This window comes from Lycium barbarum, chromosome 3 (genome assembly GCF_019175385.1).
Source record: "Lycium barbarum isolate Lr01 chromosome 3, ASM1917538v2, whole genome shotgun sequence".
NCBI lineage: Eukaryota > Viridiplantae > Streptophyta > Magnoliopsida > Solanales > Solanaceae > Lycium > Lycium barbarum.
The window spans coordinates 129,563,144-129,635,232 of record NC_083339.1 but is presented as its reverse complement, the minus strand read 5'-3'; the positions used below and the strand labels follow the sequence as shown (position 1 = coordinate 129,635,232).

At 36.0% G+C, this 72,089-nt stretch overlaps 2 protein-coding genes, 1 long non-coding RNA gene, 1 other non-coding gene and 1 pseudogene across 11 annotated transcripts; 1 reads left to right on the top strand and 4 right to left on the bottom strand.

The window, feature by feature from the left end:
- LOC132631342 (uncharacterized) overlaps nt 1-4,574 on the bottom strand; it is a 13,988-nt pseudogene extending 9,414 nt beyond the window's left edge.
- Nucleotides 4,331-10,387, bottom strand: LOC132632475 (nuclear transcription factor Y subunit C-1-like). Its single transcript, XM_060348428.1, has 2 exons — nt 9,726-10,387; nt 4,331-4,574 (listed from the first exon to the last, which is right to left on the bottom strand). Exons 1-2 carry the CDS (start codon nt 10,298-10,300, stop codon nt 4,571-4,573), a joined length of 579 nt encoding a protein of 192 aa, XP_060204411.1. The 5' UTR covers nt 10,301-10,387; the 3' UTR covers nt 4,331-4,570.
- Nucleotides 10,388-22,259: 11,872 nt separating this feature from the next.
- Nucleotides 22,260-34,381, bottom strand: LOC132632473 (nuclear transcription factor Y subunit C-1-like). Of its 7 annotated transcripts, none has more exons than XM_060348425.1 (7): nt 33,736-34,381; nt 27,891-32,110; nt 25,675-26,200; nt 25,503-25,595; nt 25,351-25,434; nt 24,187-25,262; nt 22,260-24,111 (listed from the first exon to the last, which is right to left on the bottom strand). In XM_060348425.1, exons 1-2 carry the CDS (start codon nt 34,236-34,238, stop codon nt 32,107-32,109), a joined length of 507 nt encoding a protein of 168 aa, XP_060204408.1. In that variant the 5' UTR covers nt 34,239-34,381; the 3' UTR covers nt 22,260-24,111; nt 24,187-25,262; nt 25,351-25,434; nt 25,503-25,595; nt 25,675-26,200; nt 27,891-32,106. The 7 variants fall into 7 exon arrangements, with proteins under 7 accessions (XP_060204408.1, XP_060204409.1, XP_060204404.1 ...); XM_060348426.1 differs by having other exon boundaries at nt 25,840-26,200; XM_060348421.1 differs by having other exon boundaries at nt 25,351-25,595.
- A 12,431-nt stretch (nt 34,382-46,812) lies between these two features.
- LOC132632472 (uncharacterized) lies at nt 46,813-56,030 on the top strand. Of its 2 annotated transcripts, none has more exons than XR_009579419.1 (3): nt 46,813-46,982; nt 47,072-49,430; nt 49,664-51,191. It is a non-coding gene; the product is annotated as an uncharacterized LOC132632472 (long non-coding RNA). The 2 variants fall into 2 exon arrangements; XR_009579420.1 differs by lacking the exon at nt 49,664-51,191 and adding an exon at nt 55,490-56,030 and having other exon boundaries at nt 46,848-46,982; nt 47,072-47,588.
- A 4,509-nt stretch (nt 56,031-60,539) lies between these two features.
- On the bottom strand, nt 60,540-60,646 carry LOC132634464 (small nucleolar RNA R71). The gene has a single exon (XR_009580185.1). It is a non-coding gene; the product is annotated as a small nucleolar RNA R71 (small nucleolar RNA).
- Nucleotides 60,647-72,089: the final 11,443 nt, after the last annotated feature.

Below are 72,089 nucleotides of genomic sequence, written 5' to 3'. Positions count from 1 at the left end.
TTTTAACTGAAGATGTGTCTTGCTTTTCCTTACCAGAGGGATTACATTGGGTATGTTGTTGTTGGAGAATAAAATTTAATAAATTATTTTTTGGGTTATATACATTAACTGTAATTTTCCTTCCTAAATTTTTTTCCTTATATTTTCTTCTTTCTTTAAAATCACATTCTAGTTTTGAACATCTGACAGTCTTTATACTTCCTTGAATAGATAGGAATTCATATTAGATTTCATCTTAATATCTGAAATCTATTTTAGATTTAGTAAACTTAGTAGCTTTTTTTTTTTTTTTTGTTGACCAAGATAATTCATCTGGAGCCAAACCTTTTGGGCCAAATGGAGCCTTCGAAACATGGGGATGATGGGCCAACCCCTCTACCCTTCTCCCATGTAAATACCAGAGTTTATTTGCTTGGCGCGGGGCTCAAACTTGTGACCTGAGAAACAAGTCCCTCATCCTTTGCCCGTTGAACTAACCCCCGGGGACGTACACTTAGTAACGTTCTTTACAAAAGAAAGCAAGTAAATATGGAAAAAATTAGCGTTGAAGATATTTCTTCTTGTTTTTTGGTGAAGGTGCAGATACTAGTATCCAGATCACCATCTACTAACTTCCTTTTCTTTTTGGAATATCAAATTGGAAATACTACTTATGAAGTTTTTCTTGTTCCTCCTTTTTCAAGAATGAAGTCCTTAGTTTTCATTTACCTTAACTTTTTCAACTGTCTTAATGACAATGAAGTTAGTACTAAGTTGATGATTAAGAATCCGGTGTAGAGTTTTAATGACTGATATATGATTTAGCCATGTTTTGCTACTGCTGGAAAGAGAGTAGTATTACTCGATGCTTTTGCACCAAATATTTAAGGTCTTAGACTGCAATTCTGCAGAAAAATAAACTCTGAACTCTTGTCTTCTGATGATCCGAAGCTGGAAGAAACATTGTATCTTTATATTAATAAATTAGTATTTGGGCTATATACATTAATTGTAATTTTCCTTAATCAATTTTTTTCCTTATATTTTTCTGTGTTTTAAATCACATCCCCTAAAAAAATTGAACTTCTGACTATAATTATACTTCCTTGAATAGATGGAATTCATTTTAGATTTCATCTTAATAATATCTAAAAAAAATTGATAAGGAAAGGAATCAAAAAGAAAAAGGAAGTTACTAAGATTACTAAATCTGAAATAGATTTTAGATAATCTATTTCAGATTTAGTAATCTTAGTAACTTCCTTTTTATTCTTTTTATTCTTTTTTTTTTTTTTTTTGAACGAGAAATGCATCAGGAGCCGACACTTTTTGGGCTAACCGCAGCCTACGAAACTCGGAGATGATGGGCCCGTCCCTCTACCCTTCTCCATTTAAATAACAGAGTTAGTTGGCCCTTCTCCCACTTAAATACCAGAGTTTATTCGCTTGGCGCGGGGCTCAAACTTGGGACCTGAGATACAAGTCCCTCATCCTTTGCCGGTTGAACTAACCCCAGGGGACGTAAACTTAGTAACGTTCTTTTTAAAAGAAAGCAAGTAAATATGGAAAAAATAGCGTTGAAGATATTTCTTTTTGTTTTTTGGTGAAGGTGCAAATACTAGTATTCAGATCACCATCTACTAACTTCCTTTTCTTTTTGGAATATCAAATTGGAAATACTACTTATGAAGTTTTTCTTTTTCCTCCTTTTTCAAGAATGAAGTCCTTAGTTCTCATTTACCTTAAATTTTTCAACTGTCTTAATGATAATGAAGCTAGTACTAAGTTGATGATTAAGAATCTGGTGTAGAGTTTTAATGACTGATATATGATTTAGCCATGTTTTGCTACTGCTGAAAAGAGAGTTCTATTACTCGATGCTTTTGCACCAAAAATTTAAGATCTTAGACTGCAATTCTGCAGAAAAATAAACTCTGATTTTTTGTCTTCTGATGATCCGAAGCTGCAAGAAACATTGTATCTTTATATTAATAAATTAGTATTTGGGCTATATACATTAGTTGTAATTTTCAATCAATTTTTTTCCTTATTTTCTGTCTTTTAAATCACATCCCCCAAAAAAAATTGAACTTCTGACTGTAATTATACTTCCTTGAATAGATGGAATTCATTTTAGATTTCATCTTAATATCTTAAAAAAAATTGATCAGGAAAGGAATCAAAAAAAGAGAAAGTTACTAAGATTACTAAATCTGAAATAGATTATCTAAAATCTATTTCAGATTTAGTTATCTTAGAAATAGTAACTTCCTTTTTTTTTCTTTTTTCTTTTTTTGTTGATCGAGAAATTCATTTGGAGCCAACCCTTTTTGGGCTAACCACAGCATGCGAAACTCGGGGATGATGGGCCCGCCCCTCTACCCTTCTCCACTTAAATTCCAGAGTTAGTTGGCTTGGCGCGAGGCTCGAACCTGTGATATGAGACACAAGTCCCTCAATTTTTCCCCATTGAACCAACCCCTGGGGACGAAAACTTAGTACTCCCTCAGATTCAATTTGTTTGTCTAGTTTTGACTTGGCACGGAATTTAAGAAAGTAAAGAAGACTTATTAATATTGTGGTCTTAAACTATATGTAGAATGTACCAAAATGCCCTTTAATCTTGTAGTCTTAAACATATCATGTGGAAAGTTAGAATTAAAGCGTTGCACAAAAGAAAGGAGGCATTCTTTTTGAAACGGACTAAAAACGAAAGTAAGATAAACAAATTGAAACGGAGGGAATAACTTTCTTACTAAAAGAAAGCAAGTAAATATGGAAAAAAAATTAGCGTTCAAGATATTTCATTTTCTTTTTGGTGACGTTCTACTAACTTCCTTTTTTTTTTGGAATATCTAATTGGAAATAATATATGTATGAGTTTCTTTTTCCTCCTTTTTCAAGAATGGAGTCCAACTTTTTCAACTGTCATAGTGACAATGAAGTTTTTCTTTACCAAGTAAAGGTATTTTCATTCATAAACGTGGCCAAACTAGCCATATACAAGGGATATACCAACAGGTAAAGCATCTACACAATATGATTCTCTACAAATTCCGCCCAGTCATCTACACTACAAGGAACTTTCTGTTTACACCAAAAGACAATAAGGGAGCGGAGGCTACTCCTCAACTGAGAGAAACTCGACTTTACTCCTTCAAAAGCTCGCCTATTTCTCTCTCCAAACCACCCACATTAACGCAAGTGGAACCACGTTCCAAGCCCTTCGGCTTCCCCTCCTTTTCTCGCTCTTCCAATTGAACGTCAACTCTTTCACACTTCTTGGCATTGCCCAAGAAGTTCGAAACCGCTTAAATATATCCCACCATAATCTCATGGTAAACCTGCAATGTAGAAGAAGATGGTTCACGTCCTCGCCCGCCTCCTTGCACATGTAACACCAACTGACACAGACAATCTTCCGCTTCCTAAGATTTCCGCTGTCAAAATTACCCTTCTAGTGGTAAGCTAGGTAAAGAAACACACCTTCAGCACACTTGGAATCCATATTGCACTACATGGGAAATCAACCTCTTCCCTAACCAAAAGTTTCTCATAAAAAGACTTCACAGAGAACACTCCATTATTTCCCACGCCCCACCACCACAAATCAGGATTATCCACCGGATTGACTTGCCTATAATATAAGTCTATCAATCTTTGAAACTCACTCACTTCCACATCTTGAAAACCCCTTCTAAATCTCAAATCCCAAAAAGTCTCCGTGACAATGAAGTTAGCACTGAGTTGATGATTAAGAATCTAGTGTAAAGTTTTAATGACTGATATATGATTTATCCATGTTTTGCTACTGCTGAAAAGAGAGTTGCATTACTCAAGGCTTTTGCACCAACGATTTAGGGCTCGTTTGGTTGGGGAACAAGTTATCTCGGGATTAATTATCGCGAGATTAGTTATCCCGGGATTGTTATCCCACCCTCAATGTGGGATAAAAGTAGCACTACAATCCCGGGATTAGTTATCCCAGGATCTTATCCCAACCAAATGTTGGATAAGGCGGTACTAAATTTTTATCCCATGACTGTTTTTGCTTATCCTTCATACCATATGACCCCTTAAGGTCTCAGACTGCAATTCTGCAGAAAGCATGAACTCTGATTTTGTGTTTTCTGATTAACCTAAACTGGAAGGAACATCGTATCAGAGTGAAAGAAAACCACTTTATCACTCAGATAATAGGCTACACTCTTCAGTGCCCACTAGGTCTACTAGTCATCCCACTGCCGATAAGTCGTGGTGGATCCATCATCCAAGTATAGCACGAGGACAATAGTCAAACCTCTATAGTGCAGAAAGAGAACTAATTAAAGTAACATACACAATTATGCAATTGTGGGTAGAAAGGTCAGTTTATAATAATACTGAAAACCAGAACTCCATCAGCATTCAGATAAACTACACAGTTTTAGACAGACAAGACAACGACTAAAGGATTCAAGTCATTACACTTAAGCAGGTATCCATGGACAGTACCAATAAGGTGCGTTCACATTTGAGAGGACCTGTAGCATTAGTAACTAATAGGTTCCTTTCTGCCACTAAGCATCCAGATCAGCAGCGAACATGTTCTTTAACTGCAGCAAGATCAAACAGAAAAAATATTACAAGAAATTAGTGATTGAACCATATGAATGAGAAACCAGATTCTTGTACCCTCAAACACAACCCTATAAAGTAACTACAACAACAACAACAACAACAGCCCAGTGAAATCCCACATCTTGGGGTCTGGGGAGGGTATAATGTACGCAGACCTTACTCCTACCAAGGTAGGATGGCTGTTTCCGAGAGACCCTCGGCTCAAAACCCTATAAAGTAACTACAGCTAAAAATTACTAAATAGAATAATTAGCTCTTAGCCTAGCAAGTAAAACTCATAAAGAAACTGCAACCATAAACAGAGCTGCAGGGTAAGAAAAACAATTTAGAGACTACATATTTAACCTTAGCAGTCATAGGTCATCTAAGAACTACGATGCCAACATCATACCAGACAAATCAAGACATGCCAAAATGGGTGAAATAACATGAGTACAACCGGATTAATGCATACGAAAAGCTCATTATTTATGAGAGTCTAAATCATAAAAAGATAAGAGGGAAGGGATAAATAGGGTAAGTGTTGATAGAGGTTGTTACAATGATAAGTTCAAGATCAAAGAAAGAAAGCACAATGTTGGTGGCAAAGTCACCATGAACTAGCTACACTATAAACAAGCGCTATCAGATTTTCAGCTGCATTTTGTATATCAAATAATAAAACGCAGTACATGAATTTACAGAGCAATGAGGGCAAGCATGGCACATGATACACGTCAGAATTATCTTTGCAATGAAACAAATGAAACCAACAACCATCTTTTTCTTCACTGCAAATTCACAGCACAGCTTTGGTCTTTGTTCTTCAACCTGACAGAGACTAACTGGACTATGCCTGAGCATACTGCAGATTTACTAACTTGTTGGATGAGAAGAGGAGGCAGCAAGAGCCAAAAAAAAATGGAGGATGATCCCTCATTGTATTTGGTGGACTATTTGGAAAGAAAGGAATGAAAGGTGTTTTGAAGATAGATCCAATTCCATTCAGAAAGTCAAATGGAATTGTATAGCATCTTTCTACTTTTGGTGTAAAGAAATAGGATTAGAAGATATAGATCAGTTTGTAGATTTATTAAGATCAATGTAAGTATTTCTTTTACTCTTTCTGTCTTTAGTTTAAATCTTTTTGATGGTCTCCAGCATATCCTAAATGCTGAGGAATACAATTTACCAGTTTCAAAAAAAAAAAAAAAAAAAAAATACACGTCAGAAAATTTAACACCAACCAGACAAGTTTCCAAGGCTTTGAATCACATTCGAGCTCCAAATGTGATGTTTGTTGAGATATTTGGCAACCTAACTGCATTCACATTTATGCTGCTCACACGTTATTTTTGGCATTTGTAACTCAACATACTTTTCCTAAAATAACATTTCTAAGAATGACCGTGTCCGGGCCAATATTCACCGGGTACCTCCTAAATTAACATTTATACTCTTTGATTTTATTATCTATAGGGATAACTTGAACATAATAAATATTACAAATAATTTAGTTGACAAACCGCCTAAAATATTGCGTTTATCGGGATCTCATTTATCGGACTACGTACTCCTTGATATTCTTCAACTGTACAGGAAAAACACTTTTTTAAGTCAACATCACAAACCCTCCTATATATTAGTCCTTGCAATCTAATCTAACCTAAGTAAATGCTACTCCCTCCGTCCCAATCTATGTGATATAGTCTGACTAGGCACGGAGTTTACGAAAGAAAGGAAGACTTTTGAACTTATGGTCTAAAACAAGTCATAGATATTTGTGTGGTTGTAAATCATTTCACTAAGGGTCAAAGAGAAGTTTCAAGTTAAATTATTTCTAAATATAGAAACTATTTGATAAATTATTTCTAAATATAGAACTATCATTCATTTTGGGACAAACTAAAAAGAAATGTGTATCACATATATTGGGACAGAGGGAGTATTTGATTAATCATATAATTACGTAAAACTGAAGATGGGCAAATCACGGAAAAACAAATCAAAGCATTTTACTTATAATATAAATCGGATATTCATCAATATAAAAGAACAGAAAAAAATGACAAAGACAGTGGAACCCTAAGTCTCTCTCAGAATACGTTTCTCAACCCTGCATGAAAAAGTAATAACAATAACAATAATGCAAAAGACATAAAACATGCACATAAGACAACAAATGTAGTAGTTATATTATAGTTTCCGAAGATAAAAATTTGCAATAGCATATGTAAACATGTAGTGATCCTTCCTAACTTGCCAAACAAGGACAATCATCAGATTTTTTTTTTTTTTTTTGAGAAGGAAGAAAATCATCAGATTCATGCATAAACCTATGCCTTTGAAAGCATTTCGAAATTCTGTAGCCCATATCATGTAGACTTCTTTTGAAAATAAAGCCAGCAGAATTACATTGTAAACTGCCTAAGCTGAGTTGGAAAGCATAAAACGTAACTTGTGTCAGCTTCTGAATAGTCCAATCCTACGTTCCTATCTATCTCTAAAAGTACCACATTGGAAGCGAGATAAGTACCTCTCTGTTGAAGTATGGTTCCTCGTAAACAACATCAGAGAGGTCCCACCTTAGTACTTTATGATATCTTAGAATTAGCACATAACTGTAGATCTGATTTTACACCTTATGATGACATGTCTAGTTTCCATCTAGCCAACCCAACTCACTTACTGGTAATTTACCTTAAATTCAGTCCCAAACTGTTTTCATCAGGGGGTGCTGTTTTCTTTGAAGTACACTAATTAGAGAACCATGTTCTAGAGCATTAAGTAAATACAGCAATAGTCCATCTAAGACGGTGAATTATTTTTAATAACCGTGGTGTCCAAGCCAGCCAGCGCGCACCTCGTCCGAGATTTTTTGGTTGCCATAGCGATCGGTGGTTATACACCGATAACAACATTTGACATTTATAGCTTATTTGGTTGTAATAGACAAAAAAGTATATAAACACACTTTGTATAAAGAAAGAAAATCTTTTAATGATGAAAATATATATAAATATAATACTCTTTTCATAAATAGCCTCCCTATCTTCCGAGATAGGAGTAAGGTCTGTGTACACTTTACCCTCCCCAGACCCCACATTGTGGGATTGCACTGGGTATGTTGTTGTTGTTGTACTCTTTTCATAAATAGTGTATTGAAGTATCAAAATATTTGGTCAAAATCTCTAGACCTATTATTGGTAAACGTAGAGATTCTATTCAATAAAGATGGTTAAATCTCAGATAGATGTGTGGGTATACCAGGAGGGATAGAATTAGGAATGAAGTTATATAAGACGGGGTGAGAGTGGCCTCCGTGGCTGACAAGATGAGGGAAGGGAGACTGAGAAGGTTTGGACATGCAAAAAGGAGGGCGAGAATGCACCAGTGAGGAGGTGTGAGAGATTGGCTATAACAAGTTTTAGAAGAGTCAGAGGTAGACCGAAAAAAATTGGGGAGGTGATTAAACAAGACATGACCCATCTTCATCTTACTGAGGACATGACCCTAAATAGGAAGGTATGGAGGTCAAGGATTGGGGTAAAAGGGTAGTAGGTAGTCGAGTGTTGCCGTGGGAAAGGCAGGGGGCGAGTCTCTTCTACGCATCTTCTCCTTTTTTAGTAGTATTATTTAGTAGTCATGTAGTACTTACTACTACTATTGCTTTATTTGCTTTGTTTATCTGGCTTTTTACTGTCGTTATTTTTCTTTCACTACTGCTTTGGTTACTTCATTTGAGGCGAGGGTCTATCTGATGCAGCCTCTCTACGTCACAATGGTAGGGGTAAGGTCTTCATACATCTTTCATTGGGCGTGTTGTTGTTGTTGCACCAAAAAAGAAGATAGTTGTTATACAGGGGTAATGTAACAAAAAGCGTACTGTTATAAAGATGGTTGTTGCTGGTATACGTAAAAAGTTGTTATACAGTTATAGAGGGGTAATATATAACATAAAAAATCGGTTCTGAGAAAAACTTGGCTTTTGTAGTGAGGTGCTCTTGTATAATGATGTTATAGAGAGGTCTGACTGTATATAGAGGAGCTTCTACCATGAAGAGAAAGTAGTTGACACGCAAAGCGCCAAATATCCGGTACCATAGCTGTCCTGGTTTCTCTTTCTTGGCATTCACGCAAACAACATAAATACGACATAAAAGGAGAAAAGAAATGGTTATAACTAACCAGATCCTACTATCCTAGTTCTTCGGACTTGCTGTGGATTTACTTTCCTATAAGACATACTCTAAGATGACAGAATTAGTAACAAATATATTCCCACTTTACCTACCGGCCAGGTATCCAATATGCATTAACGTAACCAATAACTACTTTATAATGAAAAACCAAGAATTATATCTTGACATGCATGTTAACTACATAAAAGGCTGTGGGAAATCGACTTTTCGTACTTTGCAACACCGATCAAGACATCAGAGTTTTTTCTCAAGATAATAGGTAACGGTTGTGGATGGCATATCCCAAGCATGCATATATAATCATTGCATTGGTAAGAAGATTGAGAACTTATGCTTTGGTTCCATCTTCGCATCAACACCCATAACAGCTACTGCTGTGAGAAAACTTGTTAATTCCCGATTAAGAGAATCAATCATGAACTCCTTTATAGTAAATAGTATCAAACAAACATGTGAAAGCATATTGATTTGTTGCTCCTAATTGGAAACCCACAAAATCGAGATAGCTACTATGTGACAAAGTGAAATTAGAAAAAAGAATGAAAATTGCAGTTTTAACAACAACATACCCAATATAATCCCATCAGGTGGGGTCAGGGTACGGTAGAGTGTACGAAGACCTTACCTCTACTTTGGGAAAATATCAGTTTTAAGAAACAAATACAGTCTTAACTGCTCATCAATAGAGGAAAGTTACCACCTTTCAGGAAAATGAAGAAGCTAATTCCATTTTTGATTTCTAACCCTAGCTTACCTAGATATGAAGGGAAGGACAAAGTTACCCAAATAGCTACTATATGACAAGAGTGAAATTAAACAAAAATTGCAGTTCTAACAAACAAATACAACCTCAACTGCTCATCAAAAGAGGAAAGTTACCACCTTTTATGAAAATGAAGAATTGTATTCCATTTGACAAAATATAAAAGGGAATGACAAAGTTACCTTTGATCATCAGGGTTATCCTGTCCACTAGCAGCAGCAGGCTCCTGCGGTGGCGGAGGCTGGAGGTACATTGACAGATCAACCCCCGGCATAGCAGGCTGGCCCATTGGAGGGTAATAGAAGGGCCCACCACTTTCTGTGGAGCCCACCATGCCTGGCCCAATACCAGCAGCTTCTTCCTCGTTCTCATCACCAGGAACAACGTCAACAAGGAAATCAAAAATCTCATCCCTCGAAATCGCGTCCTCGAGGTCTCTCTTATCAAGAGTCCTTCGCTTGTTTTCCTGGGCGTGAAGCCAAGAACGAGTGGTGAGTTCCGAAATGAAGAACTCACAAGCCTTCGCAAACAACATAGGAGCTTCACTGGAGACCATACGGACATCCCTATCAGCTTTCATGATCCTCTTTATACGGGCAAGAGGAAGTTGCTGATTCTTGAATTCATTAGCATTCTCGATTTGTTGGCGCTGGTAAGTCCAGAACATTTCCAGCTGCTGTTGTTGCTTCTCACGCAGATGGTCGGAGGATGCCTGCGGTGGGTACCCACCCAACTGAGCCGCCGATTGCTTGTCCATGGCGATTTCCACGAATATTAGCACAGTACACACAGAAATGGAACCACTCTTGTGTACCTGCGTGCTCTATATATATGCAGAGATTTTAAAAAAACATTCGCAAATTGGCCAAATATGCCCATGGACTATTTAAAAAGATCTAGATATACCATTCATTCATTTTTTTTTGCTGAAAATACCCCTCTCATTACCTTGTTAGCTTACTTATGCCTTTATGACTAATGTCCATCCAAAATTAACATTTTATTACTGGTTTAATTTTAAATTTTGACCCCCAATTAGATAAAACATCTTTAATGTAGGGAAGTTGGATTATTTTAGACCTTTATTTATATCATGTAATTAAAATAGTCTTTAATATAAAAGTAATCATTTTAGTCTTTTATATATACCACGTAATCGAAATAATACTTAATGTATTAGAAATAGTGATCCGTTTAGTCCTTCATATATACCACATGATCAAAATAGACCTTAATATGTGGAAAACTCATCATTTTAGTCCTAAATCCTGATAGTAACAATACAAATCAAAAGTTTGTTAAGCTTTCATAATCACTCACGTGAAGGAAGCAAAAACTATCATTGTCCTTCTGCCACCGCTATGTGCTCTTGCAACAATGGAGTGTACATTTTTTTATTTTTATTTTTTTGCTTATAACATGGTTTTCGTTCTTGTTGCAAAAGTCACAATTAGCTTATGGTTTTAAAGCAAAAACATACATTAATTATTGGTAAAGAGTTTGCGTTAAAGGTAGCAAAAGTTAACCTTTCTTCTCATTATATAATATTTGGTCATGATCGAAAGATTTCACTCCCATTTTTTATGTTTTATACAACTCATGTTTAGGGGCGGATCTAGAGCCCAGTGAGGGTGTTCACCTGAACACCCTCGGCAATAATTACACTGTATATATAAGGTATTTTTATATTTTACGTATATATAGAGATTTTGAATAACCTAAACATAAGAGTAGAGGTTGGTTTAGTGTTTTAGGGGGTTCAAAATTCACCTTGAAGTCCAAGTTCAGACCTCAAGCACTACATTTTTATTTTTTGAACCCGCTCAGTAAAAATCTTGGATTCGCCAATGCTCATGTTAGTTGTTGGACATAGCCGATTTTTTTACTTACACCGTTACTTTTAAGGTTTAGGATTGAATGATCATATTTTCATACATTAAGGACTATTTTGATTACGTAATATATATAAAGGATTAAAATGATCATTTTTCTACACATTAAGGACTATTTCGATTACGTGGTATATGCGAAGGACTAAAATAATCCGATCCTCATACATTAAAAACCATTTTGAAAGTTTTCCCTTTGAATTTTGAAGGAATAAGTGTTGATGCTTGAGGTGCAACTACAGTCAAACCTCTCTATAACATTATTGTTGAGTCCAAATTTTCTTGACTATTATACACCTATAACAGCAATGTCATTTAAATAATATTTCACTATTATAGGCAAAAAAGATGCATAAATCTTATTTTTTATTTTTTAATTGCCAAACTCTAAGCTTAAGCACACTTTGTATAACAAAAGAAATCTTTTAATGATGAAAATGTATATACTCATATGATATTCTTGATCATGAATAGTGTATTAAAACATCAAATATTTAATCAAAATCACTACATTTATTATTCGTAATCGTAGATACTCTATTTTTATAAAGATGGTTAATTAGTATGTACCAAAAAAGAAGATAGTTATTATATGGGGTAATTTTACAAAGAGTGTATTGTTATAAAGTTGATTGTTGCTGTTACAAGTAAAATATTGTTATATAAAAGTAAAATATAACATAAAGAATCGGTTCAAAAAATTTGACAGTTATAGAAATATTGCAATACGCGGATGCTATTATAAAGAGGTCAGAAATGAGGGGAAAAGGGAAACGGGGTCCATATACTTTATTTTAATTATAAATGATATCTTAGTAAGGCCCCGTTTGTCCATAAAAACCAAAAAGAATTTCACTACCTTTGGAGCTGGAGTTGGAGTTGGAGTTGGAGCTGTGTTTAGCCATAGTTTTTGAAATTATAGTTTTTGGTGAAATGTAGTTGTAAAAAAGTGAAAAATTTTGAAAAACAAGTTTTTAGAGTTTTTGGAATTCCGAAATATAACTTTAAGTTGTATTCGGAATTCTTATGGCCAAACGCTTAAAAGTGAAAAAAGTGAAAAAAATTCCGGAATAAAGTGAATAATTATAAACGCCTTAAGAGTGTAAAGTGACTATGGATAATACAAATAGTCCTATCTACTTTGTTTTATTATTGGAGGAAGAAGGCGTCCACATAGGGAAGGAGAATGAAGTTCATTGGCTTCCCCTGAGTACCGTTTGCCTTCATTGTTGTTGATCGAAGAGGCCTCAACGTCATGTCACATGGAAAGACTCACATATGGCACGTGGAGTCACTTAAGCTAAAAAGGGCCCTATGGCCCCCACCGTCGTATTTAAGTACCCCTAAAAAAATTATCACGAGGTTGACACATCTCTTAGGTTAATTTAAATTTGATACATTATTTTGCTTACAATTGTAAGAGAGAGTATACATGTTTTCTCTATCACGTTATTTGCAAACATAATCGAATTAGTGAAATTGGTAACTTATCTGAAAAGTAGACCTTGTTATTTCTGTCAAGTTCTGGTTGCACGCAACGAGATTTTAAATTAGCTACATATTTGTGTTGAGTTTGTTTACAATTTCATAAAATAAAAATATTTGTAGCATAATAGTAATACTTAATATACTATTCAAACTTTTGTTTCATGTTTCTCGATTTGTTTGAGAAATTTACAGTCAGATTTTGTATTTTAATTTTGTTTTATCTTACAAAAGAGAACAAGCTAGCTGACAGTTTGTCTTTTTCGATGTACCTAGTTTTCTCCACCAATTTCTTTTGCAACCAAACATATCAGCAAAGGCTCTTAGATTTAACTTATATCACCTAACTTTGTTGTCAAGTAAAAATGTTCGGATAGCTTATGCACAATTTTAACTAATCTTATATATCGAAAGCTACTACTTCCCAACAAACTGGTTCCTTGGTGCAGTTGTTAGCACTTTGGACTTTGAATCCAACGACCTGGGTTCGACGACGGGACCTTCTAATTCTTATTCTATAAATTATACTTTTATTGGATTAGTTCGAAGCATTTTTTGAATTATCTACATGGCTTATAAATTATAATATAAGCACTTTGATTGGTTTAAATCTTTCATGATTTTATCTCTAATATCTTTTATAATATTTTAAACTCTTCCTAAAATCTAACTCTTAATCCTCTTTCTATTCTATTTTCATTATTTGTGCTTTTTGTGCAAAAATAATATTTACACTAATCAGGCACAAATCTTGAATCCATTTTCTTTTGAAGACGAGTCTGCATGCAAAGATGGCTAGTATGTGAAAATAGTGCACAGAAGAATTACATATGTAACCAAAATAAAGATTAGAAAGAAATATCTTCGAACATGAAACCCTTTTGCAGCTTATAGGGGAACGGTACCTTTAAACATGACATTATGAAATTTTCTTGAATCCCTTTCTTTTCTCTTCATTTCTTTTTTTCATTTTAAAATTTTTCAATTTACGATATAAGGGATTTCTTTGCAAGAAATGTGTTTCAATATCCTATAGTTTTATGGGCAAAAAACATATATCTACATGATAAGAGGTTATATTTACAGAACATGACGATATTTTTCAGTTTACAAAATATATCAATTGACTTGTTACAAAATCTATACGAATTAGGCAAATTAAAAAGAAGCAAATAAAACACATTAAATAAGGTAAGTAAATCCTTTTACTTATTTTATCCAATTTTCTCTCTCCATTCAAAATTTAGACATGTAGTTCCCTTATTTTCTCCAACTTTTGCTTCCTTATTTCATCCACTTTTCTCTCCCCATTCAAAATTAAGAGATATTGTTACCTAATTTTCTCCAACTTTTACTCAAAAAGTCCATTATAATCGGTAATTTTTATGTACAAAGTTCATACATCAAAAAACATATATGTATAATTTTCGTATGCAATATGTATAACTGTATAGATTCTTATAATTTTTATATATGAAATATGTATAAATACTGTATGTGTATTTTGATTATTATAAAGTACATATAAATTGTATAAAATCTAATCAAAGTACGTATAAATTTTGAGAAAAATATGTATAATAAAATTGTTATTGATACAAACTAGATTCCATACAAAGTTCATACACCAGAAAATAGTATTAATTTTTGTATGCAATATGTATAAATGTATAAATTCGTTATAATTTTTACGTATGAAATATGTATAAAAGTTGTATGTATATTGTGATTATGATAAAGTACATATAAATTGCATAAAATTTGATCAAAGTATGTATAGATTATGAGAAAGTTTATATAGTTTATACAGATTTTCAAAACACACAATGATCATATATATTTCAAAACGATACAAATCAATTTTTATATACAATTAATACACAAGTTAGAAATCAAAAATACTTTGTAATATCGGTTTGAAAATTTATACTAGGAGAGAAGATGGATCTTAGGTATGAAAATGGTGTCTATCATAGAAGGAGAGAGAGAGAGAGAGAGAGAGAGAGAGAGAGAGAGAGAGAGAGAGAAATATTTTTAAAAAGAAGAAGAAGAAGTCGAATGGTAACTATCCTAGAATTAAGTCCACATTTAAAATCAGATTTTCTTCCTTAAAAAAAGTCTAAAATCGTGGGTATCTCATTAAGCCCAAATCTGGTATACTTTGTACTTTTATTGGTATGCTTTGTAAATAAGGAAAAGTATCTTTATGTTTCATAATATAGAGTCTTAAATAGGTATTATTAGGTCATTTTCCCTAATTTTTATTTGAATTTTGCTAGTTACACTAAAGACCAAATATATAAAATGTTCAATAATTGGACTTTGAAAAAGAAAAAAATAGTGTAGTACCGTATAATTTAGTGTTACACCCGAAAAATAAAGCAGGAACAATGAAAATTGCATATGACCCCTTACTTGATGTCTGTACAAATTGTCCTATAGCTGATAAATCCTTTGAAACACCGAAATTAGGGGTGGGCGTTCGTTTTTTCGGTTCGGTTTTATCAAATTTCGATTTGGCTATTTCGGGTTCGGTTTTTTGAAGGTGGACACCGAATACCGAACCAAACTAGTTCGGTTCGGTTCTTTCGGTTTCGGTTTTTCAAAGTTCGGTTCGGTTCGGTTTCGATTTTTTCAATTCGTTTTTTTTTTATATGATATTAGAAGCTATTCCATTGACACTAATTCGTATTCTTAAAAGCGATAAAACATAAAACTGATAAATTGAAATCAAAATCAAACAAACAAGATACACAAGAACAGAAAACTATAATCATGATATATGATTACTAGGTGTTATATACATACCGTATGAATAATTAAGAAAACACATAAAGGACATACATTAATCCTAAAAGACACATCCTAGTTACCTTCCTTTGTTAAGGATATTTGATTTTCTTAACTGAAGTGGAAAATTAGGGATACAAATGCAAAAGAGGACTTGTTACATTTGGATTTTTCTGGCTTTAAACTTAATGAGCCTAGACTATTTTAATTTTTTTGGCTAATGTATTAAATTTCGGTGCGCATTCGGTTCGGTTTTATCATACTTCGGTTCGGCTATTTCGATTTCGGTTTTTTGACGGTGGACACCAAACACCGAACCAAACTAGTTCGGTTCGGTTTATTGAAGTTTCGATTCGATTCAGTTCGGTTTTTCGATTTTCAGTATTTATGCCCAGTCCTAACCGAAATGTCAAAGTTAGTAGATACTAGACTTGGAACATCTACCCACACACGTATTAATAACACGATTTGAAGCTAGAAACTCTAATTTAAAATAAATGAACGGATAGGCTTGATGAAGTTTAGACATATCCAATAATAATAAAATTTTGTCGTTATGTCTCTCACACAAAAATCTGTATGTCTTTATTCCAATAGTCGTAGTCCAATTGATCAACCACGCCTATCCAATCTAACCTTCTGTTCCGAAGCCCTTTCATTACAGATAACTCTTCATCATTATTGAAACATACGATAGGCGTGAACAAAAAAAAAAAGATAAACAGGTACGGCCTAGTTGGTCTCTTCTTTTAATTTTCTTCTCTTATCCTAATTGGCGAGATCCACTTTGTCCGTAGAACCAACTCTTATTATGTATGAGATCGCTTTCTATATGATTGAATCTTGTTCCAAAGGTAACACAAATTTCTTATGCTAAGAAAAATAAAATAGCCCCTTGACAAGCTAAAATTCAAAGAAAGTAGTCAAATCACATGACAAGAAAATGTACTTCTATTTTTCTGTCTTTCATAGAGATTGGTTTCATCTTTAGTTACAAAGTTATAGGACTTAAAAAGAAGTCCCTGACCATTATTGTATTTCTTTATATGTAAATTAATATGGTTTATAGGTTATATATGTTGGGTGTGCGAATAAAGTACCACATTAGTAGCTGAAAAGAAAAAATAGTTACTTATAAGGAGTTGAATACTCTTAATGATATGAGGCCTTTTGGGGAAAACTGTGCGGGCTCAGACATGTTGAATCTCTGACCCGTAGTATGATAATGAGTCATGTGGAACTTAGTTCGAGGGAGAGATTGTTGGGTGTGCGAACAAAGTACCACATTGGTAGCTGAAAAGAAAAATGAGTTACTTATAAGGAGTTGAATACTCTTAATGATGTGAGGCCTTTTGGGGAAAACCGTGCGGGCTTGGCCCAAAGCGGACAATATCACATCATGTCATTTTTTTGCGCGGATTGCCCTTCTTTTGGGGTGGTCTTTAAATTTTGCCCTTCATATTTGTGGTCTTTAAATTATGCCCCTCATATTGCTGGTCTTTAATTTTTGCCCTTCGCATTGCAACACTGAGCGTTCACGCAGAAATCATGAGGTTCTGAGTTCGAACCCCCGCTCAAGCATAAATTAAAAAAGAAAACTGCAAGGCAAGATTTGGGTCGCGTGTATGCCGGACCCGGCATAAACTTATGAAGGAATTACCAAAGTTATGCCGGACCCGGTATACTCATGCCTTATGGGCAGACTTGGCATAAGTATGCCGGCTCCGGCATAACTTTGGTAATTCCTTCATAAGTTTATGCTGGGTCCGGCATAACTTTGAGATCTCATGTCAACTTTTTACAGATTTTGTGACATCAAAATGCTCTATTAAAATTCAAGTGGTTTTTGTGTCAATGTGGCCTAAAGACTTTCTTTGCTACATTTCCTATATTGGATATATTATAACTGCTCTTGTTAATATATTATGGGGTAGTGCTAGAAAAGAGTAGTTGTCGCGATTTTGTTCCATTATATCTAAGCCTAGTTTTTCATGAGTATTAACACTATGATAATTGTTGACAGCATTTGCATGACGATGAGTGGAAGAGGCCACGCACAAAGTTTTTACCATGAAGCCTTTTAGTTCTGTAATAATATTGGAAGGAGGACAATGAAATTCTTCCTAGGTAACCTCATCCGGTGGGGGCATACTTTTAATGGGCAAACTTTGATGCCGGATCCGGCATAAACTTGTGAAGGAATTATCAAAGTTTTGCCGGACCCGACATACTTATGCCAAGTCTGCCCATAAGGCATAAGTATGCCGTGATCGGCATAAGTTTGGTAATTCCTTAACAAGTTTATGCCGTTGGGGGCATACTTTTAATGGGCAAACTTTTATGCCGGATCCGGCATAAACTTGTGAAGGAATTACCAGAGTTATGCCGGACCCGACATACTTATGCCAAGTCTGCCCATAAGGCATAAGTATGCCGGGTCCTGCATAACTTTGGTAATTCCTTCACAAGTGTATGCCGGTGGGGGCATAGCGAATTCAAACTCTGCCTTGCGAATTTTTTTTAAAATTTTGACTGTATGGGGGTTCGAACCTGGAACCCATGGGGTCTAGCCGAAAGACAAAACTTAAAGATTTCAAATATGAGGGGCAAAATTTAAAGACCACCTCAAAAGAAGGGCAATGCTGCGAATTGCCCCATCATGTTAAGAGTATCTTTGGGCCATTTTAGCCCAACAATATACCTAGAGGGGGTTCATAATAAGATCATTTATGTAGGCACTAAAGATACCTTTTAAAAATTTATGGATAGAGGTAGATAATCAATTTTCGTTGTAGGCATTAATTCTAAATTCTCCATCCTAATCTTTATTGCCTCATATATAGGTAACAAGAACATCACTAGAAGTAGTGAGCCTATCTGTCTTTTCTACATGAGAGTATTTAAAAAAAAATTGAGGAAACAACAAAAACATCTAGTTTCAGAGAAAGCAATATATATTTATAAGTTGATTAAGGAAAAACTATTATAATTACAGTTTTTAAAAGCCTTCAATTTGTGTGTTCGTCATGTTTCTTTGTCTATACTCGGATATCTATCTTTACAAATCAGCCAAGTCAATAAATACCACGAACAATACGTTTTTATATGTTGATTCAATTACATGCGATTGAAAAGAAATTAAAAAAAAATATACCACCTTAATTTACCATTATATTTTTGTTATGAACTTTAATTTTTCTGCCAAATTCTTTCACCTAAACAACCAAATTAACTATTAACCTCTTATACTAAGGTTGCCAAAATTACTTACTGCTAATTAAATGACCTAATAATTTTTTAACTTTTGTGTTCTCGTCAAATTCCCTATGCACGAAATTATGTTGACTAGCCAAGTTTTTTTCTACGCAAACAGTTAGGTTCTTAATCTGCCAATTCCTAATAATTCCGTCTCACTTAATACACAAATGAAAAAAAAGAAGAAGGTGAAGACCTTCATTTAATTTTATCTTTTTTCTGATATTTCTTTTCTTCGTTAAGCTCTACCACATGCAAACTATTACTAGTAGATTGTTGGCCAACTAATTCTCTTTTTAAAATAATATGATTAAGTGGTAATTATTGCGTCCTAATTCGGAAAAAACAATAAAAAAGATAGTGAAACGCCTTTACATTTTCCTCGGGTTAGCTAATACATACTATATTAAGATGGAAAATAATAATACTACTAAAGCAATTAAGAGGATTTTTTTCATGATCCTCATTAGTTTGTTCATATTGTTCTCTTTGCAAGCAATTATGTTAACTAGTTAATAGGAGCAATTAAATTATCTTCATACTAACTCGTTGATCTATTGCTTTGCCTTCTGTGATGGTGATAATTTTAGCTCAACATTTATGTACAAACACATTATTTAATGTAAAAAAGAGTAGTCATTAATTCTATAGTATTTGGATTTCCTTTTTAATTAAACGATTCACTATTTGTTTTTTAAACAATATTTGTGTTCACACCGTCACTAAAGGAGAATAATTGGGTCAATTAAAGAAGCAACTCGATGGACAATACGACTCCCAAAATTATTGCTTCAATTAATGGAGTTGCAAAAACACTTTGATTTAATATTGAAATTTTTACTTGATGTAGTTTCTTCTAAGAGGTAATTATTGATAATATAATAATTACCTTTTAATTTATTTATGTTTAGTAGCTAACGTGGCTTTTGTAATTTGAAACTCCGTTTGACAATTACTATTTTACAAAAACAAAGCCAAAAGATGGCAGTGGGTGTTATTTCTGAAACCTGTGCATATTCAAGCACTTCAAATTCATAAACTATAAGCAAGTTACAAGAGCTACTGAATAACACTACACCAGCCATGCGCACTGAATAGTTTTTATCTAGATTCCCTCTCTGCCAATCTCTCATTAAAATCATATGAAAACATGTCCCCAATACTGGCATACAAATGGAAATTGCAAAGAAGCATAATGTTCACATTGTTATCCTTTTGAAAGTCATATCTATGCAGAGAATTCAATTAATATTTCGCGTTTTCCGTAACATTCAATTCAAGTGTCAACCCTGACCCTACCACACATCAGAAAAAGAAATCTATCAAAACGATACATGTCGATGTTACCTAGTGGAAGATCAGAGTCCAGATATAAAGTCGATTATTTAAATGATGAAACCACAAGATATGTTCATAGTAAGTAGCAAACCGGTCATGCAGAAGGAGATAATAATTTCTGGAACATCGGGTCATTAGTTTTTGGTGTCAAAATGTAGATGTCCCACTATACTTGTATGCACAGAAAGAGAGAGAAATAACTAATTAACATTCCCACGGGAAATGATTGTCGACATTCTAAATGACCAGCAAGGACAAAATTTTGGCAATGCATCATATGAGAGTTTGAGGGTAGACAGCACACTAGAAATGTAAAAGACATTGTACTGATTCCACTTTCCATTGAGTTATGAAAAATACGTCTCTCAGCAAGAGGTCTTTCATGATTTAGATCTTCATTTCGCCTTGAGACCTCCACTTCAGCTATTTCCATCTCATGACTTGACTGGTAAGGAGAGATGTCACACATAGGGTATTTGGAAAAGTCTTGAGGAGTTTATACTTCCTAGCTCACCCGAATGCCAAAAACTAGCATCTTTGGTCATAGTTCCCATGTGAATGCTAAATAATGATTCTTGAGAAGTTACACTCCACTCTGGTGGTTTGCAGACTCTATCTCTAGTAAACACTGAAGAAGGGATCCTATAAGATTTGTTTGCAGAGTTCTCCATTACTTTCGTGGGAGGTGATTCTGTGGTTGACGAATTTCCAGAGCTTGACCTGGAAGAATATGGAGTCGCTTCTGACTGTGACATGGAGGGTGACACCTCATGGTTTAAGGGTTCACTACTCATGGTAGAGCTCCCAGAAACAGGCTTTTTGTTGTCTGAAAACCGTGATTTTTTATCCTTATCAAGTTTGGGTAAGTTATTAGTATTACAGTGTAATAATCAGATTCATAATCAGCCATGCCAAAGGGGTCATTCAGTGTCGAGTCAGGCAATGAATTGCAGGAAGAGTCTGAACTTAAAGTTTGGGAGGATGGACTTTCAACTCCCGTAACAGAAATGGTAGGAGGTGTCCCTGAATTTCCATCAGTTGTGGCAACATGCTTTGGCTCCATAGCTGAAGATGTCTGACTAAATTCATCATGCGAAGTTTCCATACCAAGCCAAAGAATTCAAACCTCTGCTGCCATAGAAACAACTGAAATCAGAGTCAATTCAATGTTCAAGTCGATCAATGAATTACATTTCAAATCAAAGTTTCAGGTATGAATTATCTACATTGAGCTATCTGCTTGACCCTATGCTGGCAACAACAATTTGCATGTGCAAACTTTACTTTTGTGTGTTACTGATTTAGGACAAGGTCGTACCATTTTTGAGGTTACAGTCCATCAAGGCAATCCTGCATTTTAAAACCTGTGCTAAACAAGAGATTTGGACAGCCAAACAGCAAAACCAGAAGAAAAAGCATGTAGTATTGAGCTCTTGTAAGTACGCTTGTGCTATAGAAAACCATTCTTCTGTCTGATTTGTTGCCTGTGGCAATTAAGAGTTGAATTCCTCTACCCTTGCCAAAAAATTTAATCTGGGGAAACTGTTAAACTTTGGCGGAAAGTGTTGGCACCAGGCCTAAGAGTTGCTTTAAGGACTTGCAGGAAAAAAAAAAAAAAAGAACCACACTTCTAGATACAGGTAAATTGATCTATGGATTCAATAAAGAGCCTGCATGCATAGTTGGTTGATCTATGGATTCAATAAAGAGCCTGCATGCAAAGGTGGTTGATCAATGGGCTATCTCCATGCACAATGCAGCAATATAAGAACCAGCAAATAAGAAAATCTACGAAACTGAAGTTAAAAAGGAGAAGAAAAGAGATCATTTGGACTATGGCAGTAAAAGAGAAATGATTAGCATTGAAGTCCCTGTAGCTCACTTCACAAAAATAGCACCGCATAACCCATAAAAGCCACTAAGAAACAGAAAAAGAAAGCAATTATAAACTTAAGATGGTTTAGAAAATTTATTGTCCAAAAGTTACTTGAGAAAAAACTTGAAATATACAGTACGATTCAAGTTCTTTTACAGTATAGTTCATTCTTGATCGGTATACCTATAGAAGCACAAACAACCAAGGCCAAACATTCATTTGGGTGCTGATTCATTGTCTTCAACTACTCTATCATTGGCAATCAAACAAGGTTTTTTTTTGTTTTTTTGGGGTGAGTGGGTGTGGGGGTGTGGGGGTGCGGGGGGGGGGGGGGGGATTGGATGTAGCTAAAACTATTGAAAACAACAAAATTACTTGATCATCAAGCAGCAGCCAAGCTTGTTTCTCTCTTGGCTTCACCTGTACTTGCTTTCTCCTTTTTCTTTCTTGAATATGTCACCATGGGCTTTGTCACATTTTTGTCGCCAACCGCATAGGACTTCTCCTTATCTTTGCTTTCACCACGTCCTTTCTGAGTCTGAAGGATCTGCAGCTTTTCTCTGAGCCTCTATTTGAGCATCTGTCATGACTCTAAGAAGTTCCAAGGGCAGGGCTGCAGGATCCAGCTCCCAGCAACCAGTGGGAGCATTTGGAGCTTTTTGGCCTGTGAGGAAATATGAAATGCTAACGGAACACTGATGTGAAGACTGCCACTTAGACTAATGGAGCAACTGTGACACCTTCCTTCTCAGTGTAGTCTCCAAGCACTTCCACCATATCATAGTTTTGTATCACATCATCCGGATTTAGCTAATGCCATTTAGGAGACCAATGCCTGTACAGAGCCCAAACATCCCCTTTTCTGGGGAAAATTTGGATAACACCTCTAGCCCCTTTCACCCACTAGACCTTGGGGGAGAAAGAATTGAGCGTCTTACTGGTTTCATGCTTGCCAATCCTGAAATCTCCACTGGTCTTGAGGAAGCCAGAACCAACCCAATTCATTGGGCCGAGTTCAGAGTTGTTTTTTGAGTTCAACCAGCTGAATTCCACTTTAAATGGCTTTTTGGATAGCACACTCTCTATGAGAGCATAATAGCGCGGCATGCCATCATCATAGTCATAAGCAGCCCAGACTTGATTACCCTCAAAAGATCTTTCCGTTCTATCCTTGTCAAAATTATGGAAGTCAGGATCAGGAACGGTTATTGACTTAATTTCTGGTTCTAAATCAACAGGTGCAATAAACACAGGAGACTTTTTCTGGTCGCATAATATTCTGGAATCCACCACTGCATCATTAGCAGTTTATCCCTTATCAGATCATTTGTAACTTCAGGAGCAATTTGCTTCTTCTTTTCCACATCCTTTTTCTCCTTACACGAAGTCCCAGAAGCAGCAGCTGCGCTCCATCCTTTAAGCTTCTTGCTAATCACCATCTTAGCCTTTCTCGCCAGCATATTGTGAATTTCTGAATTGGACAACTCCATTGAACTCCTAGGCTTGTTACTTCCACAACGGCAACCCTCTCTGCTCTCAAAACACCAGTCTCATTTCCTGGGCTGCTGGATCCACCTTTTGCAGCCAATTCATTTACCATTCCTTTTCTTTAAGACTTTGACTTCAATTCAGCTATGCGTCTCTCATTTCTTCAGAAAAGCCTCCTGGTTCAGTGCACTCGTAGCAACTTCCGCATGAGCTCTCTTCAAATTCCCACCAGCTGGCTGGCTGGGGTGTGCAGCTTGCCTAAGCTGCACTTCGAAGCTTCATACATCTATTATTTAAAACTTTATAGGTTTTGGGCTGGTAATTTGGATTTTTTCAGCCCTTCGCTTCTCATATACAGGGTCTACTCTTAAGTGTACCGGTAGACTTGATCCACTCATAAACAGCGCTCTGAAAACCTGACATTCTGCATCTTAAGACAACTGAGACCTACAGTTCAAGTAGTCATTAGAGAGGAGGTCCTACATCACAGTTTGCCAACCAAGGACAACCATGAAAGCATACCTTGGGTGCAAGTGAACCTCCAACATCTTCAACACGACGCCTGAGCATGAAAGGCTCAAGAATTTGGTGAAGTCGATGGATAATAACGACCTTCTTCTCAGTCTCAAGTCAGTCATCTTCAGCATTGTGTATTGGACCTTATTTCTGAAAGGGATTAAAGAACCGATCATGAAATGCTATGCGATTATCAAATACTTCTGGAAGTAGTAGATTTAGAAGTGACCATAATTCCTTCAGATCATTCTGCATCAAACACATTTAAACAAATTCTCTTATGTTAATTCATAGGCTAAGGAAGTTAAGACAAGATGGGATAAGAAAGAAAGAGTTCACGCGGTCAAAAGGAAAATAAGCACCCAGTTGTAACCACTAACCAGTGAACCATGTTTAAGATCATATGGCAAAAAAACTCCAGCCAAGGACAAAACTGCGAAGATTCATTTTTTATTGTCTATGTAACTCTGCATAGGCACTACAAAAACAGGACACTTAAAACCTCATGCAGGGGTCTTTCCTTTAGCTGTACTAAGGTCTCGATGATGAATTATGATTGTTAGCAATAATATATTGCTGGACCACAATTTTCCTTCCAAGGAGATTCACAAAGCTATCAAGACTAGAAGCACAGTTACAACCAATTAAATTCCAATGGAGCGGCATGCGACTGAATTCAAAAGATATACCATTCTATATGTGCAAGTTTTAAGACAATTGAGCAACTGGGCTCAGGCTTGAATACTTTTGTTAGCATCCTAAACTAGCATAGCCTAGTTAGAAGTAGGACATAGGCAATAAACTTATGGCAATAATGCAGATCCAAACATAAGCCGAAGAACATAGATCTGAACATAAGCAATGCACAGTGTTTCCATGAGAAGTAAGCGCCTTTGGCATTGATATCTGTCAAGATCACGAACAAGAACTGATTCCCCGTCCTTCATACGTTGCGCTTCATCAATTATTATATGCTCCATCAATTATTATATACTTGCAATGGACTTTTGAAAGTTTAGCATGATCGTACATGATGAACTCGTATGTAGTGACGAGAACATTATATTTCATTGCACAACTTCCTACAAGAAGTAGAAGAATATAGAACATTCAATAGCAAGTTCAATAACTTAAGCCCAGGTAAATTTCATCAGCATGAACGCATCTTACCTGCGAAAATAACTTCGATCTTTGATCCTTCCCACCAACATAGAAAATGCAGGACGCAGATGGAATCCAATTGAGAAACTCATTCTGGAAATATAGAATAAGTACCAAGGGAAACCAGAAAGACACACCATCAACAGCAATTGATTACCAACCTTCTAATTAACTAGAACTGCATTTGGCACAATTATAAGATGTGGTCCATAGTTTTGTTTGAATTCCATCCAGTGAGCAATTAATGCCATAACCTGTTGAGACAAAGAGAATGAAATAAGAAGCATATCACTAAACCACAAGTTACTCATCATCTGGTAAGAAATGTAGTACCTTGAAGTTGGTGTAATAATATGTATTCCCTCTGTTACAAATTTAGCATGTTGTTCGATAATGTTTAACTTTTCTTTCACGCGTTTGACCCGCTTATAGTTATAAGGATCCAACTCACAGGGTAAAGCAGGACACTAAGTTGGATGAAAGGGTAAATATATTCACCTGCAAAGTCTTCCCCAGACCCATCTCATCAGCCAATATACCATTTAGCTTATTATTATCATTATACAAAGAAAGCATCCACTGCAACCCTGAAATCTCCGCTGGTCCAACCCAGTTCATTGGGCCAAGTTCAGAGTTGTTTTTGGAGTTCAACCAGCTGAATTGCACTTTAAATGGCTTTTTAGAGATCACGTTGTGAATTGTAGCATAATAGCGCGGCATGCCATCACCATCATCATAAGCAGCCCAGACTTGATTATCATCAAAAGATTTTGCCGTTCTATCCTTGTCAAAATCATGGAAGTAAGGATCAAGAACAGTCATTGACTTAATTATGGAGAAGAACTGTCTTCTTCAAACCCTAGAATACAAACATTACAAAAATACCAGTCAGCAAAACCACAAATTAAGCGGGAAATAATACCATAAAAGAAAAAAGGGTACTAGTAATGCAAAGTAATAACGACTTGCAAAAGAAAGGCAAGCCGGATTAAGTGTGAAACTATAAGTTTGATTACATTTTTATCGATAACATCAATTAATGCACTATCTGGTTACCACGAACACCAGAAAGCACAAAGGTATTGATATAGCAGAGGAAAACTTACAATAATGTCAATCAATATACCGTTTGATCTATTGAATTAGCTTTATTAGACCTTTCTAAATCTATAACCATGATGCCGTTCCATTTATTGAAATAATTGCTTATCACCTTCTAAATCTAACCATGTTTATTGAGAATCTCCATTTTCTTATTTCCACAAAAATCAAATATATTTCATCAATTTGCCAAATGTAAAGGACTCCGGATAAACGGAAGTAAGAACCGACAGAAATGAGACGAGCTTTCTTAGCTTGTCTACGAATTTCATAAGTTTCGTATTGAGAAACTCCTCAACAATCTTTCCATTTGACAGAAAATAAAAATTGAACTTCACACCAGATCATGAAATATTTAAGAAGCCAAAAACAAAACCAAACTGATGGAGAAGGTGAAAAATAACATTCTCGGTACAATAGGACATAGTAACAACAAGATCAGGACACTCGTTCCAGCCACAAAATATAAGCATCTTCCGTTGAACTTTCTCTCCTATGATGTGCCGAAATCTACAGGAAACTGGTCAAACAATCATGTGAAACCGACAAACTGAATTACCGACATTACAATGGCGCGAAAAGCAATTTACAACATCATTCAAGTTTCTCTCAGAACATAAATAGTAACTGAATATGCTATGAAACCACAGATACATCTCTTCATGCTCATTTCACGCTCGAAGTACCATTTGTACAAATAAAGTTGATTATACAGATTTTTCCTGAGATCTATTTTCATGAACAAGAAAAGCATCAAGCCAAACGAGTTAGGATTGGCTACATTCATTCTCCGTATTAATTATTTTCTCCAAAAATAAAGTAAAATTCGACAGCTGGAATAGACATCCTAATTCATCATTCTTAAACCATTCTAAACTGACAAATAATAGATACCAATTTATGACTCTGAAAATCTACTTCCTTTTACAGAAGTTGCAGAATTTCAGATCAGACACTTCAAAAATGGCACTTTTTTTTTTTTTTTTTTTGTAAAAACTTTCACCGCTAAATCTAGAACAGAATCTCACAATCAAAGCTTCAAAAACAAAAGCATTCATCACTCAAATAGACTTTAAAAAAGTATTAATTAGAAGTATCTATAAAAGATTCTAAAGCGTTGAATTAACATAACAGGACATGATTAATGAATTACTTGATTAAAAAAAAAGGACATGAATTCAGCAAGATAACTAAATCCCTTGAATTCCAAAGTAATCGATAATCAAGACAGATTAAAAAGGGAAAAGGAAGGGTTATATATATATATATATATGAACACAGATATACATATAAACACACAAAAAACACATACACATACATATGTATAACATGTATATATATAAGCCAACGCAGAAATCATCTTCCTCGCAAAAGCAAATGCAGAAAACAGTTACAGGAATCCGAGTGCACGAAAAAAATGCAGAAGCATTTGATTAAAACTAGTATACCTACAAAAGGAAGCAATGGTGAATCACATAGAATGAGTCACTGTTAAATTTCCACCCAAAAAAAATTCTTTCCCCGGTTTCTAGCTATACAGAGTGTTGATCATTCAGAATTTCAACAAACCCTACAGGTATCTGCAATTTTGGCTGGTAAAACCATTTTTTGAAAAAAATAGGAAAAAGGCTTTGTTCTCCCTGAATTTAAAGTAATATTTTCAGGTTTGGCCTGGCCTTCTTTTTTTTGATCTTTTATAGTTTGGGGAGGGGGGTTAGTAGAAGTTAAACCCTTACCATGATTAAGTTTTAACCATAGTTAAATAATCCAACTTTCTGTAATTTGGAGAGAAAAAAATATCTTTGGGATATATGCATTAACTGTAATTTTACTTGCTAAATTTTTTTCCTTATATATTTGTTTGTCTTTGAAATCACATCCTGGGGCAAGTTCTGACTATAATTATATTTCCTTCAATAGATAGGAATTCAGATAGATTTCATCTTAACATCTAAAATCTATTTCAGATTTAGTAAAGAGATAAGGCATAGAAACACGCCTAAACTATGGCAAAATTGTCAACTACACACCTAAACTATGCGAGGGTTCCAACGACCCCTTGAACTTATTTTCTTTCGTATTAGTTACCCCCTTCACTAATTATCCACTAAAGAAAATAAGTTAAAATGCAGCATGTGCAAACACACACTTATTCTAGACCTAAAAAAAGGAGTCATACTGTGTTTTTTTCATTTGTTTCTTTCAAATCCAAACGATCGGATCCTCATCCTCTCTCAAACCCTTTGTCCTCCTTTCACTGTTACAATCTCCATTCCTTTTAATTTATTTGTCTGAAACACTTCATTGAAATGTCGCTCTTCATTACCCTTTTGAGAGAGGACGAGGGTCCAATCATTTGGGTTTGAAAGAATCAAATTAAAAAAGACATTGAAATCCCTTTTTTAGTTTTGAATAAGCACGTGTTTGCTTATGCTGCGTTTTAGCTTATTTGTTATGCTGCATTTTAACTTATTTTCTTTACTAGGTAATTAGTGCAGGGGTAAATAATAGGAAAAAAAATAAGTTCAAGGGAGGTCATAGGATATGTAGTTGGCAATTCGCTATAGTTTAGGTGTATTTCTGTGCCTTATCCCTTTAGTAAACTTAGTAACTTTCTTATTAAAGGAAAGCAAGTAAATATGGAAAAACATCTACGTTGAAGATATTTATTTTGGTTTTTTGGTGAAGGTGCAAATACTAATATTCAGATCACCATCTACTAACTTCCTTTCCTTTTTAGAATATCAAATTAAAAATACTACTATTTATGCAATTTTTCTTTTTCCTCCTTTTTCAAGAATGCGTTCATGGTGATTAGGAGAATAAAATTTAACCATGTTTCTACCGAGTAATGGTTAGACCGACTTTGTAGCATGGGCGGAGTGCTGGCCAGCATGAACTCGCATATCCAGAAGATGAGAATTGCCGAAATGAGGATGCTAAGATGGATGTGTGGGCTTACTAGGGGAGATATGATCTGAAATGAAGATATTCGGGACAAGGTGGGAGTGGCCTCCGTGGCGGACAAAATGCGGGGCGCGAGGCTAAGATGGTTTGGACATGTCAAGAGAGATGCACAGACGCTCTGGTGAGAAGGTATGAGAGGCTGGCGATGGAGGGTCTGAAGAGAGTTGAAGGTAGGCCGAAGAAGTATTGGGGAGAGGTGATCAGTCAAGACTCAGGACATGAGAAGTCTTCAGCTTACCGAGGACATTACCTTAGATAGGAGGGTGTGCTGGGTGAAGATTAGAGTATAAGGCTAGTAGTAAGTTGATACGCGTCTTACTTTTCCTTAACGATGGTATTATTTGCGTCTTTTATTATTTTCGCATTTCTTATTCTTAGTTTTCTACTACAACTTGTTGTCTCTTCTGCTTCGGTTTCCTTACTATCTTGTTGTTGTTACTGTGTATGTTTCCATAAATGTTGTGTTTATGCTTTATTTGACTCGAGGTTCTATCGGAAATAGCCTTTTTACGTGTACAAGGTAGGAGTAAGGTCTGTGTACACACTACCCTCCCCAGACTTCACTTGTGGGATTACACTGGGTATGTTGTTGTCAGAGAATAAAATTTAATAAATTAGTTTTTGGGTTATATAAATTAACTGTAATTTTCCTTGCTAATTTTTTTCCTTATATTTTCTTCTTTCTTTTAGATCACATCGTCAGAAAAGTTTTCAACTTCTGACTATAATTATACTTCCTTGAATAGATAGATTCATATTAGATTTCACCTTAATATGATAATATCTAAAATCTATTTCAGATTTAGTAAATTTAGTAGCCTTTATTTTTTTGTATGTTTTTGTTGACCGATATATTCATCTGGAGCCGACCCTTTTGGGCCAACCGCAGCCTTCTAAACTCGGGGATGATGGGCTCACCCTTCTACCCATCTCCACTTAAATACTAGAGTTATTCGCTTGGCGCGGGGGTCGAACCTCTGACCTAAGACACAAGTCCCTCATCCTTTGCCAATTGAACTTACCCCTAGGGGCATAAACTTAGTATCTTTCTTTTTAGAAGAAAGCAAGTAAATATGGGGAAAAAAAATAGCCTTGCAGATAATTCTCTTTGTTTTTTGGTGAAGGTGCAAATACAAATATTCAGATCACCATCTACTAACTCCCTTTTCTTTTGGAATATCAAATTGAAAATACTATTTATGAAGTTTTTCTTTTTCCTCCTTTTTCCAGAATGAAGTCCTTAGTTTTCATTTACCTTAACTTTTCCAGCTGTCTTAGTGACAATGAAGTTAGTACTGAGTTGAAGATTAAGAATCTGGTGTAAAGTTTTAATGACTGATATATGATTTAGCCATGTTTTGCTACTGCTGTGAAAAGAGAGTTGTATTACTCGATGCTTTTGCACCAAAGATTTAAGGTCTTAGACTACAAATCTGCAGAAAAAATGAGCTCTGATTTAGTGTCTTCTGATTAACCAAAGCTGGAAGGAACATTGTATCTGAGTGAAAACCAGTGTTCTCTGTAATAATGTGCATAGTAATTTATGCTTAGAGAACTTCTTCACTCAGATACTGTCCAAAAACAGAACTCTAACTATCAGTTACAACTTGTTATCTTTATCTGATTCTTTCCAGCCTGTGCGATCACATACAGACAAACTATTGTGTCTTTTCGCAAAACCTCCTAAAATGCCGAAAGTTAAAGCTATTATCTCTTTACATTCACTGACAAATGACTGAAGCAGACAAGACTTGTAAGGAAGAGAAGGAACAAATGCATTCTCCATTTCTTCAAACAGCTTGCAGCAGGGCGTGTTGTTTTCTATATTCTTTAAAGTGCTCTAAATAGAGAACCATGTTCTAGGCATATTTATTAAGTACAGCAATAGCTGCTCTATTGTCCATTTAAGAGAAGAAAACCCATTTGACAGGGTTTCTGCTGGATGAAGATGGAAGTTTCCACTAGTTGCTAAACCAGTGTAATGCAAAAAGTGAACTTTCTGCAACTAATATGCAAAGCATTCAAATAGAAAGTAGTTATGTGAGATATGGAAACAATGTGCTGCTATTAATTATTAAGAGGGAACGTTATGTTCCTTTACAATCGTGATAAGTAGTGGGACATAATCCCTCCTTCTTCCATTTTCTTCCCCTTCCTCTTCATTCAAATAGATTTACCCTAAAGAAAAGAGGGATCAAGAGAGGGGAAAAAATAAAGGAGGATTTCGAGAGTTTAATCTACTCCTCTATGAGATAAAATTGACTAATATTCAATTACTTCAGGAAGAGATTGAAGTAACCTAATTCAATTACTAGGCTACACTCTTTGGTGCCCACTAGGTTTACTAGTCATCCCACTGCCGATAACTCTTGGTGGATCCACCATCCAAGTATAGCACAAGGACAATAGTCAAAACACTATAGCGCAGAAAGAGAACTAATTAAAGTAACATACAGAATTGTTATGCAGGTCGAAAGGTCAGTTTATAATAATACTGAAAACCAGAACTCCATAAGCATTCGGATAAACTACACAGTTTTAGACAGACAAGACAACGACTAAAGGATTAGTCATTACACTTAAGCCAGTATCCATGGACAGTACCAATAAGCGTTCACATTTGAGAGGACCTGTAGCATTAGTAACTAATAGCATTTTTGTGCCAATAAACATCCGGATCAGCGGCGAACATGATCCTTAACTGCAGCAAAATCAAACAGAAAAATTATTACAAAAAAATTAATGATTGAACCATATGAATGAGAAACCAGATTCTTGTATCCTCAAACAGAACCATAGAAACTACAGCAAACAAGTACTAAATAGAATAATTAGCTGCTTAGCCTAGCAAGTAAAACATCATCAAGAAACTGCAACCATAAATAGAACTGCGGGGTAAGAAAAAAACAATTTAGACACTACATATTTAACGTTAGCAATCATAGGTCATCTAAGAACTAAGATGCCAACATCAAACCAGACAAATCAAGACATGCCAAACCAAAAATGGGTGAAACAATATGAGTACAACCGGATTCATGCATATGAATAGCTCATTAATTATGAGAGTCTAAACCAAAAAAAAGAGGGAAGGGATAAATAGGGCAAGTGTAGATAGAGGTTGTTACAATGATAAGTTCAGCATCAAAGAAAGAAAGCACAACGTTGGTGGCAAAGTCACCATGAACTGGCTAGACTATAAACAAGACATATCAGATTTTCACCAGTCCAAATGTGATGTTTGCTGAGATATTTGGCAACCTAAACAGCATTCACGTTTATGCTGCTAACACGTGATTTTTGGCATTTGCAACTCAACATACTTTAACTAAAATAACATTTCTAAGAATGACGGTCGTCCGAGCCAATATTCACCAGGTACCTCCTAAATTAACATTTATACTGTACACTTTAGTTATCTATAGGGATATGTTGAGCATAATAAATATTACAAATAATTTAGTTGACAAAATATTGTGTTTATTGGGATCTCATTTATCAACATCAGAGAGTATTTTTTTCATGGTTGACTGCTTGTCCTTGTTCTGAGGGTCTACCGGTAACAACCTCTCTACCCTCAAAAAGGTAGGGGTAAGGTCTGCGTACATCGTACCCTCCCTAGAACCCACTTGTGGGATTTCACTGGGCATGTTGTTGTACCAAAAGAGAACATAGTTGTTATAGAGGGGTAATTTTACAAAGAGCGAATTGTTATAAAGATGGTTGTTGTTGGTATAGCTAAAAAGTTGTTATAGAGGGGTGATATATAACATAAAAAATCGGTTCTGAGAAAAACTTGGCTTTTATAGTGAGGTGCTCTTGTATAAGGATGTTGTTATAGATAGGTCTGATTGTATATAGAGAAAGTAGTTGACGCGCTAATAACTGTTCACGCAAAAAGCGCCAAATATCTGGTACCATAGCTGCCCTGGTTTCTCTTTCTTGGCATTTACGCAAACAACATAAAAATGACATAAAGGGAGAAAAGAAATGGTTATAGCTAGCCAAATCCTACTATCCTAGTTCTTCGGACTTGCTGTGGATTTACTTTCCTATAAGACATACTCTGAATTAGTAATGAATTTATTCCCACTTTACCAAACGAGATTTAAACCCAAAAATAGCTGCTACTACTATGTGAGATAGTGAAATTAAAACAAAGAACAAAAAATGCAGTTTTTAACAAACAAATACAATCTCAACTGCTCATCAACAGAGTAAAGTCACGTTACCACCTTTCAGGAAAATGAAAAAGGCAATTCCATATGACAAAATTTGATTTTATAACCGTAGCTTACCCAAATCTTAAGGGAATGACAAAGTTACCTTTGATCATCAAGATTACCCTGTCCACTAGCAGCCTGGCAGACGGACTGGCACGCCTGCGATGGTGGAGGCTGAACGTACATTGAAGGATCAACAGCAGGCTGGAGCATTGCCCCTTCCTCGTGAATAACGTCAAAAAGGAAGTCAAAAGTGTCATCCTGAGCAATCGCCGTCTCGATGTCGCTCTTCTGAAGAATCCGGTGGTTGTTTTCCTCTGCGCGAAGCCAAGAACGAATGGTGAGTTCCAGAATGAAGAGCTCACATGCTTTTGCAAGAAATATGGGTGCTTCAGCAGAGATCATATTCATACGCACATCCTCGTCAGATTTCATGACTTTCTTGATACGGGCAAGGGGAAGTTGTTGGTTTTTGAAGTCGTTAACGTTCTCAATTTCTTGTCGCTGGTAGTTCCAAAACATCTCAAGCTGCTCCTCCTGTTTATCAAGGAGAGAGTCGTAAGATTCCTCAGCCGCAGCTGCCGATTGATCAGGGTTGTTTTCCATTGCGTTTTAGACGGGGTGGTGGCGAACGAACACAGAAATGGGACAACACTTGTTGTAGCTGTGCTGTGCTCTATATATACAGATCAGAAAACACTAATTACTGATTTTCTAAATCTATAATTTTGGATTTTGAGCAAACCATCAAAATGGTCCTTAACTAAGGGGTTGGATTATTTTAGTCCTTCAATTATATCATGTAATTGAAATACTCCTTAATATATAGAAAAAGTATTCATTTTAGTCTATATATATATATATATATCATGTAATTAAAATAGTACTTAATGTATAGAAATAATAGTTCTTTTAGTCCTTCATGTATACCATGTAATCAAAATAGTCCTTAATATATGATCATTATAGTCCTAAACCTTAAGGGGTCGTTTGGTTTAAGGTATAAGGTGGGTTATCCCAGCACTAATTTTTATACCATGTTTGGTATAAGGTATAAATTAGTGCTGGAATAAATTTATACCTTGTACCAAACATGGTATAAAAATTAATGCTGGGATAACCCAGCTTATACCTTCTTAACCCACTTATACTGGGATTATTTTATACCATCTTTTAGATGGTATAAAATAATCCCAATAGATGGGATAAATTAGTCCCGGGATTGTAATCCCGGGACTAATGAGTCCTTAAACCAAACGACCCCTAAAAGTAATAGTACAAGTCAAAAGTCTGTGAAGTTTAACCAGCCACTCACGTGAAGGAAGTAAAAACTACCCTTTTCCTTTCGCTATCATTGTGTGCTTCTGCAACAATGGAGTATAACATTTTTCTTACTTTCCTTATAACATAGTTTTCGTTGTTACCTGAAGTAGTTTCTCTACCTCTCAAAGTAGGAGTAAGAAATGCGTACACTCTATTCTTTCCAGACTCATTTTATGGGATTGCACTTGCTATGTTATTGTTGTTTTGTAGTTTCCGTACTTGCCAAAAGTTACAATTAATTTACGGTTGCAAAGGAAGAACATACATTGATTATTGGTACAAGAGTTTGCATTAAAGGTAGCAAAAGTTAGCTTTCTTCTCATTAAATAGGTTTTGATTTCACTCCAGTTTTTTATGTTTTTATGTGGCCCACGTGAGTTGGTGGTTAAACGTAATCGATTTTTTTACTTACACCAGTACTTTTAAGGTTCAGGACTAAAATGATCACTTTTTTTTATACATTTCGATTGTGTGGTATATATGAAGGACTAAAATGATTACTCTTTCTATACATTAATGACTATTTTAATTTCATGGTATAGATGACGTATTAAAATAATCACTTTTTTCTATACATTAAAGATTCTTTCGATTGCGGGGTATGTATAAAGAGTCTGGAACCAAAATGCCCCCAAAAAAACCATTTTGAACCAAAATACCCCAACAAAAAAAATGTTACAAAAGTACCTTTAGCGTAGTAAAATACTGCGCTATAGCACTTCAAGGAGACGGAGCTGTTAAGTGCTATAGTTACTGCGCTATACAAATGTTTCTCTCACCTATAGCACATTATTTTACTGCGCTATAGGACTCTTTCTCTCACCTATAGCGTAGTAAAATACTGCCCTATATGACCCAACTAAAATCCCGTTGGGTTCTACCACTGGTCCCTCCAGTGGCAAAAAAAAAAATGAAAAACGCCATTGGAGGCGATACCAAGGTGGTCCCCACATCCAAAAAACGTCGTTTTCTATTAAATTTCGTCCGGAAAGTTTAGATTCTCGGTATATTCAAGTCAAGGAGCAAGATTCTAAGTTCGAAAAGCGGTGTACAACTCGATTAAAATAACTCTACAAAAAATCTTCGATTAAGGTTTTCTACTATGAACTTTTGTTATTATTTTGTTATATACATTATATTCTAAGCATGCTTAACATTTAATCCTTGCTATTTTTCAAAATAAAAAAAATCATTTTTTTGTTTTTGCTCTTGTTCGGACTGGGCAGTGGCTTTTGCCACTGTTCCAATTTTTTTTTTTTGTTTAATTCATTATTTGTTAAATGTTTATGAATTTTTAATTTGTTAAATTTTTATGAATTGTTAATTTGTTATATGTTTATGAGTTGTTAATTTGTTAATTATTTATGAATTGTTAATGAATTATTATTTTGTTAATTGATTATTTGTTAAATATTGATTATGAATTTATTAGTTGTTAAATATTGTTTATGAATTGAAAGAAGTTGATTGGTAATGAATTATTATGTTGTTAACACTTTGTTTGGATGATTGTTATGTATTGTTTTGACATTTATCGTATTGTGTTGTATTGTATAGGATCAAATCAGTGGTTACATAAAATATGACCTTTCGTCGTTACATAACAATAAAATTAAAGTAACAATCAAAGCAAACATTTTATTTAAACTAACAACATAATATAATACAATAGGTAACAACCATCCAAACAAGTTGTAAATGATTACGAAATGTTAGTCTATGTAACTAGATGGCCTATGCCCGTGCTGCGCACGGGCCCAACACTTTAGATTATAGTGTATCTATGTGTATGTAGTTGTGTTTGAATAGTGATAATATATATATATATATATATAACACGATTAATATAACATTGTAATTTGTACTCCGTATCTAAAACTTTATTATATTCGTGTTTGTTACTAATACAAAGTCGGCAAAATTTATTAATACTTTTTAAAAGAGAAGACTTGTTTAAAAGGAAACTATTTTCCTCTCTTTGACATAAAACAATAGCAATATTTAAGCATCAGTTGATACTTTTAATTTTAATTCGATTAATTTAAAGGTGTAAAATACTTATTATTTTTTATCAAATTTTGATTTACATAATTCTAATTTAAATTATTAAATTAATTTTACATCTTTAAAATAAAACAAAGTAGAAATTTATTTTCTATTTAACTGAAGTAATACTGTTTTTTAATTTTTGGTAAATAATCTCGGTTTAGCTCATTTTACTTGTCATGCTGTTTTTTGTATGATTTTTTAAGGAAACGTCAATTAGAATTATAATTTGACTAATTTATCTTATTTATTATTTGATCTTCATTTGATATTAATCTCTTTTCACATTTATTAGAGTAAGAATAAAAATGTAAATTATATCTTATTTTAAAATATAAATATTTTAAATATATTTATTTTAATAAACATAATAAATAAATGACATGGCGGAATAGCAAATACAACAGTTAAATATCTAGATTAGATATCAGGCTAATATAAGAAAAGAAAGGAAATTGTATGTATTTGGCTACTTAACCTTTTGAAGAAAAGCAATAATATGGGGTCCATATTTTTTGTTGTGCAATAATTTTATTTGCTCCCACTAATGGGTTGATACGCATGTGGCAATGAATCCACTATTATTGACTTGATGGGGAAACTTTGGGAATGACATGAATATTGTTTGGATTTTTAATATACGGGGTGCATGTTTTTTTTTTTTTTACATTGCTTGTTTTTTTAATAAAGGGTTTACTTTTTTTTTTCCATGAGTTTGGAGAGAGCGGGTCCACTTTTTTATGAGTTTGGAGAGGGTGAGGTCCACTTTTTTCCCTTTTTTTGTAAATATTGCTTGGTGATTTTAGTATGGGGTCCACCTTTTTTTTTTTAAGAGTGACGAAGCATGGGTAAACCGATGCTTCTATATAGTAGAAAAATAGAAATATAATAAAGTATTTCTATCTACATTTTTTTGCCCTTAAATAAAAAAGTGGGACCAAAGGACGGACGATGATCTTGCTTATAAACTGGCTCTTCTATATAGTAGTAAAATATAAGTATTTTAAGTATATTTATTTTAGTAAACATAACAAATAAATAACATGGCAGAATAACAAATACGACGGTTCAATATCCAGATTACATCTCAGGCTAATATAAAAAAAGAAAGAAAATTGTATGGTTTGACTACTTAACCTTTTGAAGAAAAGCAATAATATGGGGTCTATGTTTTTTTGCTGTACAATAATTTCATTTGCTCCCACTATTGAGTTGATACACATGTGGTAATTAATCCATCATTATTGATTTAATGAGATACTTTGGAAATTACATGAATATTGTTTGCTGTACAATAATTTCACATCTACTTTTCTTTTTTTTTTCCCGTGACTTTGGAGATGGTGGGTTCCACTTTTTTTTTTTTTTAATATTGGTTTGTGTTTGATATGGGGCCCACACTTTGTTTTTTAAATGAACTGACGACTGATGACGAAAAAGTAGTCAACCGGCTCTTCTATATAGTTAATAACATTATAGTTTGTACTCCATATCTAAAACTTTATTATATTAGTGTTTACTATGAATACAAAGTTTGCACTTTTTTTTTACATTTTTTTTTAAATATGGGATTCACTTTTTTTTTTTTATATTGCTTGATTTTGTTAATATGAGATCCGCTTTATTTTACCGTGAGTTTGGAGAAGGTGGGTTCCACTTTTTATTTTTTTATTTTTTATGTTGCTTTATGTTGTTTAGTATGGGGTCCACCCTTTATGGGGTGCACTTTTTTTTTTTGGACATTATTAGTTTATACTATTTTTATGCATATAATATATATACATATACTATGTTCAAAACACGATTAATATAACATTATAATTTGTGCTCCGTATCTAAAACTTTATTATATTAGTGTTTGCTATGAATACAAAGTCTGCACTTTTTTTTTAACATTATATTTTTTTTAATATGGGGTTCACTTTTTTTTTTTTTTTGATATTGCTTGATTTTGATAATATGGGGTCCACTTTTTTTCCCATGAGTTTGGAGATGGTGAGTTCCGCTTTTTTTTCTTCCTTTTTTTTATTGCTCGGTGTTATTTAGTATGGGGCCCACCTTTTTTTTAAGGGACAACGGACAACGAAGCATGGGTCTAAACCCATGATTTATATAGTTTCTTCTTTTTTTTTAATATTTTTTTTTATATTGCTTGGTGTTGTTTAGTATGGGGCCCAACATTTTGGACATTATTAGTTTGCACTATTTTTATGCATATAATATATATACATATACTATGTTCAAAACACGATTAATATAACATTGTAGTTTGTGCTTCGTATCTAAAACTTTATTATATTAGTTTTTGCTACGAATACAAAGTCTGCACTTTTTTTTTGACATTGTTTGTTTTTTAATATGGGATTCACTTTTTTTTTATATTGCTTGATTTTTTTAATATGGGGTCCACCTTTTTTTTCCCCGTGAGTTTGGAGATGGTGGGTTTCACTTTTTTTAAAAAAAATATTGGTTGGTGCTTTTTTTTTAATTTTTTAATATTGGTTGGTGTTTAATATGGGGACCACACTTTTTTTTTAAATGCTTAACGGACGACGAAGCATGGGTTGAGATCCATGCTTCTATATAGTAGTTATATATATATATTATGTTCAAAACACGATTAATATAACATTGTAGTTTGTGCTCCGTATCTAAAACTTTATTATATTAGTATTTGCTACGAATACAAAGTCTGCACTTTTTTTTTGACATTGTTTATTTTTTTAATATGGGATTCACTTTTTTTTTTATATTGCTTGATTTTGTTAATATGGGGTCCACCTTTTTTTTCCCGTGAGTTTGAAGATGGTGGGTTCCACTTTTTTTACTTCTTTTTTTTTAAAATACTGGTTGGTGCTTTTTTTATTTTTTAATATTGGTTGGTGTTTAATATGGAGACCACACTTTTTTTTTAAATGCTTAACGGACGACGAAGCATGAGTTGAGATCCATGCTTCTATATAGTAGTTATATATATATATATATATATATATATATATATATATATACTATTTTCAAAACACGATTAATATAACATTGTAGTTTGTGCTCCGTATCTAAAACTTTATTATATTAGTGTTTGCTACAAATACAAAGTCTGCACTTTTTTTTTGACATTGTTTATTTTTTTAATATGGGATTCACTTTTTTTTATATTGCTTGATTTTGTTAATATGGGGTCCACCTTTTTTTTCCGTGAGTTTGGAGATGGTGGGTTCCACTTTTTTTACTTTTTTTTTTAAAAATATTGGTTGGTGTTTAATATGGGGATCACACTTGTTTTTTTTAAATGCTTAACGGACGACGAAGCATGGGTTGACAGCCATGCTTCTATATAGTAGTTATATATATATATATATACTATTTTCAAAACACGATTAATATAACATTGTAGTTTGTGCTCCGTATCTAAAACTTTATTATATTAGTGTTTGCTACGAATACAAAGTCTGCACTTTTTTTTTTTTTTTTTACATTGCTTGTTTTTTTAATATGGAATTCACTTATTTTTTTATATTGCTTAATTTTTTGTTAATATGAGGTCCACCTTTTTTTCCCGTGAGTTTGGAGATGGTGGGTTCCACTTTTTTTTACTTTTTTTTTTAAAATATTGGTTGGTGTTTTTTTTTAAATTTTTTAATATTGATTAGTGTTTAATACGGGGATCACATTTTTTTTTTATGGGGGAGGACTGACGACGATGTGTGGGGGAGGACTGACGACGATGCTTTGGCTACTCTATAGAAACTCACGTTTCTATATAGTAGTAATTTTAAAAGAGTGAATATATATGTTAAATAAAAAAAGATTATCTTAAAAAGAATAGTTAAAGTTCTTCTTTTCATAAATACATAAGCTAACGAAAAAAATGCAAAGTTTGTAGGAAAATATGTGGTCGACGAATATTACTGCTGAATTTCGATTCCCAAACTAATTAACTTAACAAGTCTTTGCCATCACATTATTCAAAAGCAATTAACTTAAAAATCTTTGTCATCACATATGTGTCCTTACTATCACATATTAAATTTACTGCATATCCCATGTTAATTATTCACAAGATATAATACTACATAATTCACATATTCCCTACAAATTATTAATTAGTTAATATAATTTATCTTTCATTTCAAGAATAATGACTAATTTAGTTTGTACAGACCGGGCTTTTTCATGGATCCGAATGTTCCCCCTGGGCCCGATGTTCCCCCGGCGCCCGATGTCACCCGAGGCCCGATGATCACCCGGGTCCCGCTGTTCACCCGAGTCCCGCTGATAGATCAGTATTGTCTTTGCAAGACAATCATAGGTCATAGTTATTATGGGCCGGTACTATAGGGATATCTACTAGGCTCCGTCCCCGTAGGCGGCAGAGAGCGTGGGCTCTTTTACGTGAGCACCCCCCACACCCTCGCGTGTTGGAGATATTGTTTCGGGGCGGCATCTACTGTTGCGTGTCCGTTGGTCGGGTACAGCATGATTGGGCGCTCATCACAGCCATGGTTGAGCGGTGAAGGCCAGAGACACATACCTTCCATCTTCGCACTGGTGAGGCCACGATTACACTTCAGGATGTGGAGGTCCTCTTTGGATTGCGGGTAGATGGAAAGCCACTATACACTCGGTACGAGCCTCCTCCTGGTCAGACGTGGGTGACAGAGTTGACTAGGCTCACCCACTTCGTGCCTGATGCCGCGGCCTAAATATCGGGACAGAGTCGGGTTCAGCTTAGTGCACTTTGCACTTATTTGGAGGGTCTGGATCCGGTTGTAGATGGCACCCCGCAGGACGATGTTGATCGTCATGCCCGTTTGTACCTGCTTATTATATTCGGGGGCATTTTTTTCTCGAACTCATCAGGTGCCTTTGTCAGTTTACGTTATTTGGTTTTCTTGGAGCATCTGGACCGCTTGGGAGACTACAGCTGGGGCGGTGCTGTTTTGGCGTATCTTTACAGATGCCTGTGCCGAGCGTCTATTGGTACTGTCAGAGATATGTGTGGATTTTTTGCTCTTCTCCAGGTAATATTTTAAGTGTGCGTTCCTTTAATGTAAACAAACCTCTTGAAAGGACGACTAAAAAATCGTATTTTCTAATATCGCTTACAGTTATGGGCGTGGGAGAGGATGCTGCCTTTTCAGCCCGTACCTAGGCATCACCTCGATATTGACATGCCTTATGCGAGGAGGTGGACGGCGGGTTTTGACCGGGATGTGGATACGTACCACAGTATTCTTCCATTCCGGGACCAGCTTGATCACATGACGGACGATGCGGTAAAACTATTTAAATTTACATTAATAATTTAATAAACGTCTTTTCTACTTGGTGATCACTGATTTGTATTTATATGTTAGGCAGCTATTTATATGGACGCCGTACGCTGCTATATTAGATGGTTTGCCGCCCTTCTGTAGGGCAGGTCAGGGGGTTTGGAGGTCGCGGTGTCCATTGATACACCTGGACATCGTAGAGGATCACATGCCCGAGCGTGTCATACGGCAGTTTGGGACAGAGTATACCCCCTGATGTCCGTCATGAGCTTCGACACTACCAGCGGGACGATCGGGCTACCGTTGATGATGATTTTTTGGCTTTCATGGATGTCCAGCTCCACCGTTGGGAGAACAGGTTGGACACTTTAGCGGTGGTCGGCCAGTTGACTCCCATTGAGCATTACATGCGCTGGTATCATCAGATCACACGCCAATTGATCGGCAACCCAGCTTTGCGTCCCCCTAGGGATGTAGGATACTCAGCACTCGCGGGGCAGTACGAGGCATTGGTAAGTTTATCGTATTTAGATTTATTTAATTGCATTAATTGTTACGTTTTAAAAATAAACTTTTTTTTCTTTCTGTTAAACACAAATGCAGCTGGTGGCCGTACAACGTTTACGCATCTTGGGGTTAGAGTATATGCCTTACCCTGGGCTTGCGGGGCTTGCCGCGGAGATGGTACGGATATCCGAGGATGGTATCCGGCAGGCAGGCGAGATTAGACACATGGCGGAGCCTGTTCCAGAGGCTGAGTATCAGGTAGCACTGGGAGGAGGACCGGGTGCTCCCAGAGGAGGAGGTCGTGCTGCCGTAGGACGCCGTGCGCGTAGAGGACGCGGCGCTGCTGCTAGAGGTCCTGGTGGTGGAGGACACCATCTGGTAGATGAGGTGGATGACGCCGATCCCATTCCAGAGGGCGTTCACGGTCTAGTCCATCCACAGCCGTTCCAGGCCGGTGGCAGCTCACCTGGGGACTCACCTACGTTTACGCCGGCGCTCTTATTTGCTGAGATACCTGGGTCTTCATCACAGCCGAGCCAGAATGCATACATGGAGGAGCGTGATAACGTTGATTGGGCGGCGTTACGCGTTTCATTAGCTGATGAGCGGCCTTTGAGGAATTTAGAGGGAGCCAGGATTCTTGACTTCGATGAGTTTTTGATCCCGGTTAGTATTTGAAATACTTATTTGTTCCTTTAAAATTATTTATTTTAAATATATATATATGTTACTCATTATTTAGTAATATTTTATATTTTAGGATTCGGCGCCAGCGGGTCCACCAGAACCACCCACTCAGACATTTTCTCATGGGCCTGCCGAGCCAGCGATGTCTTCCCATGTGACTGTCGAGCCACATGTAAGCTTTTTATTAAAATTAGTTTTATTCAATATAAGATCAATATTTAACATACATATTTGATTATTTAAAGTACTTATTTAAATATGTATGTTACTTATTATTTCATATTTTTCATATTTTAGGATTCGGCGCCAGTGGGTCCACAGGAGCTACCCATTCAGGAGCATGCTCATCAGTCTGCCGAGGCAGAGGTGTCTTCTCATGAGACTACCGAGGCGCATGTAAGTTTTTTACTTAAAACTAATTTTATTCAATGTAAGGTAAATATTTATTTAATTTTTATAACCTTTACTTGGACTTCGAACAACATCTTGTCCAGGAGACTACCTCATATTCACCACCACACTCATCTCAGGAGCCTACTCAGGCGCCCGTTGACACACATGTTTGATTAAATAAATATCGTTAATGTATTCAATATAAATAAGAAATGGTACTAATATTTATATACTTTTCAGGTTCATCCTTCGGCGCCTGCGGTGGCGACTCCCGACGAGGAAGAGGTCGAGTTTCCAGACCCAGCTCAGCCTGAGGTTCTAAGCGTGCCAGCGGGACTAGATCCCAAGAAGAAGCATGTTCTAGTTAAGGGCGCAAAGGCTAGGGGAAGAGGAGATGATCATGACTTGGAGCGCCCGGTTATTAAGAGGAAAAAGGGCGATGGAGATGATGGCGAGGGCGGTGGGGATGGTATGAGCTTTAGGCCTAGGGATAGTCTCCGGCATACTACATGTGGGACCCATCCTCGACAGTGTATATACATTAGTGTTGTACAATTTATCGTAACTATTATCTATTTTTTGCATATTTATAAATATTATCTTAGTCTTTATTATTGTTTATAGTTTCACATCCTAAATTGATAATAAAAAAAAAACGTGACACATTCGAAATAAACTTAAGCATTAATTTAAAAATAAGACGAAACCCTAAAAGATAAATAACTTAAAGCTAATGACTACAAGTCTTCAAACAAAAAAGGACTTCGAGCACTTTTCAACTACTAAAACGACAATCCGCAGTATTGCGTATTCTTGATGTGTTGAGCCTATTTTATTAATTGTACAAATATAACTAGAGTTCTATATAAAATATTAAAATTCCGAAATCTCAAAACATGATTAATATACGGCTAAAATACGTAAAAAAAATAAATTACGTAAAAAAGAGTGAAAATGTATTATATTATCCATAAGCAATCTCCATTTTCCTACTAAGAGTGGAGAGTGCTTATGGATAATATAATACAACTAGTCGTATCTACAGGGGGTCCACATAAGGAAGGAGAATGAAGTTCATTGGCTTCTCCAAAAATATTAAAAAACAATAAAAATAGGCCTTACGTCATGCCACATGAAAAGACTCACGTATGGCACGTGCTGTCACTTAAGCTAAAATGGGCCCCACCCTCCTATTCAAGTACCCCTCAAAAAAATTATCACGAGGTTAACACATCTCTTTGATGATGATATAGGTTAATTCAAGTTAGATATTAGTAATAAAAAAAAATTAGCTTATAATTGATAATTATAAGAGAGTATAAATGTTTTTTTACCATGTTATTTGCAAACATAATCCAATTAGTGAAATTGACAGATCCTCGGAAGAGAATAACATCTTGTTATTTCTTTCAAGTTTTAGTTGCACGCAGTTAGATTTTAAACTAGCTATATATTTGTGTTAAGTTTGTTTAAATAACAATTTCATAAAATAAAAAAATTTGTAGCATTTAAGTAATAGTAATACTTAAAACAATATTCAAACTTTTGTTTCGTGTTTCTCGTTTTCTTCTCGAAATTTACAATCAAATTTTATATTTCCACTTTGTTTTATCTTACAAAAGAGAACACAACTAACTGAACTATTTGTCTTTTTTCATGTACCTTGTTTTCTCCGCCAAGTTCTTTTGCAACTAAACAAATCAGTAAAGGCTCTTTGATTTAACTTATATAACCTAACTTTGTTGTCAGGCAAAAATGAATACCACGAACAATATGTTTTTATATGTTGATTCAATTACATGCTATTGTAAAGAAATTAAAAAAGCGATACCACCTTAATTTACTGTTATCTTTTTTATGAACTTTAATTTTTTTTTGCCAAGTTCTTTCACTTAACAACCAGGTTAACTATTAACCTCCTATATTAAGGTTGTTAAAATTACTTACTGCTAATTAAATGACCTAATAATGTTTTAACTTTTACCCTTTCATATTTCTTACGTGTTCTCCTCAAGTTCCCTATGCATGAAATTATGTTGACTAGCCAAGTTATTTTTCTACTCAAACAATTAGGTTCTTAATCTGTTAATTCCTAATAATCATGTCTCATAATACACAATTAAAAAAACGATGTAAAAGATCTTCATTTAATTTTATCTTTTTCTGATTCTTCTTTTCTTCGTTAAGCTCTGCCACGTGCAAACTATTACTAGTAGATTAGTTAGCGAACTAGTTCTCTTTTTAAAATAACATGATTATGTAGTAATTGTTGCGTCCTAATTCAGTTTACTAAGAAAACAATAAAAAAGATAGTGAAACACCTTCACGTTTTCCTCAGGTTAGCTAATATTTACTATATTAATATGGAAAATAATAAGAAGAAAGTAATTAAGAGGATCTTTTTTTCTGGATCCTCGTTAATTTGTTCATATTGTTCTCTTTGCAAGCGGTTATGTTAAGTTGTTAACTAGTTAATAGGAGCAATTAAATTATTTTCATATTAACACGTTGATCTATTGCTTTGCCATCTGTGATGGTGATAATTTTAGCACACCATTTATGCACAAACACATACTTAATGTAAAAAAGAGTAGTCATTACTTTTATATATTATTTGGATTTCTTCTTGAATTAAATGATACATTTTTTTTTTACATATTTGTGTTCACACGGTTCCTTAAAGGAGAATAATTGGGTCAATTAAAGAAGCAAGTTGATTGTTAATAGTACGACTCCCAAATCATTGCTTCAATTAATGGAGTTGCAATAACTATTTGATTTAATATTCAAGTCTTTATAGAAGGATTTAATACTCAAATCTTTTATACAAGGAATATTTTAATTTAATGAAATCTTGCTAAGAATGGAGAGGGCCTCTTGATTTTGATAACACAAATAGTCATATCTACTTTATTTCTACTATTAATAAGTGAAGGCTCTTGCACGACGAAGGGCATTTTCGTTAATGTGATCAACTATATGAGCATTTCAGTAAGCGGTCTTAATTTTATATTTGGTGACACGTGTTTCATCACTTGGTTTTGTGGGACAGCTGGCTTCATTTCCTCTATACATCCTGAACCCATGTCTCTATTCCTTTTTCCTCTGCATCGTTACTTCTGTGAGTTTTCATGGTGCTTTTTTTCCTTTTTTCTTTTTGACTTTCCATGACTTCTAAATTAAGCTTTCTTGATTTTTGGTGTTATGCAGTGTTTGGAGCATTCAGAGGAATCAGATATGTCTTATGATGTTGTGATGGTTTAGACATTTTTCGGGCTGGCCAGTTTATGAGGTTCTTTTTATCTCTTTTTAAAGTCTTAAATTTCTTTAAATGATGAATATCTACCGTTAAACATACTTATGACCGTGTATGAATTTATGTTTCTCAAGTATAAGTGTAGTTTGAGTTATGTGTGAAATATATTCTTTGGAGATTCTTCAATTGTGGATCATTGGCTCAACTTTGGTGGAGAAGTTGTTGGGTTTTGTGCCAGAGCTAGAATTTTTATAAGAAGACATCATTCGGTCGAATATCCAGTATTGCTAATTGTTGCATGTGTGCTTATTGTACTTTGTGTGAATTGGGTTGTGCTATTATAGAATTACGCAGACTGATGAACCCAAGGTGTTTGAATATATGCCTGAAACAGCTAAATAGTTTTTTGTCGCTTTTCTTTCTCCACAGGTGCTCTATAACTTAGTCTTCTATCATGCAGGAGCTCCAAAGGTACATTGATGTGTTATAAAAGCATGTTAGAATGTGTTCCATTTGCTTGTGTTGTGCATTTTTACTAAGCTACTGTTACATTTTGTCGAACTTTGTGTCTACAAAAAAAAACTATATACTATAACCTTGTCAAAACCGAAAGTAGATATAACGATCAGTGCCCTCATTCTTCATTTGATTTTGACAGCGACTCTTATCAATTGAACATGAATATAAGTTCTAGCTTTAAAGAGGATGAATTTTCTTCTTTCTTAAATCCTTATAGACATCTTTTTCACTGGTGCAACTCTTGGGACTTTGAATTGGAGTAGAGTTGAAAACTCCTCTAATCATGAAGATTCAACTTTTTATTTCTATATACAAATTCAAATTTCTTATCTTTTCATTTAAATTCAAAAAAGCTATTTATTAAAATTCTTATAAACTTTGTCCTAATTCTCATTAACTTTGTCTTAAAATTGTCAACTGGCTTGTTATTAGCTTGCCACTTGGCTTAACCACATTGCTTATACCTCTCCTATTTTATATACTAGTATTCGTACCCACGCGATGCGCGGCGGGTATCAAATGAAACTGTAAGAGAATATTTGCCGTGATTATTCTCATTCATTCCATAGGTTAATATACATCCTTTACAACGTAATTGTAGGCTACAAATTAGGAACTAATTTGACTAATGTATGCTATCCTAAAATAGAAGATTACAAAATATTTTTGACTAAATATTTACATAATCTAACACACCCCCGCAGTCGAAGCGGTAGGTTTACGAACGGTTAGACTGTTCCGAAAATCATCAAATAGTACGCGCGGAAGACCTTTGGTGAAAATGTCAGCAATCTGATAACGGGACGGAACATGTAGGACACGAACCTCTCCACATCTAACCTTTTCGCGAACAAAATGATTGTCCATTTCAATATGCTTGGTACGTTGATGTTGTACCGGATTTCCAGATAAATAAATGGCACTCACATTGTCACAATAGACCAAAGTTGCTTTACAAATAGGGCAATTGAGTTCAAGAAACAGATTACGAATCCAACATGATTCAAAGACAACATTAGCAACCCCTCTATACTCAGCTTCAGCACTAGACCTAGATAGAGTAGGTTGGCGCTTTGAAGACCAAGATATCAAGTTGTCCCCAAAATACATACAATAACCCGACGTGGAGCGTCGAGTGTCTGGACATCCTCCCCAATCAGCATATGTATATGATAGTAGTGACTGTAGAGAGGTTTTGTGTAAATGTGTACCAAACTCAATTATACCTCGAATGTAACGCAAAATGCGTTTTAATGCTTCCATATGCTCGACTTTGGGATCATGCATAAACAAGCAAACCTGTTGTACTGCGTACGATATGTCTTGCCGAGTAAAAGTCAAGTATTGCAAGGCAACTGCCAGACGATGATACTTCGTAGGATCTTCATATGGGGCGCTCGAAGTATCGCTGAGTTTGCCCTTTGTATCAACTGGTGTGGGGCAAGGCTTACATTGTGACATGCCTACCCTGTCAAGAATATCCTCTGCATAAGAACTCTGAGACAACAATTGGTACATGGGGGCCACAGCCGTGGGCCACTCCATCGTGTCCCTACCCCACCACCCGGTGGCAGCAGCCTCGCGGGTGGCAACAGCCACACCCAGCCCAGTCACAGTAGGTCATTCTCGGTGCTCGCCCTCCCTAGTCGTTCTATTCGGCAGCCCCGGCATCACATGGTGGGTATGTGCCCACGGATATTGATCAAGTTATGCATACAATGTTCTTCAATCCATCCGATGACAACAATTGGTACATGGACACCGGAGCCACATCTCACATGACCAACTCTCAAGGTACTCTCTTGTCTTACTATCAATTGAGCAAAAACAATGGCATTGTTGCTGGTAATGGTAACATGATTCTGCTTCGTGGTTATGGTCATACTTCCCTTCGAGTCAATCCTTCTCTAAACCTGAAAAATGTTTTACATGCATCTAAACTCATCAAAAACCTTAATTCCGTTCGTAAATTTACTATCGATAATATGGTTTCTGTTGAATTTGATCCTTTTGGTTTTTCTATGAAGGATTTACGGACGGTGAGCAAACTCATGAGATGTGAGAGTTCGGGTGATCTTTATCCATTCTCCAAAAATTATCGAGCCATTTCGTCTTCCGCACCATCTGCTTTTACCGTCATCTCTCCTCATATTTGGCACTCTCGTTTGGGTCATCCGGGGGATGTAATTCTTAGTTCTTTACGTAGTAGTAATTTGATTGAATGTAATAAGGCTCGAAACAATGTTTGTCATTCTTGCCCTTTGGGGAAATTAATTAAAATGCCTTTTTATGACTCTCTTTCAACTACTACTATGCCCTTTGACATTGTTCACAGTAATTTATGGACTTCACCTGTTCTTAGCTCTTCCGGTCACAGATATTATGTTTTATTTCTTGACAATTATACTAATTTTCTTTGGACTTTTCCCATCAAAACAAAGTCCCAAGTTTATTATTGTTTCTTGTCATTCCGGATTTTCATTCACACTCAATTTGAAAAAGAAATCAAAACTTTTCAATGTGACAACGGGCGTGAATTTGATAATGGTCCTTTTCATAAATTTTGTGAACAAAACGGGATGCTTTTTTGATTTTCTTGTCCGCACACCTCACCCCAAAATGGTAAGGCGGAACGGAAAATTAATTCCATAAACAACATGGTTCGTACACTTCTTGCCCATGCATCTATGCCCCCTCCTATTGGCATCACACTTTGGCCATGGCAACGTACCTACACAATATTCTCCCTTCTAAAATCTTAGCATATAAGACACCCACTCAGATTCTTTATCAAAAGAATCCATCCTACTCTCATCTCCGAGTTTTTGGTTGTCTATGCTTTCCTCTCTTCCCTTCCACACAAATTCATAAGCTACAATCTAGGTCCACTCCATGTGTTTTCCTAGGGTATCCTGCCAATCATCGGGGGGTACAAATGCTATGATTTATCGAGCCGAAGAATAATCATAGCCCGGCATGTGTGGTTTGATGAAAACTCTTTTCCATTTTCAAATATAAATAATCCAACTCCTACCTCATATGAGTTTTTGGGTGATGATAATTCTCCATTAAGAATACATTTGTTGCATGACCAGGCCAATGCTCCACAAATGCCGCCCTTACGGCCCGCTCCCCCTCCTGCAACCCACCACCCGAACCCACCCGCTTCCTCTCCTCCCTTGTCGCCTGTCCAGCAAGCCGCTTCCACCACCCCAGCTGCCCAGCAGCTTCTTCCCGTCCCTGCCAGCCCCATCACATCTACATTGCCACCAGTTCCTCGCATGACTACACGTAGTCAACCTGGGATATTTAAGGCGAATTTGAAATACAAAAATCAAGCCTTAAGTGCCACCACCACCTCCATCTCTCCTATTCCCCGGAATCTAGTTGGTGCACTTAATGACCCGAATTGGAAAAATGCTATGCAGGATGAATATAATGCTCTTATTGATAGTAAGACTTGGGAGTTGGTCCCTCGTCCTTCAAATGCTAATATTATTCGGTCTTTGTGAATTTTTTGGCATAAAAAGAAATCTGATGGTTCTTTTGAGAGGCATAAAGCCTGTCTTGTAGGTGATGGCAGGTCTCAGCGGGAAGGTGTTGATTGTGACGAGACTTTCAGTCCGGTTGTCAAACCGGCAACTATCCGTGTGGTTCTTACCATTTCTTTATCTCACTCTTGGCCCATTCATCAACTTGATGTAAAGAATGCTTTCTTACATGGCAACTTGAATGAGACCGTCTATATGTATCAGCCTTTGGGATTCCGGGACCCGGCTCGTCCTGATCATGTTTGGCTCTTGCGTAAGTCTCTTTATGGCTTGAAACAGGCACCACGAGCATGGTATCAGCGTTTTGCTGAATATGTGGCAACCATTGGTTTCTCGCATAGCAAATCTGACAACTCTCTCTTCACTTACTGTCGTGGAAATGATACTGCTTACATTTTGTTATATGTGGATGATATTATTCTAACTGCATCTTCAGATTCTCTCAGACTCGGTATTATGTCCAAGTTAGCTACGGAATTTGCAATGAAAGATTTGGGTCCGTTGAGCTATTTTTTGGGGATTGCCGTCTCCCGGGACAAAAATAGCCTATTCATGTCTCAGAGTTCTTATGCAGAGAATAATTGCCGTGATTATTCTCATTCATTCCATAGGTTAATATACATCCTTTACAACGTAATTGTAGCTACAAATTAGGAACTAATTTGACTAATGTATGCTATCCTAAAATAGAAGATTACAAAATATTTTTGACTAAATATTTACATAATCTAACAGCAACTAATCATAAAAATTATCATATCTAGTTTATATTACGATTATGACAAATGTAATTACTTATAAATTGTCATTCTTCTAGAGATTTGGAGATCATTTGATTTCTCTTTATAGGTCAATTTCTAGTACTCCTACACGTGAAAAAATAAATTAAAGGATATCAAAATATTCTTTAATATGTTTTTTTGTAAAAGAAAAGAAAAAAGAAGGAAGCTTTGATATCTAAGTTTTATGATTACACCACACATATATTATTTTTAACCTCCCTCCCTCCCTGCCCCCCCCCCCCCCCCGGCACCAACCCCCCGCTCCCTTCGTTTTCCTTCTTTTAATTTATTGAAAAAACCTATATTAGTATTTAAATTTTTCTAAATTTTACTCCTATCTTAGTTCCTCTTAATACTAAAAATGATTTCCTTATCTTTCTTTTAAACAAAAAAAGATTAACAACACTAAGTTTAAAAAGATTTATTGTTCAAATCAAATTCGAAATATAAGCGCACTCAATTCAAAAATTAACTACACTCAATTTTATTGTACTACTTATAAACATGCCAAATTTTTCCGATTTTCTAATAATTTACGACTTGGCTAAATATTATTGCCTGCTACATATATATACTATCCGAGCATGAGTTCAATATTGGATAATAACAGAAATAGCAAAGATGATGAGAATATTAAAAAGCCCCAATCATACATAGTATATTGATTTAACAAAAAAATAATGGTCACCTTGTTTCTCAATACAATGTACCAGTGACAAATACTTTATAAAATCAACAAAAACAAATCATACAAATACAAATCATCAAATAGCTTTTTGAGGAAACTCAATATCACAATTATATAATTTGACTCATACTAATTTATGAAAGTTGATCGTACCAAGAAAAAACAAAAAAAAAAGATAGATATTTTCTCAGAATATTTATCTTTCAATTCAATTTTCTTTTTATCTTTTATTTAAATTAAAAAAAACCAATTAATCAAAGTTTAATCTAATAATTTGAATTCAAAATTAACCTATCAATTACATCATACATTTATATTTTTCTAAATTAGTCAAGTGGCTTTTTCTTAAAGCGTCAGCGTGCATATGTCACGATTGACTACATTTCTTTTATGGTCAAGTCTTATTACCCCCTCCCCTGCCCCTCTTATATTGGATTATATCAATTTTATTTCATAACATTTTTTAGCTTTATTTACTACTTCAATTCTGTGTTCTTATCAATACACAATAGATAGAGTTCTTTTTTCATATATTGAACTTTTTGTATAAAATTTCTCCTCTCAAATTGAAATAGTAGATCTACCCTTCATTTTTTTTTTTTTACTTTTTCCTTTTTTTTTTTGGATTTTACGATAACATATTTTAAAAACATTTTCATGAGGCATTTTATGATCTTTCCACTTGATTTAGTGCGGCGTATTCAATAAAACGCCTCTATAAAAATTTAAGAAAAATGAATTTTAGTCATCAAATAAATATTATGTTCCTTGTTTTCTTAATGAAATGAAATCAATAAGAAAAAATCTATGGGATTCAATAAAATATTTTTATGTGAATTTTCATTAAATTAACATGATTTAATATCTTTTCCCATTCATCAAATACTATTTAGTTTTTACCTTTTATTCTATGGACGAAATTCTATGATAAACAATATTCTTTTTAGCACTATTTAGTATTTCAGTTTTATTTTATTTCTTGGTACTCTTCGCTTGATTAATCGTTATATTGCTTTTTTAATAAAAAAATTGAACTTTCTCACCTAAAATTTCAAATAAATCTGATCCTTGTATATTTTTATAAAGTTCTTTTTATTTGTATGTTTATTTTGTCTTTTTGTTCTTTGTATTAGCTATTAGTACTAAGTTATTATTACTTGCAACTTGACTTAACTACATTGAAATGTTCTCCTATTAAAAATGTTATTAATTTTGTTATTGGAAAGTCCAATAAAAGATATTTTTGCCTTCAAACTACAATAAAATTTGGTGCCTTAAGATGACAAATCACTGCAAGAAAAGATTAATAAATGTTTTGAAAGGAAAATGCGATAGCAAAATTTTGAGATTACAATTATTTATATGTATCCATCAAGATATAATGTTTGAAATTTTTTAATGTATAATAGCTAGATAACTACTCACATAAAACATGTTGATAATTTAAATTTTAATTAAGTGGTCTTTAAAATGGATTAGGATTTCAAATAACATTCTAAAGTCTTGTCTTAAAATGCATTTAGACATTGAAACGTCAATTAAAAAACTTGTAAGTTAGTATCAATTCGATACACAGTCTTTCTAGCTTCCTTAAAGGTAGAGGCGCCTTGAATAATTTTTTAAAAAATATGTAAAAGTGTAAACTTCAAACTTCCTCATATTATCGCCGCCGCCCAAATGAGATATCCAACAAAATCTTCTAAAATAATAAACTATGAAATACTACAATCATAAGTTATTCTTTATAAGAGAGTGAGACGTAACCACACTTATATTGATATAGAATTAAAATCATACCAGTAGAAGCAAGGTTGCTAAGGCACAACACATAATAATACATTACATAAAATAAAGTTTTAATTCGATATTTGAACATAAAACAAAACAACAATTACCAATCAACTTCTTCAAAATCCTGTGTCATGAACACTTCGAAAACAAAAATCAAGAAAAAGGGGGTAGAGAACATCTTAACAACAAAGATTTTAAACATCATAAATTTAACAATTAGAAGAATAAGACCTCCAATATTTGATGCTAGCTAATGAGACAATTTCCAACTCACCGAAATGTTGTCGCCAAATTTGTGTAGCTTGAATATCTTGAAATTATAAAGTTAAAAAGTTCGAAGAGAAATAATATTGCTAATAAACTCAAAATATCATGTATCCTGCAATGAAAAAGTGATAATAACAACTATTTTATATAGTCTATTTGATTTAGAAATCAAACAAAAAAATATTAAATTTTAAAAGCATAAAACATTTAAATATAATGTACTTACGTCGTAAGTTTCATACGTTGCTTTATCATAACCTGATGAATCTACAATTGATGAAGATATAATAGTCAGTATTGATAGTCTCGCGTGCTATAAGCAGAAAAATTAATAACAGAGACACAATGAATTAATTGATCAATAATTAAATAAAAAATCATTGTATATACACATATTTAAAATTAAAAAAAAAATCATTGTAGAATTGCAAATCAAGCAAACAACTAAGTCCTATAATTTATAAAGTAACAAAAATGCACAATTTACCATGAACTTATAAAATTCTGATACTAAAATTTTACATTTTAACTACTCAAAAGAACACTAAAATAGGGACGAATTTTGCTCATGTAAGCCACATTTCAGATTAGAGATACTCAATTTTTCATAGTCAGAACTTGCTTCTGAAAATTTTTAATTGAGAATTTTACATCCTGATGTTAGGCCAAATTTGCATATATTTAGCCATTGTTGCCTCACATATTAATACTTTTGATTGTCTTTTGAGTATTAATTATATTGATTTGTGCTTAATATTATATTTTATTGTGTAGAAATAAAGCGGTGTAAAAATAAAAATATTTGAAGAAAAATTGGATAGAAAGTGCTGGATATGATATTAATGCGTACAGCTGAACAAGAGGCTAAAGAGGGGCATATTATTTAAAGTCATGTAATCATTAAATGAAGAGAATATTCTGCATCTAACAATTGGAAATATGTGCAAAGAAGTGACATATGTGCAAAGGAGTAACAAGTTGCAAGTGCAAAAAGAATAACGTGGAAGCTACAGGAAACGAAGACCAAGAAGAAGTACCAAAAAGAAATTGTTCACTGGACAGAGGCCCAAGCGAAGCGACCAAGGGTGATCCGAAATTCAACTCTTCCTAATTTGTTTTGGATTCAGTCATTTTATTTGGGCTTTTTCTTACACCTATAAATATTTTATAAGCCACAATTTTTAGATATCTTTGGCATTATACTCAAGTTTGGAGGCTAGGGTTCCTACATAAATATTCTTTCTTTTATTTAATCCTTATTTATGGGAATTTCTTGGTGACAATTAAGATTGATACTCTTGTTATGCTTATTTATTCATCGGCATTATTCTTAATCAAGTAAGTTCTTGTTATTTTAATTATTCTTGTTCTTGAACGTTTCTCAAGGGAGTAGCTAACCCTAGGACTCACCTATTTACTTTGTTTAAAACTCGGAAGAGGAAGAACGGGGTTGGGATAGAATAATTAACATGAATTTGGGGCGTTAACCCTCATCTAATGGAAATTGACCTAGGAATAGGCGATACCACTTGTAGCCATATTCGGGTGTTCTTAATGCTCCTAATTGCTTGAGGGATCTTCAATTGGGTAGTCTAGTTAATCTTCGGGAGAAGTTAATTTAGAGTCATTATCCGAGGCTAAATAACATAAACTTGCTATTATTTATAATTCGTGAAATATATTGGATCGTTACTTGAGAATTAGTTTCCTTTATTCCATTCTTGTTGCCATTGATCAATTTACTTTCTTTCTAGATTAGAATTTATATTTTCGTATCTTATCAAAACCTTATCAAAAACCACCATTAATGCATTCGGTCTAGCTATTGTTAGTGATAATTCCTAATCTGCTTAAATTGCCTACATATTGTTCTCTGTGGGATTCGACCCCAACCTTGTTGGGTTACTATATTTGACAACGTTCGCGTTATACCATTAATAGGTGTAATTTGAGCGTATCACATCCTATCATGAAACCATAGCAACAACTTCCACAAAACCATATCAACACCTGCTTTACAAGTGCTTGTGGAATATTTTTTGAAAGACTCAAGAATGTGAGGTGTAGAATACTCATACGTTATAATTTAAGAAAATGGATTGTATGGCTTCTCCGCATCTTGATGTTGCTATAATCGCATACACGAACCTTCAAATTCAATGACATCTTAATAATGGATATTTCATTGATGACATAAGTTTTCATAGCTATATTTTACAATATATGTTTGATCTGGTGTTGATGTGCCGTGAATTTCGGCACATTTTATGCCTTTGTAACTAGAAGTGTTGCTTGTTTTTAAGTGTTTTTACATTGTTTCTTATGTTATTTTGGTGTTTTGTAGGGTTGGTTGACTAAGGAACGGAAATGATAAGAAATGCTGAAAAAACGGACAACTTGGAGCAAAAGGACGGTCCGTAACTCATGTTACGGGCCGTAACGTGATCCGTACCAAAGAGGATAAGTGCCGCAATTAAGGACGGTCCGTAACTCATGTTACGGGTTGTAATGTGTACCGTAAGCTGCGGAAAATTTCCAAAAAGTTGCCTAAGTAGTGTCACAGGTTACGCCCAGAAGGACGGTCCGTAACTTAGGTTACGGGGCGTAACGTCATGGCGTAACGCATTGGCCACTGAAGACTGAGGCCATGATACGCTGGAAGATACAGACCGTAACCTGTGTTACGGTCCGTCGTAAGAAGCTGTGACGGTTGACCTAATCAAGCTGATAAAGTACGAAATCGAAGGACGAACCGTAACCTGTGTTACGGTCCGTAACGATGCCACGTAAGGGTGTTTTTGTCCAGAAACTTGACACGAATTTTGGCCCTATAAATACTTAAAGATAGGGTTTTAATTGAGAATTCTGATTTTCTTTGGAGCATTAACTTTAGTCTTGAATTTTTGAAGTGGTTGGAGCATTTAAAGCACCAACTTCACTTCCATTCCATATTGTATTAGCATCGTAAGTATATTATGTTAACTTTTAAACTTTCTTTGTTCACCAAAATGATGAGTAGCTAATTTTAATTCTAAGGTTGTGGATCCCATGATGGGTATTATGTGAATGGGTTTCTACTATTGATATATGCATAATGGTTGTTAGTATTTATTCTATCTTTGTGCGTTAGCGTCGGGTAATGATTGCAAGCATTAGCCTAAGCCATTATATTAACTTTTCTTGGGAAAGAGAGTCAGTATTGGTAAGATTGAATAACAATGACTCGGGGCGTTAACCCTCGTTTAATAGACTAACTTAGGGATAAAAACAAGTCTAAATTGGCATTATTGGTCGCTCTTCGATTTCAACTCTTTTACATTTGGAAAAATCATAAAGAGGAAATACGGCCTAACTGTTGGGAAACATTAGGAAGACCTTAAGAGATCAAGTGCATACTCTTAGAACAACCATTAGAAATATATCACATTGAAACCTGAAGCATAATATCTAATCAAAATGGGGAACACAACCTTAGTCTCTCTCTTGCATTAAGTACAATTCAAGTCAAAGTATTCAATTACATTAATCAACAATTATTTCAAACTGTTTGGAATAGGATTAAAGCCTTTAAAGACTAGTATCGCATACAATTAGTACCCTTTTCTCTCCATATTCCTTATTGTCATACCCTATTTTAACCGGGTTGAAGCGGGAGTACAACATATTGGTGATTCCTATTTATTTTGTTTTTAAGGAGTCGCCACCTAATTAATTTAACGGTGAATTAGGACACCTAAATGTTAACTAAGGTAAAGTTAAAACTAAACCTCCATTAATAGTCTGCTTAACCAGTGTGATTCTAGGTAAGAGCTCTATATTATCCTAAAGGGAAGGGGTTAGGCATCCTTTAGAATCCGCTAACTACGGTTGTCCGGCCAAACTTAGGTTAATTGATTAGATTAAATACAGTGCTTAAATTTTAGAAAAATGACTTAAAATATTGCTGAAGTTTTAAAAAGAAAATCATGTTAGTTAAAATAAGATTTACAGAAAATATAATAATTTGTATAAAAGAAAACTTTAAATGCCATTTTTTGAAATAAGACTTATAAAGGTTGTTAAGGCTTTAAATGAAAGTATAGTAAATGCTATTCAGAGATGAGATTTGTAGGAAATATGATAATTTGCCCATAAATAATAGCTTTTGAGAAAAGATTTAGCAATTTTTTGAACTTTAGATTATGTTATATGAATGTACTAATGTAGAAAATCTAGACTTATAAATAGGATTCAAGAGGAAGTGAGTTTTCTTTATCCTTTTTATTAGTTCTTATTAATTATGCTTAGCTAAAAGTATGCATGATTGATTCAAACTTGAGGAGTTATCTATAAAATATACTTGAGTTTATATTTGCCTATTAGTGACTTCTTGGAATTTCTAGGATAGAAAGATAAAACACAATTATTTTAATTCAAAATATGTAATCGTGCTATTTTTTTTTGAGAATCAATTATTCGGAAAGTGAATTAATCGCTAATTGCCTTAAATTATCTACCCATTACTAAACTCACTAATGTCTCTAAGATTCATCTAACTTAGCAAAATAAAAACATTAGACATACAAGTTAAATGTAAAAGATAAAGTAGAGGAGAGAGTTAAATAGGATCAGCCCATTTTTAAAAGACAACTGCAATCTGTTTGCCATTGGGCTTGGCCCAGACTGGGTCGGACTCAAAGGGGTAATGGACTGGGTTGGCTGAAAATATGGGCTGAGTGAATTAAAATGTGGATTAATTATTTGGGCTGAATTGGTTGAAAATGTGGGCTGATTTTATGAATTGGTCCGAAAATGGTATGAGTTGATTGGGCTACTACATTTAAATAAAAGACTTATTTAAATAACTCTATACTAAAGTGTGTTAAAATATTACTTAATATAAAAAATTCAATTATTAATGCTCGGATAATAAAATTATATGACATCGTAATAGCCGTGTAATAATATTTTGAAAATCCACAATAAATAAACACTATTATTTAATTATGCGAAGACAAATGCGAAGCGTGTGCGTAAGATGGTAAAAATGATTATAATGCGAATTGCAATGATACCAGTATTGATAAGAGGCTAATAATTATAGTAAACATATAAATATATTTTGATTTGCCAAAAATATTATAAGCGCTAATAGGTATTTCAGAGGAGAGGCAGGACAAAATTGGGTGTCAACACCTATGAGATTCGACCCCAACCTTGTTTGGGTTACTATATTTGACAACGTTCGCTTTACGCCATTAATAGGTGTAATTTGAGAGTATCAAATTTTGGCGCCGTTACCGGGGAATACAGTGTTGAAATTACTGATTGTGCGTACTCTTCTTTAAAACTTTTTCTAGTCCATCACACCTTGTTTGCTGTTGTGGTGAACCAGGTGAACATGGCTGGAAGACAGAATCGCAATCAAGGAAACCAAGATGGACTCCAAGTGAACCCACCTGCACTAGAAGAGGACAAAGAGGAGAATATATTTGCGGAATTCATCAATGAAGCTGATTATGCTTCTGCTGTGGTCCCTCCTAGGACTGGAAATGCTACGTTCAAAATTGATAGTTCTATCTATCAGCTGCTGAAACTTGAAGTTTATTTCCGAAATTCTTTGGAGGATTGTCCACTTTGACATTTGAAGAACTTCCTGCACGTGTGTGCTCAACAATCCCACGGTGCTGTTTCTGCTGATGCACTGCGGTTACGGGTCTTCAAATATTCCTTGGCTGGCCAAGCAAGGGAATGGTATGAAAAGCTTCTCAGCAATTCTATCCATACCTGGAGCGAGCTAGCCAACACATTTCTGAAGAAGTGGTTCCCACCGAGCAAAAAGGCTGAACTTCGAGATAAGATCTTTAAGTTCAAACAACTCCCGGGGGAACAGTTATATTCGGCATGGGAGCGGTTCAAGTATTATCTAGCTCAATCTCCAACTCATGGGTTTCCGGATGCTATTCTCACGGAGAAATTCTACAAGGGCTTAGATACAATGAATCAGATTGCTGTCAATACTGCCGCGGGAGGATGCTTCATGGACAAGTCATTTATCGCCATCACCCGTTTGCTTGATAAACTCACCACCCACAATCAAGCTTGGCATTCAACTGAGAGTGAGAGTCTCTCTTATGGTAGTCCATCACTAGCTGCCATTGCAAAAGAAAACCATGAGAGAGATCATGCCTTTGCTCAATTGCAAACCACGGTGGATCTATTATCAAAGAAGTTGGCAGAAAAGGATGCACAAGGGGTAAATGTTGTTGAGGAGTTACCACCTCATCCACAGGGAATATATCAAGTCCTGAGGGGATGTACCAAGATGGGCAACAACAGTATGAAGATGCTAATTATGTCAACAACTCACAAGGGGGCTATCAAAGGCAAAATTATCAAGGTCCGGGCCATCACCCATGGAAAAAGCCTCAATACCAATTTCAAGGGAATAATTATAGCAGAAATGATCAGGGAAATCCAAATCAAGGGAATTACAATAACAACAATTATGGCAACAAGATCTCGAACCCCTACATTCCACCAAGGTGGCAATCATCAAATTCCCAATAGTGGAGAGACAATTCAGCTAGCAACTCTGCTGATGATTTTGCGGAGCTGAAAAGTATGATGCAGAAAATGCTAATGAATCAGGACAGAACTGAGAGCACAATCAAGGGAATGTCTCAGGTTCAACTATCTCATTCAGCTTCCATTCGGAAGCTTGAATCGCAATTCAGAGACCTTTCCAGAGAAGTGCATACTCCTCAACGTGGACAACTACCAAGTGATACAATTCCAAATCCGAAAGGTAGTGGGGTAAACTCTGTGGAGCATGTAGCAACTATTAGCACCCGAAGTGGAAAAATACTTCAAGGTACTGATAAAAAGGTGATTAATCTCGAGCCAATTGTTGAAGAAGAAGCACAACCTGATGTATCTGATGTTATTGTGGAGGAAGAAACAGAAGAGGAAGTCCCTATTATAGCTGAAGAGGAGCAAAATCTTGATAATCTCAAGGCACAAGGAGAAAAACATGAAAAAGGGGAAGGCAAAACTTTCTGGCGCTCTACGCCCTTTGAGCCAAATATTCAAATCTTCACCGCCTTTTCCTCAAAGGCTAGTGAGGAAAACAGAAGATGACAAGTGCTTGCGATTTTATGATCAACTCAAGCAATTGACGATGAACATTCCTTTTATGGACGTTGTCCAAGAAATGCCGGGGTTTGCTAAGTATTTGAAGGATCTCTTAACAAAGAAGAAGAAGCCATTGAAACACGACACTGTGGGTATCACTCATCGTGTTAGTGCTATTATTTCCAAGACCACAGTGCAAAAAAGGGAAGATCCTGGATCATTCACCATAGGGCAGCAGGATTTTGCCAACGCGTTGTGTGATAACGGAGCTAGCATCAATCTTAAGCCTCTTGAGATTTTCAAGAGATCCGGATTAGGGATACCAAGTCCAACTACCATGAAGTTGCAGATGGCTGACAGATCGATAAAATGGCCAGTCGGGGTAGTTGATGATGTGCTTGTTCAAATTGGGGAATTCCTACTACCGGCAGATTTTGTGATTCTTGACTGTGCTATTGATCAAGAAATTCCTATTATTCTGGGGAGACATTTCCTTGCTACAGGTAGGGCTCTTATGGATTCAGAGAAGAATGAAATCAAGTTCCGGGTGAACGATAAGGAGGTGACTTTTCACGCCAGCAAGGGTATGAAATTGCCTAGTCTTTATCAGAGTATTTCAGTCATAAATTCTGTTGATGTGGCGGATGAAGCGGTAGAATTCAAGATGGAGGAAGAATGCTTGGGTGAAGCATTATCGGCCACTTTGGTAAATTTTGATGCAGAAGAAATAGAGGGATATATTGAGACGGTGAATTCACTCACCGGTCTGGGGTCTTACTCCTATAAGCCCAAGAAATTGTCTCTTGATTTAGATAAACGAACAACTCCTCCAGCGAAACCGTCAATTATTGAGCCACCGAAGTTGGAGCTCAAGCAACTTCCATCCCATCTTAGGTATGAGTTTCTTGGAGCAAATGTCATCCTCCCAGTTATTGTGTCATCACTTCTGAATGAGGTCCAAACTCATAGACTCATTGCAGTTTTGAGGAAATATTTGAGAGCTGTGGGTTGGACTATTGCAGACATCCGGGGGATTCCCTCCGAAATTTGTGAGCACCGAATTCAGTTGGAGGAGGAAAGTTCACCAAGTGTTGAGCATCAGAGAAGATTGAATCCACCGATGCAAGAGGTGGTGAAGAAAGAGATTATTAAGTGACTAGATGCTGGGGTAGTTTACCCGATTGCCAACAGTCCATGGGTAAGTCCAGTACAGTGTGTGCCGAAGAAAGGGGGAATCACTGTTGTCCCTAATTCTAAAAATGAGTTGATTCCGACAAGAACTGTCACCGGTTGGAGAGTGTGTATGGACTATAGGAAGCTGAACACTGCATCTTGCAAGGATCATTTCCCGATGCCTTTTATTGATCAAATGCTTTATCGGCTAGTTGGAAGGTCTTATTATAGTTTCTTGGATGGGTGCTCAGGTTACAATCAAATAAACATTGCATTGGAAGACCAAGAAAAGACTACTTTCACTTGTCCCTATGGGACATTCGCTTTCAGTCGGATGCCATTTGGTCTGGGCAATGCCCCAGCTACTTTCCAACGATGCATGATGTCCATATTCTCTGACATGGTTGAAAACTATCTTGAAGTCTTCATGGATGACTTCTCTGTGGTGGGAGATTCATTCGATAAATGTTTAGATCATCTTGATCGGGTGCTACAAAGGTGTGAGGAGACAAACCTCGTTCTCAACTGGGAAAAGTGTCATTTTATGGTAAAGGAGGGAATTGTCCTTGGCCCTAAAATTTCCGAAAGAGGGATTGAGGTTGACCAAGCCAAAATTGATGTGATTTCAAAACTCCCTCCACCCATCTCAGTAAAAGGGGTTCGGAGTTTCTTGGGGCACGCCAGATTCTATAGAAGATTTATCAAAGGCTTCTCCAAAATTGCAAACCCAATGTGCAAACTTTTGGAAAAAGATTCCAAGTTTAATTTTGATGAGAAGTGCATCAAGGATTTCGACGAGTTGAAGTTAAAATTTACTTCAGCCCCTATTGTTGTGTCCTCGGATTAGTCGCTGACCTTTGAATTAATGTGTGATGCCAGTGGTCTTGCAATTGGCGCTGTGCTTGGTCAGCGACTCAACAAAATCTTGCACCCAATTTATTATGCCAACAAAACACTGAATGGAGCTCAACTGAACTATACAGTAACGGAGCAGGAACTACTTGCTATTGTTTATGCCTTTGAAAAGTTTCGGGCTTATTTATTGGGTGCCAAGGTAGTGGTTCACACTGACTATGCTGCCTTGCGCAACTTAATGGCTAAAAAGGATGCTAAGCCTCGGTTGATAAGATGGGTGTTGTTGCTACAAGAATTTGACTTTGAAGTCAAAGACCGAAAAGGGTCAGAAAATCAAGTAGCTGTCCATCTCTCCAGACTTGAAGCACCAGGGAAACCGATTGATGTGCTGGATATTGATGACACTTTTTCGGATGAAAGAGTCTTGGTAATCTCCAATGATGTGGCACCATGGTATGCCGATATTGCCAATTATTTGGTAACTGGAATTGTTCCTGAAGATTTGAAGGCATATCAAAAGAAGAAATTCTTGAAAGATTGCTGACAGTATTATTGGGATGAGCCTTACTTATTCAGGACTTGCGCAGACAATATGATTAGAAGATGTGTGGCTGAATCTGAGGTGATGGATATTTTGAAGGCTTGTCATGATTCTCCGGTTGGTGGGCATCACAGTGGAAATAGAACTGCAGCCAAGGTGATAGAGTGTGGCTACTATTGGCTAGTCATCTATCATGATGCAAATATGTTGGCACGTTCTTGTGATAAATGCCAACGCCGGGGCACAATAGGTCGGAAGCATGAAACACCGATGAATTTTGTGCTTGAGGTGGAGCTCTTTGATGTGTGGGGCATTGATTTTATGGGGCCCTTCGTGAGCTCATATGGCCTGAAATATATTCTTGTTGCGGTGGATTATGTCTCCAAGTGGGTGGAGGCGGTGGCCTTGCCTAACAATGATGGTAGGAGAGTCAATGCCTTTCTAAAAAAGAACATCTTTACTAGATTAGGCACTCCTAGAGCTATTATTAGTGATGGTGGTTCTCATTTCTGCAACAAAGCATTTGCTGATCTTCTTGAAAAATATGGCGTGCATCACAGGGTTGCCACTCCATATCATCCTCAGACGAGTGGTCAGGTTGATGCCTCCAACAGAGAGATAAAAAGCATCTTGGCAAAAACGGTCAATGTGAATCGCACTGACTGGTCCAAAAAGTTGGATGATGCTCTATGGGCATATCGCACGGCGTTCAACACGCCTATTGGGACTTCACCGTATAAGTTGGTATTTGGAAAGGCATGTCATTTGCCTATTGAGCTTGAGCATAAGGCCCTTTAGGCATTGAAAAAGCTGAACATGGATTGGCATGAAGCAACAAAGCTGAGGTTGTTTCAAATCAACGAGATGGATGAATTTAGGTACAATGCCTATGAAAGTGCAACACTGTACAAGGAAAAGATGAAATACTATCATGACTCGAAGATCCTCAAAAGGGATTTTCAGCCGAAGGACTTGGTCTTGTTGTACAATTCGCGCCTAAAGTTCTTTCCGAGTAAGCTAAAGTCTCGATGGTTCGGTCCGTTTGAAATCACAAGTGTTTCCCCAAATGGAAGTGTCATTGACGTGAAAACCAAAGATGGCACTCGAACTTTTAAAGTGAATGCACAAAGAATAAAGCATTACCATTGGTGTATTGATGATGGTAAGGTGGTTGATAGGTATCATTTGAAATACGGTTCCTGAACTGGAAGTTGAGGTATCACGTCGAGCCGTGACGTTAAACCAAGCGCTGTGTGGGAGGCAACCCATATTTACTGCTTTATAAGTAGTTTAAATTTTGCATTTCCTTTGTTTTCTTTTATGTTTTTGTTGTTTGCTGATGTGGTAGGATTCTGAGGACTGAAGAGGCCAAAATAAAGTAAGTGCTGAGTTTTCAAGGAAAGGACGCTCCACGTTACGGCCCGTAACTCATGTTACGGTTTGTATAACGGAGCGTAACAAGAGAAAAGAAAATGCAGTAATCACTGAAGGATGGAGGAAAAGTGTTACGGTCTGAGTTACGGACCGTCGATCATGTTACGGACCGTAACACATGAGCGTAACCTTGACAACAATCTAGGCAATCACTGGAAAAATTGCACCCGTTACGCTAGGTAATACGGACAGTAACACGAGTTACGGTCCGTCGGCTGTAGTGCCATGTCATTAATGAAAGCTGAAAATGGGGTCGTTTGGTTGACCGTAACACGAGTTACGTCTCGTATCTCATGTTACGGTACTCTAAGCGTAACGGTCGGCATGTTTAAATACATCCCCGACGGTTACCATTTCAAACCAAACCGACCCCTTTCGCTCATAACTTCCCTCATCCTCTCTTCTTCTCCCTCTCACCATCTCTCCATATTTCTTTCACCATAGTTGTTGTTTTTCTCGTCACAATCCCTCGCTGTTTTGCTTTAATCTCGAGTTTCATCCAAGCATCGCCAACGATCAGGTATAACAATGTGTTGACTCTCTTTCTTCTTTTATCTATCAATAAGATTGCTATAATCTTTCATGAGTAAATTCGTATGCAATGCCATGTAATTATGATGTTGAATGATTTTTAATCCCTATTGGATAATTGCGTGGGATTTAACTATGGTAGAGGGTTGGGTTTGGTATGGTTGCTGTTTGAGAGACTCGTGAGCACAAGAACATTGTCTCCAACTGAGTCGGAGGGCATCCCGATTGAAAGTTTCATTCGTGAAACTACTAAATTGGTTTGCCCACCAACTGTTCGATAAAAGGTTTCAAAGAAAACTTGGTAAAACCGGGTGAAGTCTGAGTAACCCGAGGTATGTGAGGGTATCTAATGGTGTTTTACACTATACCTAAGGTGCCTAAAGTCGAAAATCTTGGCCTCGTGCTTAAACCGGAAAATTTGGCAAAAGTTGTACATCTGTGAACTGATTGCCCGACGTTCAGTGTTTCGGGCCGTAACATGTGTTACGGACCGTAACACCCCATCGTAACACCAATGATTTCCATGAAAACTTTTTGGAAATTTGGGTGATGTTACGGTAAGGTGTTACGGACCGTAACACGGTTGACGGGCCGTAACATCATACCGTAACACCGATGATTTCCCCAAAAACTTTCTGGAAATTTGGGTGACGTTACGGTAAGGTGTTACGGATCGTAACACGTTTGACGGTCCGTAACATCATACCGTAACGCATATGATTTCCAGAAAACTTTCTGGAAATTTGGGTCACGTTACGGTAATATGTTACGGACCGTAACGCGTATGATGGTCCGTCGATCATGTTACGTTTCCTGTGTTATAAATGAACAAATTGAGTTACGGTTGAAGCTATGGCCCGTAACACCATCGACGGTCCGTCGAACGTGTTACGGTGCATGAGCTAAGTGAAGTCCTGAACTTCAACCAATAAGTTGTATAATTGAAAAGCTTCTCGTGTATCATAGCTGACTTTTCCTTCAACAGGTATGGTTAACCCAAGGCAAGGAAAGAAGGTTGCACCCAAGGTTGCAGGAAAAGGAAAAGGTCGCGGTGCAGGAAAAGTAACCTCACGGTTGCGCGATGAAGATCAAATCAAAGACACAAGGGCTACAAAGAAGCCCGCTGCACCTACCAGGCCAGCCTCACCATCCGAAAGTTCCTCCTCATCTGATGAGGAGAGTTCTTCTAGTTCGTCTAGCCATAGTGGACCCGCGCAGGCTTTCACACCACCACACCAGCCTCAACCACCCATTAGACAGCCTATTGCGGAGGAAAGCGAACAAGAGCGCGAGCAGGAAAGGAGAGAGACTGACATCCGGATGAGGGCTATGTATGAGCAGGACCTCCGATTTTCTGTGGAGGGATCTGAAGACTTGTACAACAAAGGGTGTGAACTGGCAAAGCATAAGGGGCGGGGCCCAAAGAGAAGTATTTTCGAGGAAAGGAACGTCAGCTTCGATGGTCTCGATGGATATCCGGGCATCCGTGACACTCTCCGCTTCCACAAGTTAGAGTTTTTGAGAAATCCTGTGGGGTCCTACATCCCGGCTCTTGTTCGGGAATTCTACGCTTCTTATGGGGCTGCTGTATTCAAAGCACAGAAGAAAGGGCAGCGCGCAACTCAAGTGCCGGCCATGAATAAGGTAGTAGTGCGCAAAAAGAAGATTGATGTTTCTCCGACAGCCATAAATACAGTACTATTCGGGGAGGATTATATTGCGCCTACAGCGGCGGAAGAAGGAGAGTTTGTCTACAAAATTGCACAGAAAGATACAATCTCCGTCAGAAAATAGGTGGCCTCAGTGATTGCACGGTCAGCAGATCCTGAATGGACAATAGTGCCAAAGTTGACAGCCACTACGCGGATTTGGAAAATCACCCTCACACCTGAGGCAAAGTTTTGGTAGCAGATTGTTCTGTTCCGCATCCGTCCTACCCAGGCAGATAATTATTTAACTTCGTACAGAGCTGTTCTGGTGGCTGCACTTATGTCGAGGTATAAGATCAACATTGGAAGATTGGTAGCGGAAGATCTCCGGGAGAGAGCCACCCAACCAACCACTTCCTTAATTCATCCATGTTTGCTCACATTCTTATGCCTGCACGAGGGACCAGAACCCCTCCCCTTTATCGACCACAGTGTGATCGCCAGGAGTATCTATGACATCACAAAGGGCAGAGATGATATGTTAAGCCAAGGTACAATGCCATCTGCTTCGTCTTCTGATGTGCCGGAGGGGCCAACGGGATCAGATGTTTTACCCTTAGCTATCATGGGTGCTGAGGCAGCTGCTGCGGGTCAGCCCACAGATTCTAAGGCTCCACTGACTGACTATGCTACACAGCCCATGCCAGCTCCAGCTCCAGCTCCACCTACTTCTGGTGGTCCTACCTCTTTCACTGGAGCGAGCCCATCCAAGAGTCCCACCCGAACTTGCGAGAAAAATGATTTTCAACCGGGAGAATTTTGGGGCAGTGGTCCTGCAAGCTGATAGGACAGATAGGCAGGTCAAGCAGCTCATGACCGAGCTGAAATTGTACACCAAAAAGGATATTGATGCAGCGTTAAGGCTAATAAAAGAACAGATGGTTGATGACCACCTACAGATCCACTCTCGGATAGATGGTATTGAGAACAGAATGACGGAGCTGACTAGGACACACCTCGCTGTAGAATTGGGCACTATTCGGAGTGAGTTGCGGACCCTAAAGGATGATGTGAAGAAATTGAAGGCACAGGAAGTGGCTGTTGTGACGGACCAGATTCCGAAAGTACACATAGAGTTGGTACAGAGCTTATACTAACCGGTGCAGAGTCTACTCGGGGATGATGAGATCGAGGACACGGTTGAAGAGGAGTAAGACGGGGAGTTGGAAGAGGATACCCACTCTTTGGCTAAAGGGAAGCGCAGGAGAGCCACGCCGGATGATGAAAACCTCGAGCCCATTCTCAAGAGTCTTGATCCATTTTATGCTTTGCGCCCACAGAATGAGGAGGAGGAGTGGCGAACATTGAAGAAGATCAGACATGAGTCCCGACTGGGTTCTGACACCACTAGAGTGACTTCTAGCTCAGCCCATCCCATTGAACCGGCTCACCATACTTCTCCTCCACCCCCTGAGACTGGGACTTCTAGTGTTGGCCAGCCTGATACCACCATTGCTCCTACCTCCGAGGTTACCCAACCTCGTGATGCTGCAGCAGATCCAAGCGCCTAGTGCGCTCCAGGGAGGCCCTCCGTTCTATTGATGGATTATATAGATGCCTTGAGGGGAATGCATGTTTCTAAGTTAGGGGTGTGGGTAATTGCTGGTATTGTTTTGGTATATCAGATATTGTTTGTTATTGTTTTTGTTGGTATTTTATCCTAAATTGTGATATTAAGTATGTGTTTAGGACAATTGTTATTGTTATTATTTTTGTTGGTATTGTTTTTATCCTAAATTGTGATATTAAGTATGTGTTTAGGACCCTCTTCGGCTGTTCTTTGCCACGTGTTCTTTTCCCGAAGAATGTTATTTTTATGTTGAACCTGGCATGTTTAGGATGTTTAGTTAAGAGTAAAGTAATGATGAATTAAGTGGTGGTGGTCTGTGTTTTCTGGCATATATAAAAGTGTTTTTATGAGTCAATGATATCCCTCCGAAAAATATTTTGTGATGTACATCAAGAATGGGTTGTTGATATTGACATGTACGGTTCTTTTAATGACATTGCAAATGAAGGGTGTCCATGTGTGTGAAATCTTCAAACGGAAGTGAAGTCAGAATATTTAAACAATCCTTATGCCATTGTGTTATGAGTTCTTAGTTTCTATTTGTGTATGATGCTTGTAATCTAGAACTTGCCCAGTTGGTCGTGCGTGAATTCTAAGGAGAGTTTGATTGTAAAGTGATCTTAGGCTTTCTTTGTATTGACTCCAAAGCCTGTTTATCTTAAATGAGCCTAGCCCGTACAGAAAATGATCCCTAGTCTCCCATTTTGAGCCTATAGACTTTTTCTTTGATTAGCCGTGAACTAACCTCCTTCCCTTCTGTGAATAAACCCATTTTGCACCAAGTCCCTCCTTGACACTAAAGAATGACAAATGAGGCTAAAAGCCTAAGTTAGGGGTGATAAGAGAAAGATGCGGATAATGAGGCTAAAAGCCTAAGTTGGGGGTGATAAGTGAAAGATGCGGAAAATAAGGCCAAAGGCCTGTTGGGGTGATCGTGAGTATTGCGGGGAATGATTCAGTTTGGATATAAAAAAAAGTATATATATAGATATGTACATGTATATAGATATATAAGTTCTAAATAAATCCACACTGAAGCTGTAGGGTCAGAAATAAAAGGAAGAAAGGTGAATGAAGTCAAAATGAAGTATCAAGGAGGGTGAGTCACCACTATCCAAATATTCATCCTACCCGTCCCTAAGCCAATGTTACAAGCCTAAAAAGTCCTAATGTGATCACAGTCGAACTATTCAAAGTTGAAGGCATGGAAAATAAAGGCAAGCCTATGGTATGTGCACGCATGGTATGCAAATTTCTTTGTGAGTGTGAGTGTCCTTCTGTTTCTTTAGTCTTCTGTCCCATTTATTTTGTAAATGTGTGTTGGGACATTCTTTGGTCTATGTGAGGGCGTAAGGACTGTAGATTGCAAAGTAACTGGCTTTCCGGAAGTTGAATTCATGTGCATAGAGACTCCCATACTATGCTTGTGTCATTAATTGAGGTTGCATAGTGAATTGCAATTGTTCTGAAATGTGTGTCTTGTGTCACAAATAGGAGGTGGATAAGAGCCCAATATTTTTCTTGGATTGAAGAGTCTGTGTTAGATACACATTGTTGCACCCCATTTTTACCAAGGCTAAACAAAGCACAACTTATGGAGCTCTGAAAGAATTAATTATGTACAGAGTCGCCACCTAGCATTTAAGGTATACTAGGGTACCTATAAATTATTAATATATGCAGCTTAACATGGTCTACGAAAATAAGTGAGATTCTAGGTAAGGGTTCAAATTATTCCGAAGGGAAGGTGTTAGGCATCCTTCAAAATCCACAAATGTGGTTCTTGGCTGGACCAATTTAACTATACGAGGGATGTGTAAAAAGGCTTTATTATTTACAAAAATTAATAGAATTTAGACTAAAGAATAATATGAATATTCACATAAATAATCATGCAATACGTATTTTATACATATGTGTTATAATAATTATTATTAAAAAAAAAGTTAAGTGCAACTTAGAAGCTTGGGTATGTGACAAAGGTATAAAAATGGGCATGAAATTATTTTGCACTCGAAGTAAGTTAACTAATTTAACTAGCTAAGTATGTACGCCTAATCAATTAATTATGGGAGTATATTCAAAAGCCTAAATATTGAGGAAAATCACCCTATTTATTCACTTAAGTGTGCTAAGCTACTAAATTAAAACTCTAGCGAAACATGATAACTATAAGAATATTAACTACAAAAATAATAACTGTCTAATATTAATTTATCTAAAACACATAAAATTTAAATCACCTAAGCAGATCATAAATAAATACCACTAGCCTACACCCTAAAAAGTAAAGTTTCACTATATTTTATGCTTGCATAATTTAAGAATGTAAAAATATATATATATATATATATATATATATATATATAAACAAAGAATTTAAGAAGCTATTTGAACTTCTTTTGAGTGTCATCTTCCAAAAAATAACTTCAGATACCTGCATGAGAC

Bases quoted from the DNA above. Each gene is read 5' to 3' on its own strand.
- LOC132632475 (XM_060348428.1), bottom strand. From the start codon at position 10,300: ATGGACAAGCAATCGGCGGCTCAGTTGGGTGGGTACCCACCGCAGGCA.
- LOC132632473 (XM_060348421.1), bottom strand. From the start codon at position 34,238: ATGGAAAACAACCCTGATCAATCGGCAGCTGCGGCTGAGGAATCTTAC.